At 40.9% G+C, this 72,089-nt stretch overlaps 2 gene segments (V, D, J or C); both read right to left on the bottom strand.

Annotated features, from left to right (window-relative positions):
• Positions 1–35,507: 35,507 nt before the first annotated feature.
• On the bottom strand, positions 35,508–56,949 carry LOC140456936 (Ig heavy chain C region, membrane-bound form-like). The segment is given in 9 exon segments: positions 35,508–35,861; positions 36,001–36,128; positions 38,952–39,281; positions 39,735–40,043; positions 41,983–42,288; positions 45,378–45,683; positions 55,911–56,001; positions 56,356–56,670; positions 56,799–56,949. Coding segments are annotated over 7 exon segments (1,407 nt in total).
• LOC140456871 (Ig heavy chain V region-like) lies at positions 56,303–61,478 on the bottom strand. The segment is given in 2 exon segments: positions 56,303–56,670; positions 61,463–61,478. Coding segments are annotated over 2 exon segments (384 nt in total).
• Between the last annotated feature and the right edge of the window lie 10,611 nt (positions 61,479–72,089).

Here is a 72,089-nt window from a genome sequence, read left to right as displayed (position 1 = left end):
GATTGGAATAACGGGATAAATATGACAATGGTGAGTCCAATCACAAGAATGCACACATTGAAAGACATTGCCAGATCAGCTGGAATGGTCCATTGCCTCAAATTTTGAATCTGCTTCACAGAATCAGCCCAGACACCATAAACTGGGGTAAGGTAGCGGCTTAGATGGAGAGTTATGCAGACCATGCTAGTGGACTACTCCATAAACTGGACTATCTGCATAACACCGGGAGCATTGCAAACCTTTGCCAGGATATTGCAACCCTCTACCACCACCCTTGGTCTCTGAACTTTGAGTCAATTTTTGTATCCAAATGGCTAGTTCTCCATGTATTTCATATGAACCAACCTTTGTTAAACAGATGACCATGTACAATGTTGTTCAACGCCTTACTGGTGTCCATAATCGACAACGTACACCTCTCTATCTCAATTAATCTTTTTAGGCGCTTCTTCAAAAATATCTCTCAGACCAGTGAGACACAATATTATTTGTCCAAAGCCATGTTGACTATCCCTAATCAGTTATTACCTTTCAAAATGCGTGAAAATCTAATGCCTTGCAATCCTCTCCAACAACTTACCCATCACTCACATCAGGGTCACTGGCTTTTCCTTATTACCCTTCTTCAATCCTTTACGTAATGGCACCACGTTAGCCAACCTCCAGTCTTCTGGCACTTTACCTGTCGCTATTGATGATAGCACGGGGCCCAGCTATCACTTCCCTAGCTTCCCACAAAGTATAGCGTACATCTAATAAAAGCCAACACATTTTCCTTCCGTTGCATGTTTTAAGATCTCCAGCAGCTCCTCTGAAATACAGACACTTTCCAAGATGTCACTACTTATTTCCCAAGTTCTCTAGCTTCTATATCCTCCTGCACAGTAAATACTGATCCAAACTATTCGTTCAGTACCTCCCCCATTTCCTGGGGTTCTGCACATGGGCAGCCTTGCTGATCTTTAAGGATGTCCTATTCTCTCCACAGTTCCTCTTCGTCCTTGATATATTTGGAGAATTCCTTTGGATTCTCCGTAACTCTATTTGCCAAAGCTATCACATGTAAACTTTTTATGCTCCCAACTTCCCTCTTAAGTATTTTCTTGTTGCCTTCAGACTCTTCTAGTGATTCACTTTAAATCAGGAATTAAGAGGTCAAAGATGACCATTCCGATTGTCGGAAAAATCCATCTTGTTCACTGAGACCCTTTAAGGAAACAAACTGCCATCCTTAACTGGTCTGGCCTACATGTGACTCCCCAACCATAACAAAGTGGTTGTCTGTTAACTGCCCTCTGGGCTATTAAGGATGAGTAATAGTTGCTTGTCTAGCCAGGGACGCCCTCATTCCGTGAATGAATTAAGAAAAAAAATCTCAATTCCTGCTGTCTATATCTGACATATCCTTCCTTCTTATCCGTTACCAGAACCGCAAGTTCTCCAATCCTCCAGCATTCCTTACACGTACCAGCCTTACTCTTCACCCTAACAGGGATGGAATGTCTCTGTCCTCCTGATGTGTCATTTTCGAAGGCTACTCTCTTCTCAGTTGTCCCCCTTCTCTGCGATTATCTGCCCCAATCGACTTTGGAAAATTCTTTAATATCATCAAAATTGGCTTTTCAACAATTTAGAACTTTAAGTTTTAGACCTGGTTCATCCTTTTCCATCTCTATTTTGAAACTAATAGAACTATGATGGCTTACCATAAAGTGCTCCCCCACTGATACCTCAACCACCCCCTCTCCACTGCCTTATTTTCAAGGGTAATGTGACGTTTAGATCCTTCCATGTGATGGAGAGCATTGGACAAGCAGCTGCAGCGTTATAACCGGTTATGGGGTCAGCAGAGTCTTCGATTCATTTTGTTGATTCTAACAATAATTTGTTTCAGTGACATTTTTATTGAGTGTGACAGAGGGATTGTCTGTACGAGGCTGAGCTAGTTTCCTGGTGCTATCTTATCGAATGCATCTCATTAACTACCCACCCCAACACATGGTGTCCCTTTTATTCAATGCCAATCCGCTTCTCCCACCCATCATGGCTGGAGGTACTCACCATCGTCCAGATGCTCCTGAATATTCCGTGAACCCTGACACTGGTGCCATCTTTAAAAGGCCAATGGGCACACAATTGAGCTTTCTCTGTTAGGAGCTGCCCTACACAGTTTACCCCGAGCATGGCAGGTAAGGAACAATTACACCACGGTTTGTCGACAGGGACACGGAGGTCCTGGTGGATGGGCTAGTTCAGACGGGGCCATTCTCTTCCCAGAAGGGGCCACACCACCAGACCCACCGAGCATGTTCTGAGCTCACCACCCAGCTCAGTGCAGTATCTGTGGTCTAAGGAAATGTCCAGCAATACAGGACACGCATCAATAACCTTCCCACTCTGTCAGGATAAGGGTCACCGTATTCTCTCTGCTCCCTCACACTTACTGTATATCTGTTATAGCACCGACCCCTGAACAAGGCTCATGCTCTACCACTCTCACTGCTGCAAACAGCACCTTCTTCTCTCTCTCTTTCCCCTCCACCATACCTCTGTCATTAATAACACTTTTTGGATACAACACTATGGACTGACTCCCTCTTGACACATCACCCTCTCCACCCCCCACCACCCACACCAGCACGAAAAGCAGGGACCCCCACTCCTACCTTCACTCCCTCCCTCCATTTCTCGTATTCTAAGAGAAGCAGCCTGGAATAGGACAGAGAGGGACAAGCCGCGTTGTGGAGTGCCCAATATCCATCTCTCCACTACCACCCGGAACTGTGTGTCTGTGTTTGACTCTGAGTATCTGTATGTAAGTGCAGGTCTGACCGTCTCTGTAGTGCTGAAAATGAACCAATCTCTCCCTCAGCTGGCCTCCCCACCCGACTGCAGTGACAGCGGCAGAGAGTGACAACCCTCGAGGATTCAGTCTGGGAGGGAGAGACAGTGAGAGAGCTCATAGCATGATCCAAACTGACAGCATCATGAATACATACACACATGCAAACACGAGCAGGCTCGCACACACAATGCTGGTAGATGGAAGGTTGCAAACATACTTGGGCCTGTCAGAAAGGAAATGCTCATCTCTGAGTGAACCACTTTGTCAGGAGATCAGATGAATTAATTTCTCACTCCGTGACTTGCAATGCTAAAAACTTACGTGAGAAAGTATTGGATAGTCCTGAAAAAGGTCCAGTAGTGTTGCTAATGACGCAGAAACAACATTGCTCAGTGTCGTATAAAACTGCTGTATGCTACCAAAGATATTATTGAAAAATCAAACGGCCGTGCAATTTGGGAGATACACAGTAAAGGATTTGTTATCTTCTGAGAGAGGAGAAAACTCTGCCATTGATACAGTGGTGTGGGGAGGCCAGCAGAGGGTAGTATTGTATGAATCTAATCACTAAACTCAGAGGCGAGCACTGCTGCCTCACTGCGCCAGGCACCCGGGCTTGATTCCACCCTCGGGCGATTGTCTGTGTGGAGTTTCACATTCTCTCCGTATCTGCGATGGTTTCCACCGGACTCTCCTCTTTCCACCCACAGACCAAAGTTGTGGATATTAGGTGAATAGGCCATGCTAAATTGTCCATAGTGCCCAGGGATGTATATGTTAGGGCCATTAGTGGTGAGTAAACATAGGACAGTAATTAACCGTGTCTGGGTGTGTTACTCTTCGAAGGGTCAGTGTGGATGTTTTGGGTCGAAGGGTCTGTTTCCACACTTTAGGAATTCTATGAACTCTGCGAACAACAGGGACAGACGGAGACAGTGGAGGAGGGAGACTTTGATTCCAATTTCATTATATTTACTTCAAAAACAACTTTCCACAGAGATGCAGACAGAGGTACACACAAACTGAGATACTGACACTAACATACATAACGTATGCACACAGAGGTACGCACACAGATATGGACGTTTACACACAAATACTCGAACATAACCCCACATACAGGCACACACTGTCTTTAATATAGAGATATATACGTTTTATTAATAAGTTATGAATGGTCAGTTGGAGAAGGCAGGGGAACGGGGTTGAGAAATATTTTTGCCACGATCAAATGTCATGGCAGACAAAAATGGGCTGAATAGCCTAATTCTGCTCCAGGTTCATTGCTCATATGATCATGTGGTGCCTGGAATCGTCTTTCCACAACGTCAGTGGAGGCTCATTTGGTAAGTATGTGATTTAGGAGGGTTAATGAGAAAGTGGACAGGCTTGAGGAGCTGAGTGATCAATATCTGTTTCTAATTGTTGTCTCCTTTTATATCAAAAGAGTGGTGATTACTTTGAAGGGGACATATTTTGAGAATAAGGAGATTCCCATTTCAGACTGAGACAGGGTTGTTCCTTTCTGTTTAGGGTTGTGTAATCTGTGGTGTTCTCATGCCGAAGTAGCAAGGTTCAGTTCCATAGATCTTTGATGTACAAGAGAATCCATGTTTATTGGGTACAGACAGGAAAGGGATGTTAAGTAACAATCACATCAACAATGCACATTCTGAATGGTGCAGCAGGTGCAAGGGGCTGAATGGCCAGCTGCTGCCCCTAACCGATATGTTGTTTTCTCAACCACTCAATAATGTTACAGAGGTAAGGAAAGATCCCATTTAGCCAGTCAGCATCGTTATAATGAGACGGACGGAGACCATTCTGCTCTCTAAGGATTTACACAGGAATAGATTGAAGTCATTCAGCCGGCTAAATACATTACACAGTGTCGGATGAGGCAAACCTACCTTTCTAGCTTGCTGACCAGCAACAGGGGAAACCTGGTAAACTATCAGGGAACAAACATTCAGGATAAATGTTTGTATTCAGGTTGCAAAGTTGTAACTTGGTGGAATGTCTCAGGAATCAATGTGACATTACCAACAATTTACAATCTATACCAATGACTTGGATGAGGTGCCTGATTGGATTGGAGTTCATTTAGCTGATTTGCCAAGACAGTCATTTAACAGGATATGGAGCCTCTGCAATGGGATACCGACAGGGGAAGTTAGTGAGCAAATTTGGCCGAAAACAGTATAACAAGGGCTAAGGGAAGTCAGTGCTCTTTAAAACAGATAAAATAACAGTAACCTACTTAAATGGAGAGAACATCTCATTGGTCCGGAGGGATGTGTGTGTCTCGGTACATGAGCCATATAAATCTAGTCAGCAGATTCAGCAAGTGATTAGGGGAGTGTATTGAATGATGCTGTTTCATGCAAAAGCTATCAGGTATAATCACCAGGATGTTTTATGTATCTGTACATGACAATGCTGAGACTACATCGAATGTATTGTATGTAGTAATGAACCCTGAAATTGAAAGAAAAAAATATGCAATTGTTTTGGAAGCTTTTCACAGATGCTTCACTTTACTCCTTGTTAGAATGAAGGCCTGATAGAACCATAGAGTCATACAGCACGGAAACAGACCCTTCAGTCCAGATCATTTGCACCAACCAGATATTCCAATCTGATGTAAAACCATTTACCAACATTAGACCCATAACTGTCTCAACCCTTCTTATTTATATACCCATCCACTGCCTCTTAAATGTTGTAATTGTACCAGCCTCCACCACTTTCACTGCCAGTTCGCTCCATTCACGCACTACCCTCTATATAATAAAGATACCACTCAGGTATCTTTTTAATTTTCCCCTCTCACTTTAAGTCTTTGCCCTCTGGTTTGGACTCCTCCAGCCTCGGAAAATAACCTTGGCCGATCCCGCATCAATGGCCCTCATGGACTCTACAAGGTCAGAGTACTTCAGACCTGAGAATGAGAGCTGATCATATTGAACCATATAAGACCCTGAGGAGAGTGTATTGGGGCGGGGCTGAGGGATGGGAGAATAAACCTATGGATTTAATTTTAGAAAACAACATACTCATTTTAACACAGGTACTATGAAGACATGAATTTATTGTACAAAAATTATGCAGACACATATAAATACACCTTCAAATTATAAATTACAAATTATTCCTAAATGAAGTAGGTAACAGGGATGGAGTCATTCAATCAGTAGAATATTCACCCAGACCTTACCGAGTCCAGGTTGGTGTTTGGGTCACATTATTGTATGTTTCAGATCAGAGAGGGAACAAATGCAAACTGTCGGAGAAACAACAGCCATTTCTCCGTCTCTACTTGTACTTCTCGACAGCAACATATGAGAGCTGAAAACCAATCAGCCATCTTTAGCACTCTTTGAGGGTTCCTGTTGAGGATTCCTTGGAATCGCTCCACTGCCTGCAGCAAAGGGAATTCAGCCAAATCCAACTGTTCCATGAGGAAACCCCAATACTAGCAGCTTCTGTGAGGCGGAATCACTTCATAGGCAGAATAACAACTGAAACTCTCTCAATTTTGCTTTTATTCTGAAATTAACTGTTATTTGGACAAAGCTCTTTCGAATTAATATTCTACAGAATTCCATTTTTTTTCTGTTTGCCTTCAGACGTGTGTGTGCTTGCATGCGTGTTCGTGTGTCTTCGTATACATGTTTCTGTGTCTCAGATTTATTGAAAAATAAATGTTGATGTACATATTGTCGATGTTCAAACTGTACTGCATTTATGTATCCATCGTAATTCGAGTAACTTTGCTTTAGTTTCAGATTAGTTATTTTTAAAAATTTAAGAAACTTGTCTGACTTGTTCCTAACACTGAACCTGACCCAGTCTGAGACGGATATCATTTACCATATCACACACTTAGTTACACTGATAATTTGTCGTGATGTCTGGAGGAGTGTGACGAGAAAAAGAAACAATGACTCTCTAACCTTGGTAGAAACAGGGATAAGGAGAAATTCTCAAAAAGTCATTTGAGTGGGAATTTCTCGTCCCCACAGGTTTGTGGAACCTGTGTGTTTGCATTTATTTAAAAGTGTGTTAGTTAAATATTTGACGGGCAAGTGAATCAAGGATAATGAACTGAAGATCGGAACGTGGGGCTGCGACCACAATCTGATCAGCCACAACCTTAGTGCCTGGTGGGGCAGGGGCCCACTCCTGTTCCTCAGTCCTACTTCGCCCCATTCCATTCAGCCCCTCAATCGGCCATTCAAGAGTGGTTGGAGACCACTTACTCCTACTACCTGGTGCACAGAAACCGAGGTGATCCTTTAGCTCCTGAATACAGTCAAAATGATTTAGTGTGGATTGAAAAACGTTCTTGGGAAAAAGAGTTGGTGTTACTGTGAAACAGTTCCCTCCTGTCTCTTTACAGAAGTTCCCCTGTCTCCATTTAATTGTCATGTTGTTGACCCAGATTCATAGTGAATAATGACCACATACTGTACCCAGAAATTGCTCACAAAATCCTCTGGTCTCCTTGACTACAACATTCCTTCACAGGACTTCCAGGAAAATAACAACGATGAACCTTCCAATAACAGAATGCAAGAACATGAGAAGCAGGAGTAGGTCATTCAGCTCCTACGGTCTGCCTTTCCCTTCAATTGGATCATGGCTGATCTGCTCTAAGCCCCAACTCCTGGAGTGTCAGCCGTTTCAACCATCCATCCATCTCTTCTTCCAACTACCTCAATGATCTATCTCCCCTTCCTCTGTGGAATAGTGACGTCCCGACGGTCACTCCCCTCTGTGAGAAGGAAACACACAGCAACTATCCACCATGACCTATTGACATCAACAAAATATATAAAAACCAGGTGACTGGCCCTGACAACAAGGCAGTGTTTAACTGAGGATGGTATCAAGTAACCTGAAGAAAATTGAACATAATGGAAATGAAGTGTAACCTCCCCACAGGTGGAGTGATTCAGCACAAAGAAGATGTTTGTGGTTCTTCGACATGTCCCACCTCAGTCTCGGGACATCTCTGCGGGAGATGCACAGCACAACCATCCTCATTTGCGCCTCGGTGTCTTCCCCCCATCAGAATCTCAGAAGTGGAGATTGTGACTGAAAAACATGTAAGGTTTAGAACAATGTGCCCCCCCCCTCACCTCCTGAAGCAGCCCTTGTCCATGTGCAGGAAGACCCGGACAACATTGAAATGTCGGTAACATTCATGTAACAGTCCTGCTGGATACTGTGCGTTACCAGAGTAAAGAGAGGTGCTCATTCAGCACCTCAAGCTCACTTCACTGGAATGTGAAGAGGTCATTCTGTCCATCAATGTTATTGGATAAGAATAGGGATAGCCCATTCATTCTCTCCTGACTATTACACAGGAAGATAAGGAGCCCAGTCAAATACATGAGCTGTTAAACAGGAAACACAGTTTGCCCAGTCAGGTTCTTGAGCATCTCCCATGCCATCTGGGGGTGGCCATTCAGCCGCTCAAGCCCCTTGTACAGAAATAAGATGATGTTATTTATGACCAAACAAGACAAACCAATGAAACAGAGACTGCACGGAGAGACTGCTCTATGTCGTTCCTCCTGGCTCCATTGCTAATGGTACACAGTAGATACATTAATATGGCTCGTTGACGGGGAGGAGGGTGGACATCTCCGAGAAGGCAGACTGGTATTCCCAGTGGAGTTCGGAAGCTGTTGGGAACAATAAATATTTTAGGCATTGCAGCTGCTGACAGATTTGTGAACAATGTGACTTTCAGTGCAGGGTCACACACCAACTGCACATTGAGGCAATGAGAGTTCATTCAGAGCCTGAAGCTCTCTCCCAACCAACATAGGAGCTTCACAGAGGTACATAAACTAAAAAAGAAGCATGTATCATGGGCAAAATGTAAGTTCCCATGCCATCAATGTTTTTCTCTGGATGTTTTGTGTGTTTGTCCATAATCTTCAAGGTTCAATGCAGTCAACTCTTATTCTCTCACGGTGCTGCAAATTAAATATCAATTTACTTCACACTCTCTTCATGTTACCATCATCCCAGAGATTATTCTGATAAAACAGCTTTGCACTGCCTCTGTGACAAGGAGATCACCGATTTATAAAGGTCAGAACATCTGTCCACAATAGCCTCAACAACTCTCCACAACTCCTACATATGATTCATTTTGTAATGAAGGCTGGCATTTCATTTCCTGGATGCCCTGCATGAATTCTGTTCTTGACGCGTGATCAAGGACATTCTGGTCCTTTTTGGCAAAAGCACTTCCTAACCTCGCACCTTCTAATAAATACAACATGAAAAGGAAAGTATATGTTAATAAAAAAGGAACAAAGAAAATGTACAGCCCAGGAACAGACCCTTCGGCCCTCCAAGCCTGAGCTGATCCAAATGAACAGTCTAAAACTGTTGGTCAATTCCTAAGCATCTGTATCCCTCTGCTCTCCATCTACTGCATCTGTCCATATGCATCTTAAATGAATCTACCATGCCTGCCTCTGCTACCTCAGCTGGCAACGCATTCCAAACGGCCACCACCCTCTGTGTGAAGTACTTGCCACATGTATCCCCCTTAATCTTTCCACGTCTCACCTTGAAAGCGTGACCTCTCGGTATTGAATCCTTCACACCGGGAAAAAGCTTGTCTCTGTCCACCCTGTCTAAACCCTTCACGATTTTGTAAACCTCAATCAGGTGCCCCCTCAATCTCCTTTTTATTAATGAAAATAACCCTAACCTACTCAACCTTTCTTCATAGCTAGCACCTTCCATCCTCGTAAACCTTCTTTGCACCCTCCAAAAGGCGTCTATATCCTTTTGATAATGTGGCGACCAGAACTGTATACAGTATTCTAAGTGCGGCTGAACCAATGTCTTGTACAATTTTAACATGACTTGCCAGCTCGTATACTCAATACGCCGTCCAATGGAGGCAAGCAAACCATATGCCTTCTTGACTACTCTATCCACCTGTGCAGCACCCTTCAGAGTACCATGGACCTGCACTCCCAGATCTCTCTGCCCAACAACTTTTCTCAAAGCTCTTCCGTTCATTGTATAATTCGCTCGAGAATTAGTCTTGCCTACATGCATTACCTCACATTTGTCTGAATTGAAAACCATCTGCCACTTTCCGCCCAAATCTCCAGTTCCTCTATATCCTCCTGCATTCTCTGACAGTCCCTTATATTTTCTGCTACTCCAACCATCTTCGTGTCACCTGCAAACGTGCTGATCATACCAACAGTGTCCTCTTCCAGATCATTTATTTATATTATAAACAACAGTTGCCCCAACACTGACCCCTGTGGATCACCACTGGTCACCTTTCACCATTTCGAGAAACTCCCTTCAAATACTCCTCTCTGTCTTCTGTTTCTTAACCAGTTCTTTATCCACCTAGCGAGAATACCCTGCACACCATTTGACTTCAATTTCTCCATTAGTCTACCATGGGGAATCTGATCAAACGCCTTACTAAAATCCATGTATATGACATGTACAGCCCTTCTTTCATCTAGCATATTGCTAACTTCCTCAAAGAACTCCATTACGTTGGTAAGGCACGATCTCCCCCGCACAAAACCATTTTGCCTATCACTGTAAACCCATTCTTTTCTAAATATAAGTAGATCCTATCCCTCAGTACCTTCTCCAGCAACTTTCCCACCACTGACGTCATGCACACTCATCTTTGGTTACCCAGAATATCCCTACTACCCTTCTTGTATAGGGGGACAACATAAGCTACCCTACAATCCTCCAGCACCTCACCTGTATTTAAGAATTCCACGAAGATATCTGTCAGGGCCCCAGCTATTTCCCCTCTCGCCTCCCTCAGCAATGTGGGATAGATCCCATCCGGTCCTGTGGATTTGTCCACCTTAATAACCACTAGCCTACCCAACACATCTTCGCTACTTATGTCAGCGTGATCAAGACTAATCAAACTTCTATCTCTAATCTCAACATTCATCATGTCCCTCTCCTCAGTGAACACTGATGCAAAGTAATCATTCAGAATCTCACCCATTCTCTCAGGTTTGACACACAGCCTTCCTTCATCATCCTTTAGTGGACCAATCCTTTCTCTAGTTACTCTCTTGCTTCTTGTGTACGAATAAAATGCTTAGTGATTCTCCTTAATTCTGCTCGCTAAAGATATTCCATAACCCATTTAAGCCCGCTTGATTTCTCGTTTAAGACTTGTCCTACTTTTCCGATATTCTTCCAGGGCCCGTTCTGTTCTTAGCTACCTAGACCTTATGTATGCTTCCCTTTTCCTCTTTGCTCATCATAGAATTTCTCCTGTCACCCTCGGTTCACGAATGTTGCCCTTCCTATCTTTGCCTTCAAAGGGACATGCCTATCCTGCACTATCTTTAACCTACCTTTCAAAGCCTCCCACGTCTCAAATGTGGACTTCCCTTCAAATAGCTGTGTCCATTCCACATTTCCGAGCTTCTGCCGAATTTTGATTTAATTGGACTTGGCTCAGTTTAGTACTCTTCCCTTAGGACCACTCTCTTCTTTATCCATAAGTATTCTAAAACTTACAGAATTGTGGTCACTGTTCCCAAATGAATCCCCCACCGCAACTTCTACCACCTGTCCTTGTTCCCCAGTACCAGGCACAATATGGCCTCTTCCCTCGTCGGACTATTGACATACTGCAGTAAAAAACTCTCCTGGACATTTCTTACAAATTCTACCCCATCCAGACCTCTGACACTAAGTATATCCCAGTCAATGTTGGGAAAATTAAAATCTCCCATTAGCACTACCCTATGGCCTCGACATATTTCCATAATCTGTTTGTTCTTCTACCACATGCTCACTGTTGGGAGGCCTGTAATACAGCCCCAACAGTGTAACTGCACTCTTCTAATTTCTCTGCTCCATCCATAATGCCTCACTACCCAAGACTTCCATAGTGTGCTCCTTCAGCTCAGCTGTGATATCGTCCTTGACCATCAATGCAACTCCCACCCACCCCCTTTTACTTCCCTCCCTGTCCTGTTTGAAGCGTCTATATCCAGGGATGTTTAATTGCCAATCTTCATGCCCTTCCTTCAACCAAGCCTCTGTGATTGCAACGACATGATACTCCCAGGCACCAATCCAAGCCCTAAGTTCATCTGCCTTTCACACTATACTCCTTGCATTAAAGTAGATGCATTTTAGGCTAACAGTTTTTTTGTGCTCTGTCTACTCTTCCCGTTATGAATGCAATCTTCATAATGCTTACAGTCTCCACATCACTGCCTACTTGTTTTCTCTTCTGGTTCCCAGTCTCCTGCCACATTAGTTTAAATATTCCCAAATGCAGTAGCAAAAAACCCACTAAGGATATTGGTTCCAGTCTGGTTCAGATGTACACCGTCCATTTTGTAATAGTCCCACCTGCCCCAGAACCGGTCCCAATGTCTAACAAATTGAGCCCCTCCTTTCTACACCATCTCTCAAGCCATGTGTTTAACCTGTCTTTTTAAAAAAATTTCTACGCTGGCTAGCACGTGGCAATGGTAGTAATCCCGAGATCACTATCTTTGAGGTCCTCCTATTTAATTTCCCTCCTAGCTCCCTGAATTCTTCTTTGAAGACCTCACCTCATTTTCTACTTATATCGTTGGTGTCCATAAGCACCAAGACATTTGGTTGTTCACCTTCCCCTTTTAGATCGCTCTACAGCTGATCGGTGGCATACCTGACCTGAGCACCTGTGAGGCACCATACCATCCAGAAGTCCCATTCCGGCCACAGAACCGCCTATCTACTCCCTTCACAAGAGAATTCCCTGTGACAATGGTCCTACGAGTCGTTTTACCACCCTTCTGAACAGCAGTGCCTGCCACGATGCCATGAACCATGCAACTGCTGCCCTCCCCTGGTAAGTAATCTCCCCCAACAGCATGCAAAACGGGATACCTGTATTGGAGGGAGATGATGGCAGGGGACACCTGCACTGTCTTCTTACTCTTTTTCTGTCCATTGGTCACCCATTCACTGTCTCCCTCAGCAATTCTAAACTGTGTTGTGACCAACTCACTAAACGTGCTATCCATGGCATCCTCAGCATTACAGATGCTCCACAGTGAGTCCGTCCCCAGCTCCAGAGACGTCATGCGATTAAACAAGAGCTGCAGCTGGACGCACTTCCTGCAAGTGTAAGAGTCAGGAGCATCAGCCACGTTCCTAAACTCCCACATCAAGCAAGAGGCACAGGTCACGGGTCTGAGTCAACCATTGTTGTTTTGCTAAAAGGTTGACATAGTACAGTGGAAGTTTATAGTATCCATTTGCCTTACAGACATCTTACATTTCATGATTTTCACATATCCATGTTGTGTGTGTGTGTGTGTGTGTGACAGAGAGAGAGAGTGACAGAGAGAGAGGGGGGCTGACAAGAATCTTATTGTTATTTTGGTATACTCTGATTATATTCAGGGGTTCAGCCTTTTTTACATGAATGTTCATTACTTCGGTGTTTGGAACTGAGAATTAACCGGAGTTCAGAATGGTTAGGATCATATAACTTGAGCAGCTATTTAAAACAAATCTGAATCTGCTCAAATCTTCCAAGTATTGACTCACAGTCCATGACTCACAAAGGAATTAATATAAAGCTGACATGACAAAAGAAAGGTTAAAAAATAACTTCAGAGGACATTGGAGTGCTATCGAGAAATATGGAGTGCTAAAGAGAAAGTGAGTAGTCAAAGGCCTGACAAATAGAGCTTTACGGTGATAAAAGTGAAATTGTCCATTTTGACTGCAAGAAAAGCATTTTTTAAAAATAGAGGGAGATTCCATAGCTGTGAGATGCAGTGGGATCAGAGTGTAACATTACCTGAATCACAAAGTGCTAGCAGTACGTAACTAGGAAAGTGAATAAATGTTTTCCTTTTATCGTGGGGCAATTTAAACACAAAAGTAGAGAGCACTGTTGAGCTTGTGTCTTGAATGCTCTAATTCTTATCGGTCACCCTGTTTATGGTAGGAAGTAAATACATTGGAGGCAATTCGGAGAATGCTTACCAGAATAATACTTCCAGAATGACTTGTCATACAAAGGGAATTCGGATAGGCTAGGCTTTTGTCAGTTTGTGGTTAGAAGAGGAAGAGACAAATTAATTGAAACAAGATGTTTCCTCTTACAGAAGAGACGAGAATGAAGGATTGCTGTCTAAATGTCAGTGGTTGCCCATTTGAAACACATCGAGATGATTTGTTTTCTCTCAAAATGTGGAAACTCTGACACTTTATTAAAGCAGAGCTATGGAATATTTTAAAGGCATAAATAAATAGTTTATTGTTGAGAGAGGGATGGTGAAAGGTTTTCAGGGTAGGCAGGAATGTGGATTTAACATTACAATTAATGAGAAATACTCATGTTGAATATCTAATTCATCCCTGTTTGTATGGGATGTGGCAGGTTGATTAAACTGACAAATTGGAGTTTCAATGTAAAGATCCAACAAAGTTTATAATGCTGAAATCCTCCATCTTCAGAGCTTTTTCAATGGTTGAATTTTTCAAGTGTTTGTTTAAAATCACCTAATTTGTGCTGTAACACTAATTGCCGATATGGAAACTGTGAAGAGATTCCAGTAATGAATGCAGTGATCACAAAGAAAGTTTTAGTCCAATGTGTGACTTAATTAAGATTCATCTAGAACACAACAATGTGAAAGAAAATTAGTGTCACTTCCCATAAGTTCTATGGAGGGGCTTCTGTCTGAGAACATGCCACAGCAATGCAACAAACGCCAGCTTATGTCAGTCACATTAACAAAGTTGCTTTAATATGTCTATAATGATTGCATTTTTTCTGAGAGATTAGAGATTTTGTTTGCTAAAAAAAAGTTACATCAATAAAAAACCTTCAAAAGTGGTCAGTGGAAAATTGCTTGCCCATTGAATATTGAGATCACAATTTGTTTTCAAATATTTAGATCGGTGAACTCTGAAGAAAGAATAAATATATTGAACGATTAGGGTTCCTATATCCTCTGCTCCCCTCATTCTGCCTGTGGTGTCTTTCAAAGCCCCTATGAAAGTTTTAAAGAAAAAACTTACTGTTTTCCATTGTCCCACTACCTCTGGAAGTTCATCTACTTAATAAATCCAGTTGATCAAAGAATATACTACAGAATCCCTGAGCATCCAGTAATTTTATACCAGCCATCAGCCAATTGCACCATCAAGACCTAGCTTAAGATGTCTTCTTTCATGACTAATTTCAGCTGCGTATACTGTGAAGAACCAGGAAATCTATATTCTCCAGGGTTTTGAGCTAATAAATCTTGAACCAGTTTTATAAAACCAGCTGTCAATCGCTTGAAATATTTACTCAATTCTTCAGGTTTATTATGATGATTTTATTGTGGATGTAGATGTACGCTTAAAATGCCTGCATAACACTTTTCTGACTATTTGCAGATCATCTGACAGTCCAAAGTACAAGGTCGATGAAAAACTGTACACTCCAAAATCTATCATGAAAAAAGTAAGTTTGAAAACAATATGTGATTAATGTTTTGCTTCATTCAGAGGACACAAAATAGAAAGTAAATCACTTTCTCTGGACTTTTCAGGAAACATCACACAGCAGCGCAGGGAACACCACTGCAGGCAAGAGCATTTGCATAACTGCCTCTCTGTTATCTGCATTATAATGAGGGATTCAGAATTTTGTTTTAAAAATATTGTATCAGGAGAGAACATCGAAGACACTTCATTGTAAGTTTGCTTACATTTTATTATTGAAATTTCTAAACTCTTAATATGAATACATTCAAGAACTTGCTATCCCATTTTTGTCTCTAATCATTATCACCAGCAACAAAGGTTTTGAAGAACAAATTCATCATTTATTGCTAAACATCACACAACACCAGGTTATAGTCCAACAGGTTTATTTGGAAGCACACTAGCTTTCGCAGTGTCGCTCCTTCATCAGGTGATAGTAGAGGGCTCAATCCTAACACACAGAATTTATAGCAAACGTTTACAGTGTGATGTAACTGAATCATGAACATTTCTTGCAGTCACCCATCTGGAGTGTGGCCAGTTTCACTCAAACGGCTGAATGCAAGCTGCAGTCCTGAATCCCGAATCTTCAGTCTTCCAAACAGCTGGCACACAATTGTGGGATGGAGGCAAATGCTCATTTAAATAACTTCATGTATCTTTTATCATCAATTGCAGGCATAGTAAGTGTAACAAGCCAAACTGCAATGGAAATGAAACCTATAGTTGTCAGGAACAACTGAAGAAATTGAAGTGTCAGTTTGATCCAAAGTGCAATTTAACTCCTGAATAATATTGTATTTTGAATAAAGGCTATTGCTGCAGAACCAGCAATTCTTGTGAAGTTATGTAGGTATTTCCTTCTGCATACATGCAAGAACAATTTCAAATACGCTGTTCCAGGCCACAGTTAGCACATTGTGGAAGCTGCTGGGCTCTGCCTCCCAAGTGTGTATTTTTCCGAGAAGTTAGATTGTGGTGTTTTTTTTAAATTAAACAAGACTTTTGCAGTAATAATGTTGTGAATTGTGGTGAAGTCCTGCTGCTTGGACTGAGAGCTGGAGCCAGCGCTGCTGTGGTGGATGGCACCACCAAGGGCAGCATGCTGCTGATGTGGCCTGACCAAGAAGATATTGCTGGGTCACTATCCCAAGAATGAAATGTCCCAATCCAAACAGCTGATGGTGAAATCGGAACGATAACAGAGTGGCAAATATTTCTGTGCCACCATTAATGTTTGCAATTGCTGAGCCAATACCCATTGATGAGAAAAAGTCAATTCTGCATTAGAACCAGTATCCAAAGCTCTTCACTGGAGAAATTGGACAGTTAGTTGCCCTTCTATAATTGCCCCTAAGCTCTTTATATGAGACTTTTCTGGACTGTGCAACTGTGAAGAAATAGGTTTGTAACATCATTCATTTCCATGTTCCAGCCTGCCTGTCAGTGGCTTGAAATCCTGACACTCCTATTCAAGTTTCTAAAAATGTTTTTATTCTGAATGTAAATGTTTGCGAAACTTGACTTAATGGCACTTGATGACCATTTGCAGCACTGAAAACATCAACTGCTGAAAGTGCAAGGAAGCTGGTGATTCTGGTTCTCCAGAAACTAAGAAGGTCATTGAAAAATAAGCTGAATACAATGTGTGACTGTCTACTAATAGCTAGCAGGTCTGGCTGCATCTGTGGAGTGAAAGCAGAGTTAATGTTTTTAGTTGAATGACTCATGTTCAGAACTTCAGACCTCTCTGAAGAAGAGTCACTTGACTCAAGGTGAACTCTGCTTTCTCTCCACAGATGCTGCAAAATATGTTGAGTTTCTCCAGCAACTTTTGTATTTTTTTCAGATTGTCAACTTCCACAGTTTGTTTTTTTACATTAAAGAAATTATTGACTGGCATATAATCTTTGCTCTATCGTTAATTTTGTAAAAAGACATTTTAGGTGGAAGCTTGCAGTGAATGCTGCAGACCTAATGCTGGGACTGAAACCTAGAGTTTTGGCGTATGCTAAGGATGCTATATTGCCAGCAGTGACCAATGAAGAGATTCTTCATTAATGAAGGGCTTTTGCCCGAAATGGTGATTTTCCTGCTCCTCAGATGCTGCCTGACCTGCTGTGCTTTTCCAGCTCCATTCTAATCTAAAATGAAGAGATTCTTGCCGGGGTTACTCATCAGTTGACAGTGCAGCTTAGTTTCAAGAGTTGCTACTCCAGTAAGAGGGACACATTTCTGAGCCCTACTGTTCATACTGATCATTGCTGAGACTGCAAAGGTGGGCACAGTCAGGGATATGAGGGAGGCAGGACTGAGAGATCATGCAGAGTCAAGATGTCAAAGAGAACTGGTCTATGTCAGCATGGCTTAGCAATGAGAAGGTGCCAGACTCCCTACTGTCATTTTCCAAATTCGACCACCTCCCAGTTAAAAGCTCGTGAATAATTGAGTGAATAATGCATTAATAAAAAGTCTTTCAATAATCATTTCCAGCCCTTCAATGTTCAGGCCTTCAGTTGTTCACTTCAAAGCACTGGACTGTAGAATGAGGCTAAACATATTGAAAACACATTGACTACCTAACTCACTGCTTCCAGATACTATTACATTGGCCACCTCCCCTCACCCCATCTCTTCAAAAAGAACATACTAAGGTGTCCTGCAAACCTCTGTGCAAGTTGAAAAAAAGTCAGCATATATTGCAGTCATATCTTTTGAAAGTGGCCTTTTTTTAACAGAATATAATAGAACATAGAACAACACAGCACAGAACAGGCCCTTTGGTCCACGATGTTGTGCCGAACATTTGCCCTAGCTTAGTACCTATCCATGTACCTATCCAATTACCGCTTAAAGGTCACCAATGATTCTGACTCTGCCGCTCCCACAGGCAGCGCACTCCATGCCCCACCACTGTCTGGGTAAAGAACCTACCCCTGACATCCCCCCTATACCTTCCACCATTCACCTTAAATTTATGTCCCCACGTAACACTCTTTTGCATCCGGGGAAAAAGTCTCTGACTGTCTACACTATCTATTCTAATGTAAACAGGAATTTCTGGAGAGCATTAATTTCTGTAAGATTTCTGGAGGAACTTCCTCTTGACAACATCTCTCTGTGCTATAGCAAAACCCACCATTCCAGACCACAGCCCCTCCCAATATTTACATTACTCCTGGTGATTAGAGTGATTCCTCTCTTTTTTAAAAATATGCTGTATCAGCTCAATAGAGCCTTTTGATCTTCAGGGTTTATTTTCAAATGTTTGCAAGTCATTGATAAGTGTCAATCCTTTGTTTAATTTGTGCTTCACGGTGACTTGTGGCTGGGGCCATTTTGACAGACCAGATTATCAGGAAGATGGGAATCAAAGTTTGCCAGAAATGAGGAAGCGAGTTTGATTTGATCTGATTTTGATGTGGTTTAATTATACTTCATTTGGAATACAAGAATGTGAAAAGGGAATGTTGAAGAACTATTAATTCCTTCAAAATGTTTTGTGCAATGCAACGAATGCCAGTTCAGACAACAGCAGCTACATTAAAGAGGCTGCTAGACTGCCTCCCAAGGAATTTAAGGTTAGTGACAGAGTTGTCTTAAACAGTAGTACCACCACCCTAAATGCTGAGACGGGAAATTGCTTGCTGATCAATATTGAGGTTCTGTTTCTGGACATCGGAGCTATAGTGAAAACACTGAAGAATTGTGTTCCTTTCCTTCACTCCACCTCATCGCTTCTTTTTGTTTCTCTTTCCTGCTCATCCTCACTCCCCCACCCCCGATTCCACACTAACTCCAAAATCATCGCAATGGTCTCCAGAGTTCGGTGACATTTGATGAAATGTGGCTGCATATTTGAAGAAATATGGCTATGGATTGGGACCAGCTCCTGGTCTCCTCACCTTGGTCTATCTCCCATACAATGTCGCCATTGAATGCTTCGCACTTTTTATAATTTAAGTTGGCCAGAGGCCATGTGTATCCACGGAGTCAGGCACTTTCCCTAGTAATAGTCATTTGTTTGAATCAAGCTTATAAAGTGCTTTCATGGTGAATTCAATACAGGCAGCATCACATCCACTCCATTTCACTGACATCATCAACTAATAGAAGATTAAATGCTGAGGGCATTACAGTGCTCTGGCTCAGAGATCTGTAATTACTCCCGGGTTTATTATGGTCAGGTCTTTCAGTAAACTCCAAACGGATGAAGGAGCAGGAAAGGAAAAGGGATAAAATTCTCTTTTCAACAAAACAGCCAATACTGACTAATATGACATGAACATTCAGTGAATTTGAATAATGAGAAATTACTATATTCGGATTCTGAATCAAACATTGAGCTACAAATTGTGCTTGTAAGGGTTAAATTAGCCATAGTGTATAAAGGGCTTGAGTTACTTTTTCAGAGATAAAGAAGTTAAACTTGAATCCTTGCATTTGGGATGTTGTCCCTCTGTTCAAGTGCAGACAAGTCTTTATTTGACCTCTTTACTCCCCACCCACCAACTCCTACCCTCACAACCAAAACTTCCGATGTTAATAAGAAGTGCCAAACATTAATTTTGTGATCATGCACGTATTTAAAATGATTTAACTGGTAATTTATAACCAGTTGCAGCTGTGAAAATGTTGACACCTCACATTGTGAATTAGGTGGAAACCTATGTTTGTCAGAAACTAAAGGGAACAAATTAGCAAGTAAATACTAAACATGTGGGAAAAGCAGGACTGTTTATAACTATTTGTCATAATTTCCTTATTTTGCATGCGACGGTCCTATTTCTAATGTTCAGAATCCTAATGATATCTTCAATCTGCACTGCCAACTTCATAATTTGTGTGCATACACACAATATGCATAAACTGCATTAAATATTATACCGGGATCATTTAAGAAAGCATTGATCATTGTATCAAAAGATTTTAGCTTGTTTATATAATGAACAAAGAACAATCCAGAATAATTCTGAGTTGGCGGAGGGCTGAGTGCAATGGGGCAAGAGGGCATTTGTGCAAGGACATTTGAGCACAAATCTGGGCAACGTTCAGCTTCAGCTGTACAGTACAGCTTAACATTTCCACAAGCAGGAAATGGTGGCAAAAACAGTACTCTAATTCCCTGCATGATGTTGCAAAGGATATGGATTATTGTTAACTCCAGTGAGGACCATGCTAAATATAGACTGTTCAGAGGGGAAATAAAGAGTAAGGGAGACTGGCAGCTAACTTCAAAAGGGAATCCAAAAGTCATCATTAGTCACAAACAGTGAAAGGGTAGCAACGGAATGAGTGGGGCCAATTATCATTCATCTCCTGTTTAAACGTCATAGGGGCAGGGGCCTGGCTGAGGTATTATGAAGAGGAAGTTGATGTCCAGTTCATGTTGAAACAAAATGTAGTTGAGACTTGGATGAGATGAAGTTTGACAGAATTTTAGAAAGGCTAAAATAAAACAAAATTGTAGATGCTGGAAATCTGAAACAAAAATGAAACTGCTGGAGAATCTCAGCAGGTCTGGCAGCATCTGTGGCGGGAAAGCAGAGTTTTAGTTTTCGAGTCCTGTGACCCATTGCGTATATCCAGCTCTTTCTTTTTCAATGAGAAAGGCTGATCATCATTGAGTGTTGTAACTGATAACAGCGAAATTGGAGATACCTGAGGATACAGAGGAAAGGAACATTGAAGCTGCAGTGGGAATATCCACAACAACCGAATCCTGTTCAAATAGAGGCATGGAATCAGAGACAGGAGAATCACAACATTTAAAATACTTTTGTTCAAAATTGTCTGGATAAATCCAGCAACCAGATTCATCTTAGTGGTCGGAAAGTTTCTAATGAAGTGTAATCACAGCTCCAGCAACAATACTTGGAGATCATATGGACTAAATTTATATGCTGACTAAAAATCTAATATGTAACCTGTTTACCTAAATCAACTGATGAAGGCTCATAATTCTGAATCTTCAGTTTTCTTGGATATTTAATCCAGTTTAGAAACATAGAAAATAGGGCAGGAGCAGGCCATGCAATCCTTCGAGCCTGCCCTGTCATTCATCATGATCATGGCTGATTGGAGTATGACCTTGTTTCATTAAATTATTTGATCAAGGCTTGAAATGCAGCATTGTGAGACTTCTGCTTTTTTAATGTCTGGCAATAAATTATAGACCCAGACACCATTTTAGTTTGCTTTTAATTTTGTGGTTATTGATCAATTGCAATTTAACAGACAGAGCATTCAAAAAAATTATAGACTCAATTCTACAGAAAAAAAAGTGACGAAAAAGTAAGTTTGATTTGTCACGTGGCTAAATTGTATTTTTAATGTGGAATCTAACACCATGAGAGAAATTGCTGTAGAGTCAGAATATCCTGCAAAATAATGTAGAGACTTTCTCATGAAGACATGCCCCGAAAACCAGTCTACATTGTTTGTCCTTGAATTTTTCCAAAAAACATTCAAGGATTATGATCAATATGTATGGTTGTCTCAGATACATTACTGGCAAATGTTGTAACGCCAATACCAAACTCAAGGTCTCTTTCTCAACTTTAAATGTTCCTAGGAGAAATTGAGGACGGCAGAGTCTGGAGATCAGAGATAAAAAATGTGTTGCTGCAAAAGCACAGCAGGTCAGGCAGCATCCAAGGAGCAGGGAATCGACGTTTCGGGCATAAGCAATAGTCAGTAATTTCTATCAGTGTCCACCGTTACAGCTACAAAAAATCCTCTAATATCTCTCCTCAATGGGTCATTCTTTCCCTTTGAATGTGGGCAGTGAGCACTCAGCTCTATCTTTTTTTGGCAGCAAATCGCTACCTTGTTTCCAGCCTGCTCTCAACAAGAGGTTAACTTGCACTGTCAAAGTGTGGCAATACTGAGAACAATCCTCCCCATACATGACCCATGCTATGATCACAAGAGAGGGGCTTATGTCCAAAACGTCGACTCTCCTGCTCCTTGGATGTTGCCTGACCTGTCAAATATTCCTGTTGATGAATGTTTAGCTTCCTGAGAAACAACTAATAAGTCTTTTTATCTTCTTGATGCTTTCTGTAGGAGTATAGCACCAACACGTCTATCACTTGCATCGATAACTACATTGAATAGCTTTGGGTTATTAGTTGTCGCTAATATTGGGGCAGTAGTTAACACAACTTTCAGGCTGACAAATGCCTTCTGACAGTTTTCCATCCATTGAAACTTCCTGCATTTCTACGCAATTCAATGAGTGAAGCAGCCACACTGCTAAGACTCCCTACAACTTTCTGATAAAACCCACTTGTAGTACTACCAAATGCAGAACAACCTCTGTTATATGAACGTCAATTATCCAAATTTCAGATTATCCGAACAAGATCTCAAGGTCCTTTGTTTGCAATCTGATCAGTTATCTGAGCAATGCATTATCTGAACAATTAGTTATCCGAACAATTAGTTATCCCCACCCGTCTAATGTCGATAATCAAGATTGTTTTGTAGTCGTACTGCTCTTTTGGTCGATGAGGACACCTGTCCATGTTCAATAACATGGTCCAGGAGAGTGATTTATGTTTTCTTGAGTTCGCTGTCAGCCAGGTTTATCACCAAGCCTGCCTCTCAAAGTTGAGTGAATAATTTTGAGAAATTCTGCAAATTTTCCATCCGTGTGTGACAAAAAACCAGGTCATCAATGTGTACCACGCAATTGGGGAACGAAGAAATTGCATCATTGGTTAGTCTTTAAAATGTAGCTGGCACATTCTTCATACCACATGACATGGCTGTAAACTGTACAGTGCATTTTGGTGTCACGAAAGCCGAAATTGTTTTCACATTTTTGAATAGAAGTAGCTGAAGGGGTCCTTTGAGTAAGTCGTAGAGAGAAATATAAATTGCTCCTCCCATCTTCTCAATATGGTCTTCCAAACTTGATTTAGGACATTTATCAGATTTAGTAACTGCATGGATTATGCATAGGTCCACACATAATCATTGGATATGATCTGGCTTTGGTCCCACTGATGTAGGTGAACTCTTTTCACTACGTCAGATTTTGATTATATTGTCTTTCTGCAAGTGTTCAGTCTCTTTCTGAACCTGTGCCAACCTTCAAAGGTTAAATCTGGAGGGTGTTATTTGATTGGAACAGCATTTCCTCAATCAATATTATGTGTAGTGAGATTAGTAATTCCCAGGTTATTCCCACATATCTCCCCATGTGATTATACTATTTATTTTGGGTCATTTCGATTTTCATCCGAAAGGAAACTCAGCCGTTTATCCCAGTTTCCCAGAACTTCTTCATTGTTCAATTTAATTTGAGGAGACCAATTCACAATCATCTGAAATTATTTCGTCACTCTGTGTTGTAGCCAGTACCACATTCTCTTTTGTTTTCTTATCAAAATAGCTTTTGAACAAACCACATCTCTTCAAGCCACAGAATGGTCACAGAAGTAAGTGGAGCAGTAAGCCATTCAGCCCCTTAAGCAGGCACTGCTGTTCAAAATGACGATGGCTGATTATTCAACTCAGTACCCTGTTCCATCATTCTTTCTGTAAGCTTTGATCCCTTTAGCCTGAAGAAAAACTATCACGTTTTGGACTCAATCAATTTCTATGACAGTGAATTCCAAAGAGTCACCACTGTCAGGGTGAAGAAAGTTTTCCTCATCTCAGTCCAAAATGCCCGAGCCAGTATCCTTAGACCGTGAGCCCTGGTTCTGGACTCCCCAGCCGTAGAGAACATCCTTCCTGATTATCGAATTCTGGACATAAACACTGACTTGTACTACATCTTGTGATCTTAGCCTGGATCAATATGGGGAGGGTTGTTATCAGTATTGCCACACTTTGACAGTGCAAGTTAACCTCTTGCTGATAGCAGGCTGGAAGCAAGGTAGCCATTTGTTGCTAAGGAAGAGATAGGACTGAGTGCTCACTGCCCATATTCAAAAGGGAAGAATGACCTATTCAGGAGAGATATTAGAGGACTTTTTCTGGTTGTAATGGTGGACAGTGATAGAAATTACTGACTCCCGTAGAACACACAGGGAATCAGCAAAGGTGACCCAAAGTGCTGATTCCTAATTACACATGTTGCACTTTCCAAATGACAACAGCCCATTGGTTGAAGAAGTTTTCCTTTATTTAAAATTAAAATGCCCATCGATGTATGATACACTTCTGGAGTAGGTGGGACAGGAAGATAAGCCTACTCAGTCTAACCTAGGAACTTAAGCTACTGATCGAGGGTAGGGAGACTACCATTCGACGATAAGAGGCCTGTTTGGCATCCCAGACAGAATCGATGCAATTGCCCTTAATTGCTTCATTAATCCCTGGGGATGTAAGTAATAAGCCACTTGTCAGAGTGTTGTGTTTTGCTCAGGTGTCACTGAGTAGTGTGCTGATCTTTAAGTCGGAACGTTCAGGGTTCAAGATCTACCCTCGGGGTTAAAATAGACTAATTGATACTGCCACATCAGTGCTGTCCTGAGATAATCCTACACATCAGATGTATATGAGGCATTAAACCAAAGCCACTCTGCCCGCTAAAGGGACCCTTATTATTTTGAACGAACGTGAGGAGATTATACTTGGTGTCCCGGCCAATATTTATTGCTCAATCCCGATGAGCAGATGATCCAGTCATCATCTCCTTCCTGGTTTTCTCATGGCACACAAATTAAATATCACTTTTCTGACATGTGACTACATGATCAAAAGTACTTCGGTTGTTGTATAGAATATCTCTGATTGAAAATTGATTTGTCAGAACCTGGATGTATTGTTACTCAACTTTGCTGTTCATTTTTTATTCTCTTCACTCTATGCTGTAAGAAAAAAACTCCTTTCCAACTTCCACCAAAGGAGAATGAGACAAAGCTCAGTGCTATAATATTTCACTTTGTACTAACATCTGGATGAAACTAATATACCTTTCAATGCAAATATAAAACGAATTGAACCCGTTTTAAACGTTTAAAACAAATTATATATTTCACCAAAGGAGTGTATTGAAATATTTCAATAGTTCTCATTGTGTCAAGTACCAGCAAACAGTGGAGTCTGTTCCAATCTAACTTATCTTGTCTAAAGAATAGGCTGAGGAAAAGAACAGCGCATTATGGGCTCCTTCAATTTGAGAATGAGGAAAGGAGTACAGTGTGGATCAGTGATTAACAGCGGGAACAGTATTCTCCAGGTTAGAATAGATGTGCAGTGGAATATACTAAAATGATAGAATGAGAGAAGCTGAAGTGGGATATTGTCGGCTGAATGTTTTATAAGCCTGTTCAAATCGGGTCAGTCAGGATCTTATTGAATGGTGGAGCAGGCTCGAAGGGCCAAGTGACCTATCCTCGTTCATTGTTCATACCTCGAAACAATAATGTTAGTTACTCGAGCGGAGGTATTAAACACACATTTTAAACTGTTACATGGACACATGCTGATATTTCCACCTATGACTCCCTGGGTTTGATAACATGTAGTTGACAGTGGCCCCAGGGGTTCTGCACTTGTTTCAGAGGTCTGGAAATAGATGTACAGGATACTCTGAGATTGCATTAAGATGTTATATAAAAGCACAACTTTTCTACTTGTCTTCCTGCGAGGGTAGAGAGGGTTTTGCTCTTCATCAAACCTGTGCTGCATTTGACTTCAATCTGCTTTTCTTTTTTGCATTATTGTGTGGAGTTTATTCTCTTAAGTCAATAGCCTGGGTTTTGCCCAAAGTTTAAGAGGTTTTTACTCACATTGGTGAGTTTCTGTATCCCATGAGGTCGATTCATTGCAATCAGTAATGGAAAATATAGCAGATCAAATATAATGTTGTTAACTGTTATTAGGTCATTTAACAGGGATAACTATGTGCTGTTCTATGCCCCTCAGGATTTAAAAGCCTTTTCAGTGGGGCCACTGCTGATTTACCCCAGGCGCTACACTGGTGAACTCACTGAGACTGAAACCTTTATAATCTGGGACAATGATGAAATACAAACTGACTGGAACTGCAACTTATCAGAAAAACTAGGGAACAGGGAGAGACTGGGGCCGAAGCTCAGAACACAGAGGCACTGTAAACCCAAGCACCCATTGACACAGCTTCTCGAGATGGGTTATGATGTGGTTCTGCACTATTCGGGTCTGATCTCTGATCAGAACCAATGCTTCTCTGTCAAACCTATGTGGTTTGTGGAAACAAATAATGTCTGCTAGGACGCAACTACAAAGCTCTCCTGCAATAATGTCACACAGAATCAAGTGAAATTTGGTGTATCCCCTTTTGGGGCTTCCTGCATCCTTTCAAGTGGCAGCTGAATTTGTTGGTCAGGTATCAGTTACCATCGAATTGGATGAAATCTTGTTAGTGGTTCATTTATTTACATTTCCCTATCTCTGAGGTTTGCCCCATTTCTTTATTAAAGAGCCAATGTGTGTGAGATCTCTTTAGTGCTGTCTATAGGAGAGCCGTGTTCCTGCCACTGTGCAACTTCATATTGATATCTGCCTTTAAAAACAATCTGAATCTATGGTCACATACTGGTGTCGGAACTGAGTAAGGCTCATAATAGAATGACCAACTCGACAACTGCTACAAACCAATGTGGGCTAGATTTTCCAACTGTCATTATCACAAGGGTGCTTTTGGTGCCACATTCACTATTCAGAATAACAATTGGTTTTTCTGCTTGTGCAGAATTTCTCTCTATTACTTTAAATAATAGTGTACTGTGTGTGGTTTGTTTCTATTTATTTCTGTTCCTCAATGACTTTGAAATTCTTACTGAAAAAGTATCAAAGGCAAAGTAAAGCCATTCTTCTCTCTCCAGAAGTACATTGTTGCTGGTTTTCCTCTGAGGCCAGTGCAGAACTCTACCAGTTCATTGTAGGCCTGATACATTATAGTTAAATTTCACCTCTGCCAGCTGGTACAACATGGAAATTTGAGTATTGATGAAAATAAAGATTTTTTAAATTTAAATCTTTAGTATTGTACTTATCAGGACACAATCAAGAATACCAATGGGAAGGGAGAAGACATTTAATCTGTCTGGGTAATGAGTGCTGATTGGTAAAGACATGGAGAATGGACCAGGTGATGATTGGCAGTTAACTGCCATTGCTTGTTGTGATTCGACTAAATTGGTGATGGCCATTCTCTGATTCATTTGTCAGGGCAATACCTTGACCACTCAGGCAACCTGCCAATTGAAAACTCAACAAAGTTTAGCTGTTAACTGTCCATCACCATCTGACAAGCCCATTTCCATTGGTGACATCTCCATCAATCGTTGTGTACTTTCCAAAGCTGCAGATCTCTTTTCCTGTTCAGTGTAAACTGTTGTTTCCCTTTACATCAAAATCCTTGCTACTATGATGATGCATGCAAGACAAAAAAAAAGTATGTCCTATTTTACAGCAATACCCAATTTCTGTATTTGCAAACAACTGTTTGAAAATGGGAACTTTTTGCAAATGGAGGATCCAACATCCGGCTGATATGATTAAAATGGAGGAGAAAGTGAGGACTGCAGATGCTGGAAATGTGTTGCTGGAAAAGCGCAGCAGGTTAGGCAGCATCCAAGGAACAGGAGAATCGACGTTTCAGGCATAAGCCAAAACGTCGATTCTCATGATTAAAATGGAATCTAGTTTTCGAAGTTGAATTAATTTAACCCCCTGACAAGCCCACTTTGTACATGCAGATCCACTTTGAATATTGTATCAGTCTGGCTGTTGAAAGGCAGCTTTGGAAAGTTGTTTATTTATGTTAACTTCAATTTAATGAATTGCTGAACCGGTGGAAAATACATTCTATTGCATTTACGAAACTAAGATATCTTGTGAAATCAGGAGATGTGCACAATGCAAATGAACATCCCATTTACTGCTGGCCTGGACAAGACTGGTAAATTTAAACTGGCGCTTATAGAGAAAAGACAGAGAACTTAACTGGCTCATTATCATCTAATGTATTGAGTTTAAACTTATGTCTGTCTGTAAATTCTTCAAGGCCTTGATCCATGCTGTCTCTTGTACTTTTTATATACACACTCTGTTCTTTTGGTTCTCTGATTGCTTTATATCTTTTTGTCCACGAGTATGGTCAAGTCCCCTTAATTAGCTGTACTTTACTGATAAACTTCCTCAGATGCCCTCTTTACTCATTCTCTCTTTGAAAGCTTACTTAAAAGGCAGTTTCATGTTTCTGCTCATTGGTCCAAACTCTACTGATACATGTCAACAACCTTCTCCTGTTTGGCTTTCGGTGCATCCTTTTCCAGTTTGGAAGGTCGAACTCAAATGCTGAATATAGGGTTAAAGACAGGATTCTTGGCAGTGTGGATGAACAGAGGGATCTGGGTGTGCAAGTACATAGATCCCTCAAAGTTGCCACCCAAATGGATAGGGTTGTTAAGAAAGCATATGATGTTTAGGCTTTCATTTACAGGGAAATCGAGTTTGAGAGCCACGAGGTTTTGCTACAGCTCTACATGTCCCTGGTGAGACCACGATTGGAATATTGTGTCCAGTTCTGGTCACCCTGCTATAAGAATTATTTACAGGCTTTGGAGAGGGTGCAAAGAAGGCTTACCAGAATGCTGTTTGGACTGGAGGGCTTGCCTTATGAAGAAAGGTTGAATAAGCTTAGACTTTTCTCTCGGGAGAGAAGGAGGAAGCGAGGAGACCTGATTGAGGTGTCCAAAATAATGAGAGGAATAGATAAAATCAAAGCTAGAGAATTTTCTGCAGGGCAGGATTGACAGGTACGAGGGGGTCATAGTTTTAAGATATTAGGAGAAAGGTATTGAGGAGACGTTAGAGTAGGTTCTTGACACAGAGAGGTGTGAATGCATGGAATACATTGCCAGCGGTGGTGGCGGAAGCAGAGTCATTAGGGACATTTAAGTGACTGCTGGACATGCACATGGTTAGCAGGGAGTTGAGGGATGTGTAGGTTGTTATTATATTTTACATTAGGATTATAACTCGGCACACTGTCGTGGGTCTGAGGGCCTGTTCTGCGCTGTACTTTTCTATGTTCTCCGTTAAAGCATATCATAAATGTGAGTAATAATGTCCACTTTTGGTAGATTTAATTGGAATGTATCTGCCAAACCTTTAGCAAAACTGAATCAGCAAACAGCTTCAAACTGTGCGCACATCCATCACATAACATTGCTGCTCCTCATTAACTCTTCAAATACACTGCTCCATTCCAAATAGCGGACCACCCGTTCCCATTCAGAGAAATTTGTATCTGATGGATGGAAGCGGTTGTTTCTGTACTTCTGCCATTTTTATTGAACTCATCTCAAGCTACACTTTAAAATTTGACAGTCAGGCCAAGACTGTTTGTGTTAAGCTTTATCAATTTGGACAAGTTTTCCAGCTCTTCATGTTCTTGAATATTGGAATGGGACTGGGGTCTATCAGGCCTCAAGGGACAGGCAGCAAGGTCATTAGGTGGATAATACGGTGGAAGATGACAAGGGAAGGAAGGAGTTTCAGTGCCTCTCATATTTCCATCTCCGTAGTATTTTATTGATCCCAAATTAGGGAAAAGATGACCACTCAGGTGGTCAATGTAGAGACTGTTCCCGCCAGTGCTGGCAGTTTATTAGCAGTAGGTGGGTCCTCTATTGGGTGGGAGACCTCCTCCTGCATCCTAGAGACACGCCTGCAGGATGTCCCTCCTAATGAAGTACCTCATGGCTCACAACAGGGTATCCCATCTGCATACTGGAACAGTCTCCTGTCCAGGTTAGCGATCATTACGGGAACTGGAAATCAGAGTATGTGAGTGAAAGAAGCCGTGAGGGCTAGAGTGTTCACAACATTCCCAGGACCAGGTTGGCAGGTCCTACTGAAGCCATTAATAAGTCATTAAGATCCCCCAATTGGTGCATGAACAATGGGTTACTCCTACTCCTAGTAAGAGTATTGTGATTAATGCTTTTTAGTGCTATTACGCAAATAGTGAAGTGTGGCCATGTGATAAAATCATTTACATTCACTGCTGAATACTCGAGACTTTTTTGTGAGAAACTTTATAATTTTTCTAGTTGTTCTGAACACACTTTTTATTTCATACAATGGTGATTTTCTACATAGGATTACAGAGGAAAAACAGACCATTTGGCACAATCAGTCCATGCCAGTGCTTATGTTCCATTCAAGGTGTTTCACATCTTTCCTCATCGAAATCACGCATTGTAATTCTCTATTCCCAACCTTTCCAAGTGCTCGCCTAGTTTCCTTGAAATACATCTAAACTATTGATTTCAACTATTCCGTCTGGTCACATATTCCCCGTTCTCATCATTATTTCAGTGAAGAGGTTTCTTCTGAATTCCCTTTTGGATTTCTTGAGGTACCGCCTTATATTGACAGCCTCTAGTTATGTTCTATCCCAAAGTGAAATGTTTTCTCTGTACCTTCTCCTTCAAAATCTCTCATAATTTTAGAACTGTCAGCCTTCTTTTCAAGAGAGAAGAATTCTTCCTTGACATGCACAGCCAGAAACTTGTGTAGCATTTTTATAAATCTTCTTTTCACTCTTTCTCATACATTCTATAAAATGTCAACTGGAACTGCAGGCAATACTCTTAATTATAGTCAACCAAATTATTAGATTACTTACAGTATGGAAACAAGCCCTTCAGCCCAACAAGTCCACACCGCCCCACCGAAGCACAACCCACCCATACGTCTAACCTTAACCGACACGACGGGCAATTTAGCATGGCCAATCCACCCTAACCTGCACATCTTTGGACTGTGGGAGAAAACCGGAGCATACCCACGCAGACACGGGGAGAATGTGCAAAATCCACACAGTCAGTCGCCTGAGGCAGGAATTGAACCCAGGTCTCTGGCGCTGTGAGGCAGCAGTGGAAACCACTGTGCCACCAAGCCACCCACATTTAAGAGGGACCCTACTTTCAAATCTATCCCTTTCGAGATAAAGCTTAGAGCTTTGTTTGCATTTTTATGGCCTTTAGAACCTGTGGTGAAATTGTTAGTGACTGATGTAATTGTCTGAAATCCCTTTGTTTGTCTCCCTCCCTTAGATGTGCATCTTTGAAAAATGACCTGCACATTATTCCTACCAAGATGTAACACCTTACATTTATCTGTGTGGATCTTCATTTGCTAATTATTTCCAATTTGGTATCATTGAATTGCTAACTTTTTTTGTCTTAATTAGATACAATATTTAATTTGCAGTTTTACTTTATATTGTTTTGAATTTTTAGAGACGTGCAGTAATCCACACGGTAACTATAACAACTAAATGTAGAATGACAGATAGATGAAAATTATTACAAACACAGGACTAATTAATAGACTCTATTAACTGCAAGGTCAAAACAGGGAATTATTTTTTACACGAATGATATGGTGAGATTATCCGTAGTGCAATAACTTTTTCTCCATTTTTTTGTTGCAGTTTATTTCCTCAGGTCTTTCTGTGCTACTGGTATGAAATTGAAAAGGCACCCATCCTCCATTTTAAGCTAAATGATAATTAAAACAAAACAGCATTTATATAAAATGTAACATGATTTATGAAGCCATCCCTCTAGGCTTATACATATTCACAGCCATGTAGAGTTATATAGGGAGAGGCAGAATAGGCTGGGGCTGATTTCTCTGGAGCATTGGAGACTGAGGCGTGACTTTATAAATGTTTATAAAATCATCAGAGGCATGGATATTGTGAATAGACAAGGTTTTTTTCCCTGAGGCGGGTGGAGTCTCACCTAAACCTATACTCGTGAGTATAGGTTTAGAGTGAGAGGGGGAAAAGTTGAAAGTACCTAAGGAGTAACATGTGCATGCAGAGGATGGTGTGTATAGATTGAACTGCCAGAGGAAGCGGTGGAGGCTGGTGCAATTTCAACATATAAAAGACACCTGAGTGTGTATACGAATAGGAAGGGTTTAGAGGGAAATGGGCCAAGTACTGGCAAATGGGACTAGATTCGTTTAGAATATCTGGTCAGCATGGGCAAGTGAGACTGAAAGACCTGTTTCCAAGTTGTAAATCTCTATGACTCTATGATCTACCCCTTTGCTCTTAATGTACTAGTCGAATCTCTTTGGATTATCTTTAACATTATCTCCCAAGGCTTTCTCATTTTCCTTTCTTGCCCTCCTCATTTCCCTCTTTAGAATGTCCCTGCACCTCTTGGACTCTTCGAGTTCACTTGATCTCATTTATCTATATCTAATATATGATTCATTCTTAATCTGACCCAGAGCCTCAATATCTTTATTCCTCCAGTGTTCCCTCCTCTTACCAGCCTTATCTTCACACTAACAGGAACATCACGCCTCTGAACTCACGTTATCTCACTTCTGAAAGCTTCATTCTTGCCGGCCGTCCCTTGAGCTGCAAGCAGTCTACTCCAATCAACCCTTCAAAGTTTTTGTCTCATACTATCAAAATTTGCCCTCGTCCAATTAAGAACTTTAACTTATATATAATGCCAATCCTTTCCATAGATATTTTACAACTCATCGAATTATGACCCCGGCCACAAAAAGCTCCCCTACTAAGCATTCAGTCACTTGCCCTGCCTTGTATCTCAAGAGTAGGTCAGGTTTGCTCCTTCTGAGGTAGTTACATCTGCATATTAATGAAGAACATTGACTTTAGCACTTACCAAATTCCATACCATCCAAGCTCTTAAGACCATGGCTGTCCCACTGTATGTTTAGAAGTTTAAAATTTGCGATTGTTACAAACCTATTATTTTTACATATAAATAAGATCTTTCAACATATTTGTTACTCAATTTCACTCTGACTACTGGGGGGACTATTACAATTGCATCAAAGTAATCACGCCCTTCTTATTTATGAGTTCCATCCACATAGCTTCACTGGACCATCCCTCAGAAATCCCTTGTGTTAGAACAGCACTTATATTTCACCACAAGAAAAATTGACTCCAATCTCCTTCTAGCTCTTCCTATTTCTGCCGTACCTTTGATGGTGGGAGGGGCTTTGAACATAAATTATTCAGTTTACTGGTGATGGTTCGTAGCTGAAAATAAAGATACCATGGGTGATTTGGGTGATGGGAAATAAAAGGTTACATTGTGTGGAAGGAAAATTCTGGATATAAACAAGATTTTTACAAACCGATCTCCATTCTGTCTGCCCAGGTCTTGCCTACACCGCTGTACCTCCAGAGGACTTTTATTTTGATGAGTTCAAGTTAATCTCAGCCGCTGTTTTGTACTTGTCAACTATTTGTTAACGGGGGTTTGCCGTTTCAGAATGTAGGTTACCTTATTGTGTACGTTCTCAGAGTTCAGTGTTTGGGGTCCTTGTTGGTTCACCCTGTGCTTTGGTATATAATGCAAAATTACAGAAAAATATTAATAGCAATTTAAGGTAAAATGTTAGGATATTGGAAGAACAGCTAAGAGCATCAAGTTTGACAGAGGGTTGTGGGACAGGACATGGAAAGCAGCAGGGTTTCCAAAACTTCTCATCTCTGCCTTCCCTGATCGAAATCAACCTGTGATTTATCATTTTTGAGGATTGTTATTCATTAATATCGGTGTGTCAGATAGATCTCAGTCTCAGGGAGGTGTGGCGTGCTTCTTTGTTTTGTGATGAACTCAGAGGAACATACAATAGTAAAGGAGTAAACCCAAAGGGGTGAAGGAGCAGAGGATCCCCCGTGTGTATGTGCACAAATCAGGGAATGTACCATGACACGTGGACAGAAGAGCAAATAAACCCAACTTCATCAATAACGCTGTAGAGAACAAGCACAAAGCAATTATATTAAACTCAAATAAAACAGTCTCTTGTCTCACCTGGAATGTTGCATCTTGTTTCCGATGCCACGTTTTTGAAAAGATGCGAAGTTATGAGATTGGGTGCGTGACTGATTCACAACACTATTCCCGGAATGATACACCTCACCAACCCTGAGACGTTGGGACTGTTCTCCTCTGCTGATAGTTTCCAGACTCTGTGAACAGTTGCTCTGATTGGTTCTCAATTCCGTCTTGCGTCACATAGATCCCAATGGCTGAATATTTCAAGTACTCATGAGCTCTGCCTGATCAACATCGACCTCTGATTTATTATTTATGAGGGTTGCTGTTCAGTAATATCCCTGTCTCAGATAGATCTCAGTCTCATTCCCTGGGATTTGACAGATGCGGTGTGTCAAATAGACCCCAGGAATTGTGATACATGAGATTTAGGTGTGAGAAAAACTCCAGTCCTGAGAATCTGCCCTTGGATTGTGCACGTGTTGTGTCTGAATACCTGACTGAACGTTGACATTTTTGGCTGATGAATGTTTCGTTGGGCGCTTTAGGTGGTGATTTCTGCATTACTAACCCAGGCTGTCCCCACATTGGGAGTACTTTTAGTTTAGACAGTGTAGAGTAAAGTTTCAAACTCCTTTGCCTGCCTTTTATAGGCTTCTGGTGGAGCAAAGCTCCTCATTTGTATCATTAGATGACCCAAAGTCGTGACCCTTTGTGCATAAGAGGAAATGTTCTCTTATCATTCTGCCTCTGGAGTGTTCCATCAGGCATATCGTGTGATAGATGTATTTACATTATTGGGCTGCATGGTAGCGCAGCATTAAACTAAATGACTGGATGAAACACAACCAAACAGAACAAGTGAAAGCATTTGGCTGGGAAAGGAGTAGGATGTGGGAAAATCTATTATTACTGACTGGTCTTGAAGAAAGAATTAAGTAAACTCAAGGTTAGTGCATATTCATTCGAGATTTATTAACCATTTCAGAAAGCATTTTTATCCAAAAAGTTGATGTAAAAGCTAACAGAAGTGAATATAATGGCTGGATGCCACATTCAGATGAGAACACATGCGCTGTGAGCTGGGAGTTTTCTGTACATCAGTAACAGTCACAAGAAAGGGAATACAAAGGCTCTTCAGAAAGGGTTACATCAGTAACAGTCACAAGAAAGGGAGTACTAAGGCTAATCAGAAAGGGTTACATCAGTAACAGTCACAAGAAAGGGAGTACTAAGGCTCATCAGAAAGGGTTACATCAGTAACAGTCACAAGAAAGGGAGTACAAAGGCCCATCAGAAAGGGTTACATCAGTAAAAGTCACAAGAAAGGGAGTACAAAGGCCCATCAGAAAGGGTTACATCAGTAACAGTCACAAGAAAGGGAGTACAAAGGCTCATCAGAAAGGGTAGGTAACCATTCTGAGTAAGGAACTAATAAAAGCAAAACAAATGGGGCTTCAAACAACTGGGAAGCTACAAATTCTTCCATCCACAACCATCTCAAAGATATCAAAGTAAAAAGGAAAATCCATCAATAATTGTCTCAGTAACACGCTGATAAACTGAAGTAATCTCACTGTTAGAGTCAGCAACAGGACAGATTGTAGATTGGGAATTCAGAGACCTTGATAAGCAGATCACGAAAATCAAGGGGGTCCACAATTCATTCACTTAACCTGGAAAAGAGGCAAAAAGCAATGACGCAGATATTTATGATCAGGGACTTTCAGACTTAATGTTTATTCAATGGCACACTTAGAGATTTTACAAAACATATTGGGCTGCTTGGCGTGAGAAAGATGTGATTATTCTCACCTTCACCAGAGTGACGGCAGCGCTGTAGAAAATACTCAGGAAGAACAAGGTGATGAACGTGGAAGCAGTTGTCCAGATGTTGCTGTTATCATCATCATAGTCTTCAATCCAAGTGCGATCTATTGAATCTATGAATATAAAGCCGAGAGAACGCATTTAGATTGTTTATTGATCCAGATCGATCTATCTGCATCCAAGTCATGTAATTAGAGGCCATTACATCTTCATAAAGCAGTCAGGTATTTCTCAAGTGTGACTCTTATCTGTATCTGTTAGTGCATCATTGACTCTCAGCAAGAAATTACAAATACTAACTGCACATGTACTTTCTTCATTGTCCATGTCAGAACGCTTTAAATTATTTTTCTTTTAATCTATTATTTAAGGATATTATTATTTGAGGAATGCTGATAACTAATGATTATTTTAATTGAATCATTATATTTAAAATATAGGCTGTGATAGCACTTTAGTTGAAAATTGTGGCCATCACTGAATAAAAGTTCAAATGTGGTTCTCATCTTTATGTATTGGTGACCAATTACTTGGCAAATCATGAATATAAGTGACATCACAGTCAGGACATTGCTTCATATTTTTGTTTGTCGGATCTGTACATTTAGGAATAAGTGTTTGTACATGTGTCCCTTAATTTATTTGATCTACTGCTTGGTGTGTTTGGTTTTCCTTTAATGTTTGTGTATGTGGTTATGAGAGTCTCTTTCTTCACTCTTGCCCATGTTGGAGTTTGTGCGTGAATAAACAAATTCCTGTTCCTTTACTGCTGGTGTGCCCATGTGTTTGTGTACCTAAATTTTGGTCTTTTCACATTGTGTAAGCATCATCACGCTAATATGCCACCTCGTTGCTGCCCCTATGCTTATCTTGTAATTTCTTTGTGAGTGTTCACTTTTCATTAGTGCTATCTAAAATGTGTGCTTATGCGTCTGTTTCAGATCCTACCTACATTAGGTTATTTTCATGTTTATGCTTAATAAATGTTAGCATGCAATGATATATTTTGATGGATGTTTATATTTATATGATGATGTTTGCTGTGTGACAATCTTTCCCAAACCATCTCCTGAGAAGCTTGTTTGTGTTATTGTTTGTGGATGCTTGCTGATGCTTGTGCCCATTATCCTTATTTAATAAACACCCCTCTATTTGTTGATCTATGCACTTGTGTGTCTGCATGTGAGACTCTGAATTTGTGTGTACGTGTGATATTGTATCCATGCTGATCAATGTGGTTTAAAAATAACTAATTAAGCTGCCTCTGTCATTGTATGTTTGTGATTCTGAAAATGGGAAAATTATGATATTAATATTTATCTCTGTGCACTTACGTGCCTGTGTGAGTTGACAAGTGGGAGGACATTTTTCAGAATTTGAATCTGTGTTCATGCGTGTATGTCTGTACGCATTGTGCTGTATGAATGTAAATGTATTTGTGTGTTACCGTGTGTCTTTGTTTCTCATGGTTATGTGTGAGTACCCCTGTTCATTTGTGCAAATGATTTTCATTCAGTGTATGTGAGTTTTTGTATGAGCTTAGAGAGTGTTCAAGTGCCACTTGCATCTGTGGCTCTGTGTGAGTATGCATGTGTGACATCTTATCTATATGCACATTTGAGTGTGCACATAAATATGTGTCTTTAGGTGAGAGCTCGTATATGTGTCATTACGAGTGTATTTGTGATCATCTCTCTGTATCTGTTCTTATACCAGACTGCAATTTTTATTGCTCTAATTTATTGTTCGAATTTTAATGGATTGCCCATAATTAGATCTGACCTTGGTGTTGTAGGAAACATTTCCCATCGTCATGGAGAGATAAATGTTTTATGAGCAACACTTCTGTTGCAGTGATAGAATTTCTGTCTCTGAGAGAAAAGTCTTGAGTTCAAATCCCCACTGCCCCAGAGATAACATTTCTGAATATGTTTATTAGAAAATGTCCACTTGTGTTCTGTATGTGAAACAAAATGATATCAGGTATTCGAATACCAGAATTGACCCCATGTGCTCCAGAAAACTGAGACAAACCTATGGAATACAAACCGGGACGATGCAAACACCAGTTTTGGATTATGGGAATCAATGTTCATCATTTGTTAACAGAGCCAAGCATGTCCAACATGCTTCAAAGGTATTATTTTGCATGGAAATGTTAAATCTTTGGACAGTAAGCAAGAAGCTGACTGTTCCTGTTAGTAACTGGGTTACATTACAGAGGACATCTTCCATGAAAACTCTTCACAGGGAGCAAGAGGACAGACCATTCATCGTTCCCCTCCCCTCTGCTTCACGACAACTTATCTGTTGATTCTCTTTGGTGTGAAAGTGAAGATACGTTCTGTCAACTCATGCACTGGTGCAAGATCCCTGGCAATTCCCCAGAAACAAAGGTTACATTCAAACTCTTCTGCACTATTTACGATTGGTATGTTCCAATCAAATTTAATTTTAAAGTGTCTTAAATTTACATTTCCAATTGGTGCAATGTGGCAGTTTAAAACTGACATGAATTTTGTAAGAGTGTCCAGTCGGGGGAATCAAGAACACCAAGTTCATAACTCGTGCTCTACCCTTGACATAAAATGGACATTGTCAGATTTTGTCACAGAGGGATTTAGGATGGATAAGGTATTTGGCGGAATCCTGCAATGAGTGAGCTTTACTCTGTCTCTGACCCAGGGTGTATCTGAGCAGAGAACATTAACTGCACAAGACACTCGTCCTAGACCTGTTGATAATCCACTTTAACTACACAGATGGAATGGAAGTCAGGGTGGGAAACAATTAATTCAGTATTTAACTCACAACTGGAGGGAAAAAAACACTTCTATTACTTCTGTTGAATTATTAAATTCAACTTTGAAATTTTTATTGACATGAATTAACAGTGTCCATCAGTGCAAGCGAAATGTTTACAAAACTTGGTTTACCGCTGGATTTATCGACTGTTCTGTTGATTATCTTCAGTGGAATCGCTTCATGTCCCACCACACAGGAGTAAGAAGCACCGCTGGCCCACTCCTCCGCTGTAATGGATAACAGGCTGTACATGAAGAAGGAGATGTTGTCACTCTCCGCCATCACCTCAGTGTTCTTGTAGTTACTGGGATTCACCGGCTTGTCATTGTTTGTCCACTTGACGAAGATCTCTCGGGGGGAGAAACCTCTCACTAAACAGGTGAGGGAGAGAAACCTCTGAGCGGAGATTTCTTCTGTTGGTGGCAGGAGGACCGACACTGATGGCTCCAGCGGATTAATCACTGCAGAATATGTGAGACAAATATAAATCAACCAAAAAATCCTGAACCAATATCACAATTTCACTAAATATTAAACTATGCCATGTTTAATTTGGGATTTATTCACTTCCGTTTACTAAAGGAGCAGAATGGTACACATTCTGTTCAGTAAAAAAAGTCGAGTTTAATGTGAAAGTTGCCTCCATGTTTCCAGCCCACAACAAGGACATTCTGTCCAACTGTCATTGCTGATGGTGACGTCACAACCAAGGCTTCTTCCCACTTTATCTGACTGAATCAGAATACAATATCCTTTGGTCCATCTTTATCTTAATCAGCTACCCAGCTATCCTGCCTTCAGATGCACCATTAATACTCCCAATGGTGTTTGTTCATACCAATCAAACCCTGACATTGATGTAACTGCATCTGGATTACACATGGGATCCTTTGTGTTTTAATCTCACCGCTCACCTTTCTCCTTGTGGATGGAGTCTCTCCGCGGAGTCGGTAGATTCTGATGGTACACCACACATTCAAAAGTAACGCCACTCAGCCAGGCTTCAGTAGAAATGTCTAATTTGCTGATCACGCTGTCGGGATTCTGTCCAGGCTGGTCAGCAATCTCTGTTTTCAGAGGCTTCTTTTCTTGTTTCCAGGTCACGTTGACTCCAGAAGGAAAATTGGACACAACGCAGGTTAACGTCACCGTCGCCTCCAGTAAGACTTGTTCCACTGGCGGTGGGAGGATTTTAACGGTGTTAGGGTGGCACTCGGTATCTTCTATGAAAGAAAAATCAAAGTCAATGAAAAATGCCCCTTTATGATAAAAACAGCCAATCTTCAGATTACTTCTTCACAGGGTGAAGACACCACCTTCAAAATGGCAACTCCAACTATTGCTGAAACGATGCTTCATGTTGTTGATGTATTTTGATTTGTGAAAGCATTTGTGATTAGGTATAACATACCCTGTGTAATTACTCCTAAAGAACACTGGCTTTGTAACAAGTGAAACCTGAAAAAAAATAAAATAATCGAAGATACCATCATGTAACCCATGGAATTACCTTTCTTTCAGAGTCTGTCTCTCACTTAACACCATCTATTGATACTTGTGACAAGAGTAATCTCAATATAATGAGTTCATTTCCATGTTCATAACCCTTTGTTGCAAATGCTGCTGGTCATTCTGACTGCCAAATCACATCCTACATTTTAGACAAATTATAATAAATAATAATTATTCTCTTTGCAGAGTTCTAAAGTGTTACAGGAGCGGTGAACAGCCATGGAAATTCTGTTCATTATATTTAACGTGATCAAAAATACTTTGCGTTATTGGTGTGATGTCATTCTCTAATTTATGTCATTGTTCCTCGTGAGCTGTGTTTGGAGTAGATCAGAAAACAAGACATTGAGTACAGCATTGGATATCGAGAAGGACACCCATCTCCTTAAGTCTTTCCCTCCATTCAGTTTGTTCGTAACTGGTCTGTACTTTCACTTTATTTACTAAGGTGCGTTTTTTAATTTCTTCATAGAGCAGGGGAGCAAAAAACAAACAAAAGCGTCTTAAATCAATCTACAAACGCGATGGAAATGTGCACTAATTTTATAGACATCCACTACTCACTGTGTAAACATCGCTACCCCAAACCAGGCTAAATCAGCCTGTCTCGAGTTCCTAGTTCATTCATCCCTATTGGACCGTTCTTACCAGAATTTATTCTCCTGCCTCATCCACTAATTACAGAGACCATCTTAAAGAAGCTCATTGAGATCACGTTTATCCCAGTTGATGTGATACCCACTTGGTCTGGAGTCTGATCCCATAAATGAAGTTAAAGAGCTCAGTACCAGATAAAAATCGATGTCGTAAAATGTCCAAGGCCAACAGGTCATTCCTGAGCAGGGGATGATGCACTGAACGCATTTTAATTTATTTTCAAGTAAGGGTCACTGCATATTTTAACCACGTCATTTTGAGACCACAACATCATAAGATAGAGGATCAGAATAAGGCTGTACGGCCAATCCAGAGTTTAGATCAGAATGATGCTGGAAAAGCACAGCAGGTCAGGCAGCATCCGACGAGCAGGAACATCGACGTTTCGGGCTACAGCCATTCTACTGTCATCTCTAAACAAGAGCCGATCTATCTCTGGCTTGAATACACACAATGGCCTGGCCTCCACAGCCCTCTGCAGCAACAAGTTCCACAGCCTCATCACCCTCTGGCTGAAGACATTTCTCCCCACATCTCAGTTCTAAACGGTGCCCCTTTGACCCTGAGACTGTGCCCTTGGGGTCCTAGTCTGGCCGACCAGTCAAAACATCTATTCCACGTTCACTCGACCTCAGTCTCTCAGTATTTTCTATGTTTCAATCAGATATCTCTCCAATATCCCCCCTCCACCCCCAAACCTATCCTTGAAGGGGCCCTCTGAACGCCTCTCCCAGCATGGTCAGGCAATAAACTATTTAACAAAGCTCACTGTCTATATATCTATCTTCAACAGAGAGGAAACATGCTTTTCTGACTTGCCAAAATGTTGAGTCATGAGCGATGCTAATGTCACACTCAAAGTGAAATGCGATATGTTGCATGTTGGGAAACGAGAAGCTGTACCGTACTGTTTACTACGCCTGATAAATGAGCGTGTTTGATTCACATCAGAGTTTAGAAGTATTTGTAGCTCTCTCAGTGTGTGTCTCTTACCCTGGAGTGCGGTGATGTTTTTACTTTGAATGTTCTCTCCATGATTGACCTGGCAGGTATAGACTGCGCTGTTGAACCATTCACCATAAGGGACCATCAGCCGACTCATCACCGAGAAGTTCCCGTTTGCCTCACACACAGGAGACGTGAAGAAGCCAGAATCCAAGGGTCGGCCATTTTTCAACCAACTCACGGAGGTTGACTTCGGATGGAAATCGATGATTGAACAGACGACGGTTGCAAACTTGCTGCTTGCGATTTCTTCACTGGAGCTCACGGTTAGGAGAAGAGTTGGTGGGAGAATACCTAGATCATTAGGAAACACATCGCATAAATTATCTGATGAATTTCAGAACAAATACAATCAGTTCTCATATATCAAGGTTTCTTGTGGTTAATGGATACAAGAATCATAATTGTGCAGAGTGCTGCAGAAGCTGGGATCCACACAGAAAGATCAGCAGGACAATGTGAAAAGCTAAAATTATAGGACACAGCAAGGGAGTCAAGGAGGCATAGAAACTATAGGCCGGTAACATCAAAAGGGAGATAGCAATGTTGGATGGTATTCGTTTTAATGACAGAGTCTGATGAACAAGGCAGACAAATTACTGGCATAAATGAGGAAATGATGCGGTTGCTATCACAGAGACATATTGAGAGCCAGGCAGGAGTGGCTATTCAACATTCCAGGATTTAGTGCCTTCAGGCGAGACAGGGAAAGATGGAAAAGGATGAGGGCTGGGGTGTACAGTGCAGAATGTTGCTTCTGTCGCAATTCTGACAAGAGTATTTTAGGCTTTAAAGAGAAATGAAACCATGGATACCTCCTCGAACAAAGGCAAATGGACAGTACTTCAAAACCAAAATACAGCAAACATAACTACTGGGAGAGCACGATAGACCTTACTATAGGTCCAAAAGACCAAGTGAACATACATGGGCAAATTTCAGAGAAATGTAAATTAAATAGGGGAATGAGAAAAGAGGTTTTTAACTTCCTCAGCATAGGCTTGGATATTCATTTTGTCAAAAGTTTAGAGGGAGCAGAATTCTGAAAATGCCCCCAGAATAATATTTTAATAAAGTATGTGTTTAATACTGAGAATTTTAATCCAGAACTTGCAAGAGAGGGGTGAACCTGGACTTAACTTTAGGGAATGAAGTCGACCCAGTGGGTAAAACCTCAATGGTGGAGCACTTTGCAGACAGTGATCGTAAATCAGTTGGATTTCAGATTGTACTGCAAAGGAATAGAAATTGGCCCAAAGTTTTGAAAAAGGGAAGGACAATTTTAGTAAGATCAGGTAATGACTTGACCAGAGTGGACTGGAAGCTGACACTTATTGGTAAATCTGAGTCAGGGCAGTGTGACACATTTAAGAGAGAGATAAGAAAATCACAGGGAGGACATTTCCCAGGAAGCCACTGAGTGGGACCAAGAATGCAGTGGGCTCTGGACACCAAAGGGCATGGAGGGTGAGATAAAGAGAAACAAGGGAGGCTTCCGGTCTAAACTGAAATCTCAAAACAATAGGAATTAGTATGGAGTACAGAATGTGCAAGGGGGAGTTTGAAAGACAGAGGAATTAGAAGAGCAAAAGAGACCATGAGAAAATAATAGCAGTCAAAATAAAGGAAAATATTTTTAAAAGTTACACGCTCATTCAAAATAAAATAATTATTCGGGAAACAGTAATGCTCATTAAGTGTATTATTGGAGTGGAACCGAAGGATTAGATTGTGGTCAAAACGAACGTGTTCTGTCAGTGTTCACTAGTAAGAGGGACAATGTGGGGACAGAAAACATGGAGGGGTGTTGTGATGTAGTTTTCAGAAATTAGGACACATGACGTGATGTTCTGTGTTGTCTTGCTGAATGAAAAGTGGTTATATTTCCAGGGCAGATGAAAAGTATACCGAGCTGTTGAGTGATGCAAAGAATGAAATAGTTGGGTCGCTGACAATAATTTAGAATTCCTGTCTGGCCACAGCACTTGTGCCAAGTGAGTGTAGATCAGCCAAAGTTGCACTGTCATGCAGGACGAAGGAAGGTATAAATAATGAAAACACAGATCTGTCAAGCTCATCTCAGTGGTAGGGAAACTATTGAGAAGTGAAGTTAGTCTTCATTTGGAAGATAAATCAACAATTTTCATCACGGTTTTATTGAGAGGAAGTCATGTGTAAGAATTTGATCGTAGTTTTCAGAGAGATAACTCGATGTCCAGATGATAGAAATAATCAGAGCCAATGGGATCGGAGTTAATTTGACAGATTGGATCGAGAACTGGCTGAGTGGTGGGAGCAGGGGATAATAGTCATCGGGTGTCTGCGTGACTGGAAATCTATGTCTCCTGGTGCTCTGTAGGGATTGGTTTGATTTCCTTGTTATCTCTCTTACATACTAATGATTAAGACTCAAATTTAGGAGTATTAACCAGTGAATTCACAGATGAAATGAAAACTGTCATGCTGGTAAGTCATGAGCATAATGGCTTTCGATTGCAGGAGGATATAAAAGGGTTGGTTGTATGTGAAGTGAAGTTGCAAATGGAAATTATTCTGCATAAATGTAAGGTGATGTAATTCGGCAGAAGAATCTGTGAGGTATGACGTTTTGAATGTTGAAACCCTGGAAAGACCTGAGGATCTTTGGTGCATGTACCCACCGATCCCCTATAGTACTGTGTCGTCTGGATAAAGAGGCTAAGAAGGTGAGAGGATATTTGCTTTTCTGAGCCGAGACATTGACAATGAAGAGTAGGGAGATGATACTGGAACTTAATAGAACACTGGTTAGGCCATACTGAAGCGTTGTATGCATGTTATCGAAGGAATGTGATTACACTGAAGGCAGTATTGATGAGATTTGCCAGGATCTTGCCTGGGTTGGAGGGTTTTAGTTATGAAACTAGTTTAGATAGACAGGGGTTTTCCTTGGAGCAGAGGAGAATTAGGGAGAAGATTATCATAATGTCTAGATTTATTTTAGGCATAGACAGGGTAAACTGGATGAAACCTTTCCCCTTGATGGAGAGAGAAGGTAAGGCCAGGAGCTTCCAAGTGGATCTCAGGGGAAAACAAAATCAAACAGAGGGTGGTGTTTGCCTGGAGCTCAGCACCTCTAAGTCATGTAGAGACTGAGCCCCTCATAGTAGGTATGAAGTATTGCGATGCATCCTTGCAAGGGCAAATCACACAAGGCAATGGATCAGGTGCTGGCACATGAGACTGGAATAGTTAGGTGGCTGTTATTGATAGCCATGAACTGAATGGATCAAAGGGCCTTGTTCCTGTGCTGTATAAGGTGATTCTGTGAAAACGGTTATAAATAATGCCTTCTTCATATTAATCCCAGATGCTCTGTTTATCTCAGTTCCCACAACACATACCTGGACATGGCATTTCTTTGCTCTTGTGTGACCCGCTGTGTTGAACCTCACAGTAGATTTTGCTGGGGCAATCTGCCGCTGAATCGGGCAGGGTTAACTGGCTGCTCAGGGTGTAGGTTCCCTTCTTGTTTCTCACTGATGGGTAAGTCTTAAATCCAGTCGTGATTAACTCCCCATCTTTCTTCCAGGTTACCTTGGTGACGTCAGGGGAATAGTACATCGCCAAACAACCAAAGGTCGCAGAACCGGTGTCGTGCTCCTGACAGGAGGAGACCAGGCCATAAAGCGTGGGGGGAGACTGTGTCTCTACAATAGAATGACCAATTGAGCAAGTTAGTTTCTGTTCATTTGACCTTATCAGTTACTCAAATGTATCCTCAGCTGTAAACGTTTGCCAGTATGCTCCCACTGAGTCTACAGCATAACTGGAGTTTATTTTTGTTTCCTACCAGTTGCTGATCATGATCATTGGTTCCTTCTTTAGAAACATGGCCTGGACCTTGACCATTGCCGTATAATTTAGGAAGAAGAACATCCTGATCCCACCCCAGTAACTTTGAAGATCTCACCAACTGACACTTTCACTTGATTGCTGTGAAGAGCAAAGAAGTTTCACAAAATACAAACCAAGGAAATGCAGATTCATCAAAATTCTACACTGTGTGCAAACAGGCCATTTGGCCCAACAGGTCCACACCCACCCTCTGAAAAGTAACCCATCCAGACCTATTCCCCTCCCCTATTATGCTACAGTTAACCCTGACTAATGCACCCAACCTCCCAATCACTGAACACAACATTTTCAATTCCCCCAGCTTGCACATCTTTGGACTGTGGGAGGAAATGCACACAGACATGGGGAGAAAGTGCCAACTCCACACAGACAGTCACCCGAGGCTGGAATGGAACCGGAGTCCCTAGCACTGTGAGGCAGCAGCGCTAACCACGGAACCAGCGTGCTGTCCCACTAGGTACTGTGCTGCTGGAAATACCCAACCGCTGGCAGTACCCCCGGAGAGAAATCAGAGTGAATCATAGAACATAGAACAGTGCAATACAGGCCCTTCGGCCCTCGATATTGTACCACCCTGTCATACTAATCTGAAGCCCATCCCACCTACACCATTCCATGTACGTCTGTATGCCTAGGTAAAAACAATGACTACAGATGATGGAAATCCGATTCTGGATTAGTGGTGCTGGAAGAGCACAGCAGTTCAGGCAGCATCCAAGACTGTCCAATGATGACTTAATCTTGGCGAATCTACTACCGTTGCAGGCAAAAGCATTCCATTCCCTTACTACTCAATGACAAAAGAAACTACCTCTGACATCTGTCTTTTCCGTATCTCCACTCACTTTAAAGTTGTGTCCCCTCGTGTTTGCTGTCCCCATACTTGGAAATCAGGTCTAGTGAGCCTTCCTCACTTATCAATGCAAGGCAGAATGTTCTCTCTGGGAGGAAGGTCACTGCAGCAGCAGCACAGGCAGGAGCTGAGCACTGGGACTGGGAGGAGGGCTGTCACGGCTGAACTCATGCCAATTGTCTGGAAGTTGAAACATCTAATTTACAATTATCTGAATTCTGGAGGCCTCTGAAAAATGGAGGACCATTAAGGTTCAGAGGCTTTGGAGTGTTACAGCTGAGTATTTACGTAAATATGATTTGAGAAATGAACTGGTAATGTTTAACTTTAATAACTATCAAATTGACACGCAGTTCACCACCAAACCTCATCTTTCAGACGAACCACTGCACTTACTCTGTCTAGACCTAAATTTCCACTCACATTGACAAACCCAACCCATTCATGCCCGGAACACACAACCCCTATCACACAAAACACATCCAAGGCAATCCATATTGGTAGTATAGCTGAGAAGAGAGATCTCGGTGCCCATGTACATAGATCCCTAAAAGTTGCCAGCCAGTTTGTTAAGAATTATTTAGAAGGCATACTTTCTGTTGGCTTTCATCAATAGAGGGACTGAGTTTCAGAACCACGAGGTTAGGCTGCAGCTGTACAAAACTCTGGTGTGGCCGCACTTGGGAGTATTGTGCACTGTTCTGGTCACCACATTATAGAGAGAATGTGGAAGCTTTGGAAGAGATCAGAGGAGGTTTACCAGGATGTTGTTTGGTATGACAGGAAGGTTTAATGAGGAAAGGATGAGGGTCTTGAGACTGTTTTTGTTTGAGAGAAGAAGGTTGAGAGGTGACTTAATTGAGACATAAAAGATAAACAGAGGGTGGACAGTGAAAGTCTTTTTCCTTGAATAGTGATGGCTCGCAGGAGAGGACATAGATGATAGATGTCAGAGGTTGTTTCTTGACTCAGAGAGGAGTTGGGGCATGGAGCGCACTGCCTGCAACAATAGTACACTCGCCAACTTTAAGGGCATTTAAAGGTCATTGGATAAATATATGGTTGAAAATGGAATAGTGTAGGACAGATAGGCTTCAGATTGGTTCCACAGGTCAGCGCAACATTGAGGGCTGAAGGGCCTGTACTGCACTGTAATGTTCTATATTCTATATTCCAGATGGACATATGATCTCAATTCCTTTCACTCATTTACACTCCTGCCGCCCTGCACCTGGCCCATGGTGAATCTGGCCCTGACTGGACCTGGCACCATCATTTTCACAACCTCTGACAAAAGCCCACTACCCAAGACATGACCTCAGCCCTTGATCACTGACCTTACATCTTACCCAAGTCAACCTGTGCACATTGCATCCTCGCTACTTTCGCATCTGTGCTTTACAACCTACTATTTTGCCAGACTCGGAGCTTTGCATTTTGACAACACGTCCACCTGTCACTTCATTACAGTGACCTTCCACCCTGAAACATCCTGGCACTATGCCCACCGCTACACTAACAAGCCTGGCATCCTGCCCACCTCTCCATAAACCTGTCTGGCAAAGACAGACCTCCTGCATTTCAGTTCAAACTACCCCTCACCTACCAAGCACAATTCGAACAAATTATCCTGTGACCATTACCACTTACCTTGATGCCACCTTGCCAGACAGAGTGCATGCAAGCTTACCCAGCAGCCAGCCAACACCTCACAGCCTACCAGCCCAAATTCTCCCACATGCCCAATCTAGCCCCTCACTTGCTCACCACCTTCCAACTTTGAGCCTACTCCAACATAAAGTCAGAGAGTCATAAAGTCGTACAGCACAGAAACAGTTCCTTTGGTCCAGCTCATCCATGCTGACCAGAGTTCCCAAATTAAACTAATTCCACTTGCCTGCCTTTGGCCCATATCCATCCAGACCTATCCTGTTCCTGTAGCTGTTCAAATGTCTTCTAAATGTTGGACCTATCTCTGCATTTACCACTTCCTCTGGCAGTTCATTCCAATGTTTTGGACAGTTACAACATGAAGCCTACCTCCTGCACTCAGTGCTCTGACCAATGAAGGTACATGTGCAAAACACCTTCAACACACTAGGTACTTGAGACAACGCTTTCAAGAATCTATGAGTCTGAACCCTCAGGTTCCTCAGTGTTCAACATCACTATCCAGTGCCCTACCATTAACTCTGTAAGACTCTATGAGTCTGGAACCTCAAGGCCCTGTGTTTAAACATCACTATCCAATGCCCTACCATTAACTCTGTAAGTTGTGACCTGATTTATCTTCTCAAAATGCAACACGTCGTATTCATTTAAATTAAACTCCTTCTGCCACTCCTCAGTCCATTGGCCCAGCTGATCAAGATCTCATTGTACGTTTAGATAACTTTCACTGCCAATTATACCACCAATGTTGGCATTACATGCAAACTTACAAACCATGTCCCATTCAAATTTTTCATGGCTTTCAACCAATATTGTAGCCTGTTTTCCTTTCTCCCACATATGTGTAGCATTTTTTTAAGGATTGAAGGAATCTATCTCCTTATTGAAATCATTTAATGTTTTGTCCTCAATCAATTTCTGTGGTGGAGAATTCCAAAGGTTCACCATTCTTTTGCTGAATAGTAAACAATCAGGTTCAATGTTATCGAGTGTTGGGAAGATTGGTGAGCAGCAAGATTAATGATGATCCCATGAATAGCCTTCTAGAGGGGCCAAGGTGCCTTCTTCAGCTTCCATTTTGCATGTTGTCATGGCCCTTCGGCAGCATGTTCCAAAATTGTGACCCTTGAGGATAAGGGCGCACATGTATGTAAATGCTTCTCCTGAAAGCTTTCCTCCAAATCTGACTTCAACTTGACTCTCAACTATTTCCCTGCCCGTTTCCTCTTCCTCAATCATAGACATGGGACTCACTTCCTACCAGCGCTGTGAATGTGCTAATACCACACCAACTTCAGCAATTCAAATAGACTGATGACAACTGGTTTCTCAAGGCAATATAAAAAGTCTGACACTTCCTCACCGGTCTAGAGATTCAAACAACCACTGGAAAAATTGTAAATTATTTGAGGCACTTGTGTGTCTACACAAGATGACATGGTTTCCGTTTGTGTGATTTGACTGTGTTTTCACTAAAGGAACAGAGCTATTTCTTAATCATATAATAGGAATCAAGCATCCCTCATTTTTAGCAAGGCAATCACACATTATATTTCTTTATTCCAGGGAAGTATAGTGTTAAATTAATGAAATATGATGATTGGGATGTTTCAATTGGAAATAGTCAGAGATTTAAAGTTTACTTTCATGAGCAATTAATTCCAGCCCCATTGTTTCACAGTACTCACAGGAATGTCTTTCAGAAATGGTGTCTCCCTTTGTTTACTGAATCAGTAAATCTGGGATAGTTTTTGCTTGTTAATCAAAGGTGTTAAAGAGTTTTAGCCAAAGGGAGACCTGCGGATTTAGCTCACAGATGCTCCATGATCTAAGTAAGTGATGGAACAGCTCGAGGGGCTGAGTGCCCTCCTCTTGCTCCTACGTTCCTATCATTGTGTCATTCATTAAGCTAGCACTGGCGGTGAACACTTTTTATTAAAATATTTCAACAAATTAATTGTTTCACACATGCTTTTAAAAAAATTCTGTTGATTATTTGGAACGAGATCATTGACATTCTCTATTTGAGTGATCAAAATAACTTCCACCCAATTACAGCAGCCACTGCACTCTGGAGTGGGTTGTTACTTCATAATAGTTTCTTGTGAAACTCCAGCTCGAGATCAGGGCGCTCAAATTCAATGATTCTCTGATATTTAATATCTCTGAACATTTGCAATTTGTTCAAATGCATCTTTTCTCTGAAGAACGTGTTTAATCGAACAGAACTTTTTTCAATGAAACAACAAACTTTAAATGCTAGAAAACCAAAAGAAAAGACAGAAATTTCTGAAGAAACTCAGCAGGTCTAGCAGCTCCTGTGGAGAGAAGGCAAGGTTAACCTTTCGCATCCAGAGACCCCCCTCTTCACCAAATTGTTTTCATGTTTTTGACACAAGAGCTCACACCTGTTGAGATAAACAGTGATGACGTTGGCTTGACTCCTGCTGGAGAAAGGATTCTTAGCAGAGGTACTGGATGGTCGGAGATAGCAATTGAAGACCAACTGAAAAGCTATCTCCATCTGCTGCAAGTGTTGGATTCAGCAGAACTCCCACCGGACTGGACAATCAAATTCAGCTACAGCACTGGTTTAAATATAAAGTAAAACAGCCTAAGCATAATCTAATCAAATATGCTTCGAAAATGATTCAATCTGGATTAGTTATAAATTATATTGTGAGAACAGCAAGTCAAAAGCTGGGATTTCTTTGAGCACTTACTCCATTAACACCATCTAGCGATGCCCAAACGCTTGTGAACAAATATTGATCTGGAAAAAGCTGCTAACTGCCAAAATTCTGTTTAATATCTAAGAGACACAAGTCAGGACAGCGATTGAATAGATTTCACTGGCCTCTGTGAGTGGAATTCCAACAAACATCCAAACATCTCAATCTTCTTTCTTGCGCTGAAGTAACCTGATAAGAGATGGTGTTACATACCTCTCTTACAGGTTGTAAGTGAACACAGGCCACCTGGCACAGAATCAGGGACACTACCACAACATCACAACAGACCTGAACACAATGAGCTCGACACTATCACAGAGAACACAGCCCACCTGTTTTGACAGTACATAAACCATGTTCGTTATTAACACCTTCCAACATTCAGGAATTTTTCCAGAATGTTTGTACAATGAAAGTAACATTTCAACATTTATCCAAGAATACTTTGATAGCAGCTCCGAATTGTTCAAATTCTATGGGAACTACAGAGGAATAAAACTAGGAATTGTATTGCCATCAATTCCCTTCCTCTTTCCCCTGTGAATGTTGCTGCACCAGATGGTCTACTTAGTCTGAAAAAGATTAAAATGTTTTAAAGTGTAATATGACCGTTGCCAGTGACATTAAAAGCTGATAATAGGTTTTCAAATAATAAGATGCAAAAAAATTCTGATTCTACATTGTGCCATGAAACATGTCCTGCATAACTGAGGCACAAAGAAAATATACAGCATATTTCCATCTGCCTCACTCAATCAAATATCTCTTGTTGCCAACAACCAATTTCAAAACTCTTGCTATCTGCCTTTTGTTCCTGAAACGTTCGTTCTGATTGGAACAACATGGTCAGGGCTCTCAATTCTGAGGCACCTAATCGAATATTGTATTTCTGGCCGATAAAAATGGTTTTGAAGCGCGAGATGAAATTGAACTGTCTGAGATTCAGGGATCCGAACTGGACAATTTACAAATGGTCAGGACCGTTGACAAGTTAGTCAGAGATAGCACTGAAACAAACTGTACAACAGACTTAATCCTAGAGGATACATTTCTCAGCACCTCACGTCAAATATATTTACTGTACTTGAACATTCATCAGAGGAACTAACCAGTGGATTAATGTGAACGAGAATGTGTTCACCTTGAACATAAATAACCACTGAGTTAATAAACTTAATAAGTCATTGTATTTAATAAAATGATTGAGGTGGGAAATATCGCCAATTAAAGCACAGATCTGGAGGCAATGGATTATTCTCTAAATTATTTTTACATATTCTTAAAACGTTCCTTGAACTGGGGAGATTTTGCATGCACTGCATAAAGTCAATACTGCATTCCAGTGTGGAAAGCATTTCTGTTGAAGGAATCAGGGCAAGGTCATTTTCTTGTTTACTGCTTTTAATGAACGAAAATGTTTAAAAAGGTATGAATTGAAAACATGCTTCTGTCTGGAGTTGCCCGCTTTAACAGATGTCTAAGTAAATGTGGCCACTGCTGCCTCATAGATCCAGGTACCCAGGCTCGGTTCCAGCCTTGGGTGACTGCCTATGTGGAGTTTACACAATCTCCCCTGTGTCTGTGTGGATTTCCTCCCACAATCCAAAGATGTGCATGTCAAGTGAACTGGTCATGCTATATTGTCCATAGTGTTAGGTGCGTTAGTCAGGGGTAAATATAGGGTAGGGGAATGGGTCTGGGTGGGTTACTCTTCAGACGGTCGGTGTGGATTGTTGGGCCAAATGGCCCGATACATACTGCAGGAAATCTAATCTAAACGATTGTCACACTTAACAAATGTGAGCAGATTCCTTCGGATCGCTACATTGCAATAAATCGGTCAAGTATATTAATTTTAATAAATATTACTCTATTTTCAGTGTCTGAATAAACAATGTGCTCCGTTATCCTCTAGTTCATGTCTTCTGCAAATTTGTGAACTCTGCATACGTTTGAACACATCGATGTAAAATGAATTCTCTGCGTTTGCAGCAAGTACTCCCATGGTTTTGAGAGTAGAGTTCCAACAGTATGGAAACAGGCCATTTGGCCCAACAATTCTACACTGACCCTCTGAACAGTAAGTAGCCCAACCAGACCCATTCCCCATAATTTATATTTACCCCTGACTAATGCACTCTAACCTAGACATTCCTGAACACTATGGCTGTGCTAAATTGCACAAATCACCTGACCTGCGCATCTTTTGGACTGTGGTAGGAAACCAGAGCGCCCGAAGGAAACCCACGTAGACACAGGGAGAATGTGCAAACTCTACAGAGGCAGCCACCAGAGGGTGGAATCGAATTTGGAATCCTGGCGCTGTGAGGTAGCAGTGCCAACCACTGAGCCACCATGCTGCCCTGCGAATTGATGAGTGAATTATTTTAATTAATTCAAAATTTGTCCTTGGTCACATAATTCACGACAGCAGATGTTTCCGAAAGAATGACTCTTCAGTTGATTTTTTTGTACAATGTAACTATTTAATTAAAATGCACAGATTGGGAACACATAAAGCACTGTGCAGATTAAATAATTCAGTTAATGGTTTATTTTTATCCTGCAAATCCAGTTTAATCAGGGACATAACAATGAATTAACTCAAGTTACGTATGAAACTGATCAAAGCAGTGAAACTGATCTGTTCTTCATAGAATTGTGCAGAATTTCCAAATGGTCTTTGTCAATTATCTTTTCTAGTCAGAAAAATATGTATGTAGTGTACAGCGGAATTGAAAGGTGTTTCTTGATCAATTATAACACAGTCATGGCATTTTTGCTCAAGAGCAAGAACTATGAGAACATTAGACTTTTGAAATGCTATTTATATTTCTCTATGACTTGTAAACTCTTTAAAGACAGACCTTGTGATTGAACTAGACAGTGGAGTTCTGAATTTGGATTGGAAGGCATGGATTAGATTAATCCTTAATTATTACATTTAAGTAAAAATGGCGCCCGAAGGTATCTGTTTTCCCTTCATTTCTAAAACCTTTGCGATTTGCCTTTCACTTAATAATAGGCTTTATGAAATTTCAACTCGCATGCTGATTGCATTGAATGAGGGACCTGGAGCGGTTCACTGTCACCAACCGTGTTAACATTGCAAAACAATGTCGAAACCAGAAACGGTTTCCCAAATATAACACATTTAATGTCACCCAAGCACAGTCCTTCCTCAACAGATGAACGATCACCAGATCACAACATGGTGTGTTTGCAGCAGAACTGGCTCTGCAAACATTTTCAACAGAACCAAGAACATGATGTAACCTCACAAAAAAAACACATTGAAATCGAACAAAGCTGCTCAGAATCCAGCAAACTAATGATTAAATTGGATGGAAATAACAAGTCATAACAACAACCTTGTTTGTGAGGGGACTTAACACTTAAAGCTGTAATGTTTCTGGCAACAGTTCAATTTATTTCCAACCTGCACACCCTTCTTGATCATGACAATCCTGTGCAGCACACAGTTGAGCGGTTGAAGGCATATATTGATTAATCACTTCATGGTCAAAACAAAATTACTGAATGGACAAATATTACCACATTATAATTTTAAGTTAGTTTCAATTACATAATCTGATCAATTCTGCAGTTTCAGATTTTAGTCCCAAAATTTATTTTGAATGAGGCTACTCAAAACAAAATTCAGCTAGTTTACAATTAGAACTGAGTTTTTTTTTTAAAAAGTCAATACATTAAAAACTCGTTGTTTTCATTTCTCACACTTCTTTCTTCCTTAAGTTAGTTTTCAGTTACAAATGGATGTAATGTTTTCAATCAAGCAGAGAAAATGTGTCATATAAGTTTAACAAATGCAGAAATGATTAATGAAAAACAAAATTACTTCACAAATATTGGTAATCAACAGTAATTCAGAGAGTCATTCTCCTCACCAGAAAGAAAACACCAATTACAGAAAGCATGAAAACGCTGATCAATTTCACAAACTGAATAAGAATTCAATTAATTCAATTCAACAGAATCAAGGAAAATAAAATCAGAATCCAATCAACTCAAAACATCAGATTTAAATGAAAGATAACCAGAATCCAACCAATTCAATTCAACAGAATCAAATAAAACAATTTCAAAAGCCAATCAACACAATTCAACAAAACCGAGTAAAATCAAAATTCAGAATCCAATTAACACAGTTCAAACTGAATCAACTAAAGCAAAGCCAAACTCCAATCAACTCAATTCAACAGAATCGAGTAAAACAAACTCAATCTCATGCAATATAGCACTGCAAGAAAATTGTGTGAGTTTCTGACCTGCTTGTCACCAACAAACATAACAAAATAAATGAGAAAATATAATCATGATAAGAACATATATTCAAGAAATGAATAATGATATTTTTGCATATTTTAATCATGTTTGGTAATATCTTGAACATCTTTGAATTCTTAGCGTTTGTTGTTGATAATAAAACACACAGTCAGGGTGTCACTAACATTAAACATTATTTATAGCTGACAGATTAAGAGACATTAGGTGTTTCAAGTAACCCAGCCACACAGAATGCCCATCTGATCAAACAAAAAAGAGATACACTGAGCAACTGACTCTATCATCACCATTTTAACTATTTGCTGAGCCTTAACTGAAGTCTATAATCAGTCTGAACAAAAATCAATCCGAACTAAACCAAACTCAGCACAGAATCTGAGTTTCATTTAATTCAGAAATTAGTCACATGAATAGAAAGTTTTTAAAAAGTCACTAAGAAAGTTCAAAGTTCTTACCTGAAGTCACTGTCACCATGGTCCCTTGGCCCCAGTAATCAAGATAGTTACAGTGTTACATTCTCTGGACTGGGTCACACAATAACTAGCTCTGCATAAAACAAATCAAAAGTCTACCATCATTTTAAATTTTCAGAACCACAGGCAAAATAAAGTCACGATAAATCATCATCACATAATTGCGCTAGTGAATTCTGATCATTCTTGATAAACTTTAATACTGTTTTATCCTTCACAGAGGAACACATGAGCTGATTCTCAAAATTCCCAACGGTGTATTGATAATTACCCAACACTTTTACAAATTAAATAATGATACTGGCATTAAACCGCACAGAACTAATACTGCACTGCAAGTTAAGGCAGTTTGTAGAAGTAATCACTGACTAGTTTCAAACAGTGGAGGCTGAATAGGTTTTTGTATTGATCATAATTGCAGTGTCACCCCAGTTGTAGTATCTTGCACAGTAATAGATGGCGGTGTCTTTGATCTTCAGGTTCCCCATGTCCAACGCGAAAATGTTGTTTGAATTGTCTTTGGACGCAGTAAATCGATTCTTAATCGCTGGTGCATAGTTACTGTCGGATGAATTATAGTAGTACAGCAGCCACTCCAGACCCTGTCCGGGAACCTGTCGGAACCAGCTCATGTAGTAGCTGCTAAGATCGAAGCCGCTGGTTTTACAGGTCAGTTTCAGGCTGCCTCCGGGACGGCCAGTCTCTGCCTCTGGCTGAGTCAAAACAACCTCCGACTGGACACCTTTAAAAAAGAAAACAAATAAACCATGAGCATTAATACAGATGAAATCATGGCTGAGTCTTTTGCATTCCTGCGGTAGACTAACATTGAGACAGTGACAAAGACAGACTTGAACAAAAAACACTCACATGATAAGAAAGTAAGGAATAAACTGAGAAAAATTGTCGACACAATCATTCTGATAACTTGTGGGAAGCGGTTCTGTCAAGATCTTTCTAAACAGAGCCGACCCAGGAGTGTTGAATTACGGTCTAGTGCCCAGGATTTATATGGCCATCGGAAAGGGCAGGCTTACAGCTTCCGCCTGTTGGTTTCATGCTGGAGGCTGAGACTGGATCCTGGTCTCAGCTTGTACAGCCCGAACACATGGGATCATGTATTTACGAGGTTACGCTGAAACATGGACATATACACACCTTGGGATATTTATTTTGCTGAATAGCTTCTTTGGGAGTGTTTTTATTTAAATGGTGGAAGTAAAATTGAGTAGCTTCAGGTCTGTTTCACATGATAGTTGCAAGTATTTTGTTTAAAAAAAACAAATTCATTCGGATGTTAGCTCCCTTTATTTCTACATTCATTCACAAGCAGATAAAACTAAAATCAAAGTTCAAACATATTACCAGCTAGTAAAACAATTGAGCTTGTCTTCCCAGGACACTGACAGTCTCTGTCCCAATACAAAATAACATGTAATTCATACTAAACATTTCAAAATTCAATTTAGACAACTGAACATAGAGCTTGTCCAAAGTGATTATATTTAGAATATTCAATTAGAAGTTAACTCCCTTTAATCCTACATTCCACCACAAGCAGATAAAGCTAAAAAGAACTTCAATAATATTATTAACCAACAAAATTAGTGACTTTATTTTTGCTGTCACTCAAAGTCTCTCTCACTTTACAAAATAACATACCATTTCTAATCTGCGTTTCTAAATTCAGTTTAGGCAACCTAATATGGAGCATGTCTAAAGTGATTATGTTCAGAATGTGAGTGTGTGTCACTAAACAGTTTGGACTCGGAGATTAGAAGCAGCTCCTTACATTGCAGAATGTCTCTCCCTGCACCTTTTTTTTCAAATTGCTCCGACCCTAAAATGCATAGTAAAGGAAAGCTGTGTGCCTGAGAAATAAAAAGTGAGTTGGCAGGGATACAGAACACCTAGGTAAACTTTTGAAAGAGCATCTAATGAACTAGAACAGCACAGTCCATACATCCATATCTAACAGTCTGGGTACATCAGGAATGTTTGGTTAAATTAGAGAGTATTACAATAATCATTACCACGGATGTAGGTTATAAACAGTACATGTCTCTGCTCACTGATAGCTCTGACAGGGGCAGATAACTCATAAAAATCAGTAAAAATTTGCTGTTACACGACACCAGTGTTAATCATGTACAAAGGGCCCACTCAGTTTGAATGAGATGTATGAATCCGAGAATGGTGTAACAAGTGATGTGAGTTTGAACCAATTCAAGTTTGTTAATTTACTTTGAGATGATAACAAATGTTACTGCAATGTGGGATTTTGGATCCATTAACTTCATATTCAGGAGCTTTAAAGATACTCAATAAACAGGCTGAACTAACCAGAACGTCATTGCATTCAATGTCCTGTTTTCTGACAGTCACACAGTGAATGCTGTATTTAGTGACTTTCCTTTTTAAAGAAGAAATGCCAAGTGAAATGTATCCATTGTGAGTAAATGGGAAAATATCGTTTGTCTGTTAGGATTTTACTTTAGTTGATTCATTTTCCCTTTAATAGGCCAGATACAATAGTTGGCAGCAATTAAACTGACTGCAGAAAAGGTCCTTGAGTCCCCAGTTTCATTTACTGGAAGCAGGTGGAGTTTCTGCAGTGGATCAAAGATATTTTGTCTCACTGTTGACCAGTTGGTGGAAAGCAAACTGCAAACCATAACCACCGCCTCCTCAGAAACAAATCGACTCAGCAACAATGCTGGAGGAAAGTTTATTTTTCAGTTATGTAACTTGGAGAACTAGTCACTCCTCTCATTGAAGGAAATGTTCGCAGCGTCTCAGACACAACCTTAACATCAACAGTTCATTCGAGGATCACTACAGCACTGTTTGATATTGAGAAAAATTGATAAATAGTCAGAGGGTCATGTGGTGATACAGCATGGTTACAGACCCTTCGGTCCAACCAGTCCATGCCAGTCATAATCCCAAACTAAACTAATCCCACCTGTGTGTACTTGGCCCATATACTTCCAAACATTTGATATTCATTTACTTATCCAAATGTCTTCTAAAGGTTGTAAGATCATCCCACACAAAAACCATTCTCTGTGTAAAAAGTTGTCTCTGATATGTTTTTTTTATTTTTCTCCTCTCATTGTAAAAACATGTTCCCTATTGTTGAAATCCCCCACCATAGGGAAAATTCGCCAATGTCTTAGTCAAAAATTGAAAACAATCCCAACTCCAAACATTTACAAAATATCACTATGGATCTTCCTCGAGTCCAAAAAAGATTGTCCCCTTTGATCAATGATTTGTAAAATTTACTCGTGTATCTGCTGTGATAGATGTTTTCAAATAACTTCTTAAATGCAAATGGTTCACATCAATCGGATTAAAGTAACATTTCGTGCACTACCCCACACACAAAAAAAGAACTACTTTGTTAACATGATTTGCTCTGACGAAGTCTACGATGGATTCTTTTATCAAACAAAATCATTTCCACTGTTGTGAGCGCTCGTCTGTCTTCTGTGCAATGGTCTGAATTTTAAGTTGTGTCTGACTGCAGATGGAACTGACTGATCTGGGTATAAGTATAGTTTGTGCCTTTCACATTGTTGATGTATATTGCTGACTTTAGTTGAATAAAGAGGTGTTGTCCCAGGCATCGTCTGGCACCATTAATTAGACCATTAATTTCCACATCACTAGCCAGATTATCAGGTGGAGTTTATTGATATGTGATATTTTTGAAACGAAAGCTTCGTACATTTCCAGTAAGAATCATGTCAATTAGAGCCATTCACCTTTCCACTCATGGCTTGATAAACTTATATGAGGTCGCCCCCCCGCACTCTCACCCTCCAGTGATAAAGGTTCCAGTCTATCTGGATTTCCAACGGTGGTTCTGTTCCCTCACATTCTGCTATTTAAGATCCTCCGGCCACCCCAGGTCCACAGACAGTGTCCCTTGATACTAATTCAAAGAAATGAAAGGAACTTGTCCCACCATATTTTTCAATTTTCTTTGGCTTCAAACACCATCAAAAATAAATGTTTGTATCATTGCTGATTTATGGGAGAATGCCGTGTACACAATATCTGCTGAAATAGCTGCCATACCATCCTGAATCTGGTTCGCAGGTTCATCTGTTGCTCACAAATGCAACCAGACATCAGGGAACAATGAACATCGCCCACACCCAACCGTCCACCATTCCCCTCTGGACTTTGCACTTTGTGAAATCCGTGTTGTCGATAATCAGTTAAAAGAAAGTTTTTTTTTAAACTTTCTTAATTCATGTTGCTGATCTTGGCTGAGTAAAGGTATGTTGCTGTCAGCATTTCTGGGGATCATGTCTGCATTTTTTTCATGTCAGTTTACAATGATATTAAGTCAAGAATTGTCAAAATGTTCTGAGAAACAACGTTTAGAAATGGGCCTATTAGCTCCTCAGGGCTGTACCAACTGTTTGAATATTGATACAGTTCTGCCCCTACTTTTTCCCCATAAGCCAGGATTTACAGCATTGGAGATCATATCTATGTTTATAATGGATTAGACCCTACACAATGTTCCCGAATGTTTACAGTGCTATCACCTGCAGGGTTATGGACAACATGCTATAAATTGGGTGTTGGCTGGAAGCCTCTGTCTTCACGTGATACAGGTGTGATGGGCGAAGTGATCTCTCTGTCGTGAAAAATTTTCTACTACTCTAAATTCATCTTTCCTACTTTGTCTCGTTCAGAGGCTCTTCATACCAGAAATATTCCAAGCATTCGTTTCAATGAGATCAATACACTCCACCTGATAGTCTGGCTCGTGATGTAGAAATTAATGGTCAAATTAATGGTGCCAGACGATGCCTGGGACAACATCACTTTATTCAACTAAAGTCAGCAATATACATTAAAAATGTGAAAGGCACAAACTGTACTTATACCCAGATCAGCCAGTGTCATCTGCAGTCAGACAAAAAATTCAGACCATTGTACAGAAGATAGACAAGCCCTCACAACATTGGGAATGATTTTGTTTGATAAAACAGTCCATCATAGACTTGCTTAGAGCAACTCGTGAAATATTACTTGATTTCTTTTTGTCTGGGGTAACACATGAAATGTTACTGTATTCCGACTGATGTGAACCATTTGCACTTCAAGTTATTTGAAAACGTCCTTCATAACAGATATGTGAGTAAATTTTAGAAATCATTGATCAAAGGGACAATTTTTTTTGGATTCAAGGAAGATCCATAGTGATATTTTGTAAATGTTTGGAGCTGTGATTGCTTATATTTTTAACTAAGACATTGGCATACAGTGCACAACTTCACAATTTGCTGTAACATGAAATTCGCAAACACTGTGAACCTGGAAGGTGATGGTTCAGAATTTAACAAGGACCTAACAAGGTTCGTGAATGGACCAACGAATGATTCATGAAATTTAACAAAGGCATTTCTGAAATGATTAATTTAGCTAGGATAGATGTAGAGACACAAATTCACATCTCTGTTTGCATTTCAATATACTATAGATCGCTTTTCTATTATATCCTAAAATACTTGCGTCTTCGTTCATATTTAATAAACTCTATCTTGTTCCGGTGTTAAGATAGTTTCTTTATTTACTTCACTCAAGACTGTATGCTGTATTCTTGCCTCAGTATTGACCAAACTCGGTTTGGTGCCAGCTTATATCACTTGAGCTGCTTTTTCAGGAAGTGAATCTCTCCACCTGTTACGTCAAAATAATCTGTTCATGCTTAGTTCGAAAGGAATCCTGTTAATATCATCCCAAATTCAGGCTCGGTTATTTTGTATTTATTCATTGGAAATGAACAGAATATGACTGATCTGTTCTTGGTGGAGTGGGAGAGGGAGTTAAAGTGTTCAGCCACTGGGCCGTGGGGTTGCTTGGCATGGGTGTCCCAGAGATGTTCTCTGAAATGATCAGCAAGTTAGTGTCCTGTCTCCCTGATGTAGAGGAGACCACATCAGGTGGAACAGACACAGCAGATGACATTTGTGGAAGTATAGATAAATTTCTCTGGATCATTTGGGGCCTTTTCGGAGGTGAGGGGGAGGTGTGGGCGCAGAGTTTGCACTTCCTGTGGTGGCAAGGGAAGGTGATAGGTGTGGGGAGTGGGCTGGTGGAGGGGCATGGACCTGACGAGGGAGTCGCGGAGGGAATGTGCCACCGGAATGCAGATAGGGGTAGGGAGCGAAATGTACCCGAGTTATGGGGTCTGTTTACAGGCGGTGGAAGCAGCGGAGGATGATATGATGTATGCAAGGTCGGTGCATTGGAAGTTGAGGACCAGGAGGGCTCCCTGTTGAGATTGCAGGAATGGGGTTCAAGGGCATCATCCACCACGTGGGAGGGGAAATTGCAATTTTTGAAAAAGGAGGTTATCTGGGATATTTTATGGTGGAACTGCTCCTCCTGGGAGCAGGTGCGGTGGAGGCAGAGAAATTGACAATAAAGGGATGGCATTTTTACAGGAGGTCGGGTGGGAGGAGTGTCGTCCAGGTAGCTGTGGGAGTCAGAAGGCTTGTAGTAAATGTTTAGTTGGTCACTGGAGATAGAGGTGGAGAGGTCTAGGAAAGGGAGGGAGGTGTCCGAGATGGTCCCTCTGAAGTTTAGGTCAGGGTGGAAGGTCTTATTAAAGTTGATGAACTGTTCAACCTCCTAGTGGTAGCATGAGGTGGCATTGATACAGTCATCAATGTAGCGGTGGTAAAGGTGGGCAATGGTACTAGTGTAGCTGTGGAAGATTGACTGTTCCACATATCTGACGAAGAGGCAGGCATACTTGGGGTCCATATAGGGGTCCATGGCTACCCCTTTGGTTTGGAGGAAGTGGGAGGATTGAAAGGAAATGTAGTTGAGGTTGAGCATGTACTGCTTGGGTTGGGGTGACAGGAAGAAGGCCTACATCATGGCGTTTGGATGTGTACACGGCCTGGACATTCTGTTCATTCTGGGGCTTATCAATTGTTTGCAGTTATTATGGAACTGCAAGTGCAATGGCTGGGAACTCGGAGAAACCAATGATTAGGTCTTCTGCATGAAGCAAATTTTGACCAGAACATTTAAACACCACAAAGCTCGCTGTAGGAAATGCCAGAACTGCAACTTTTAATAATATTTGAAACTTTGTTAAAAATAGGGATTTTTAGTCATAGTTTCTGAAATAATCAAGAAAATAATTAACCGTTAGAACAAGCTCTTTCAAAGAGAGAGGATTTGCAAAGTTTGAAACCATACAGTGCTGTGGTTTATTTGAATTCAATGTCGGTCAGAGTTAGATACAGCCAAGGTGATCTCTCCATATATTGATTCTGTTAATCTGACACACCGACTTACCTGTCTGTACAAAACTGTATTATTTGTTTAGTTGATTAAAATTTAGGAAACAGATCAAACAGAATGTATTCAGCTGGGAAGGTGATGGATACAGAAGACAGAATCAAAAACTGGGAACATTAAATCTGAAGAGAGAGTAACAAGGAGTACAAGATCAAAGACATGACAAGGTGCATGTCGATATGTTCCAGACGCTAGTGTTTCGAATGAGCTTGTTCGATGGTCGAGAGACTCGTCCAATGACGGCCTGGACTCAGACCACACGGTGGCACAGTGGTTAGCACTGTTGCCTCACAGCGCCTGAGATCCGCGTTCAATTCCCGCCACAGGCGACTGACTGTGCACATTCTCCCCGTGTCTGCGTGGGTTTCCTCCGGGTGCTCCGGTTTCCTCCACAGTCCAAAGATGTGCAGGTTAGGTGAATTGGCCATGCTAAATTGCCCCTAGTGTTAGGTAAGGGGTAAATGTAGGGATATGGGTGGGTTGCGCTTCGGCGGGGCGGTGTGGAATTGTTGGGCCGAAGGGCCTGTTTCCACACTGTAAGTAATCTAATCTAATCTAAACCATGAAACAGAGATCGAAATGTCGATTTGCAAATGTCACTTCGATGTGATCACTTCACACTCTGTGTCCTGATATTGCCTACATTGGCAGATGTTTCCGCCAGATTGCATCCCCTGGGTTTATTTTCTGATCAGAAGTGAGATGTGTGGCTTGCTGCTGGCACATAGAAACAGGAAGTTGTGCGCCAGCTGAGAATGATACATCAGGCGCTACTTTCCGTATTATCAGCACAAACAGTCTTCCTACCTCTGAGGGTGAACACCCACTGACAGGGTCAAGAACAAACGGACAGATTGCTGTAGGTCTCAGCATTGTAATCAATTCCATTCCCATTTCCCAGAATGAAACAGAAGAGACACAAGATTATTTCAGCTAGAGTAAATTATCTATCTGTCAGAGAGATAAGAAGAGTTACCATCGGGTGAAAGGAGCTAAATGACAATATGTAGTTTCGCTCATAAACCTGTGTTTAAATGTAGAAAGCTTGGGTGAAGTTAATAAATAAATCTAAGAGACAGCATTCATTAAAAGTTGGAAAAGTAAAGTTTAAACAATAAAATTCAGCATGGTAACTCTTCTTATCTCTCTGACAGATAATTTACTCTAGCTGAAATAATCTTGTGTCTCTTCTGTTTCATTCTGGGAAATGGGAATGGAATTAAATACAATGTTGAGACCTACAGCAATCTGTCCGTTTGTTCTTGACACTGTGGAAGTGATATCATATCGGAAGTGGTTGATTCTGTTTTTCGGAGAGGCAATGAGATGTGACATCGGGTGTAAAAAGTGGATGTAATGCTTCTTGACTTCAATCAGGTTTTTGACCAGATCTTGCATCTTCAATAAGGTAAGGGTTCATGGGATCTGGTGCAGTTTGGCAAATGCATCGAAGGTTTATTTGTTGGCAGAAGGTAATGGTCGAAGGTAGTCATTGTGAAGACATCTTGTGTCCAGTAGCTTACTATATGACTTGGTGCTGGATCCTTTGCTGTTTGCAGCATATATGAATAGTTTAGTCAAGAATGGAGCAAATGTGATTAGTAAGTTAAAAGATGAGGTGAAAAACGTTTGGTTTTGCAATTAGTGAGGAGGAAAGCGAGTGTGACATCAATGACCTCGCCTGTCGGAGAGAAGAATTGAAAACAGAACATTATATCCTAAAGTCTGTGAAGTAAAGCATTTTCGAGACTAACAAGTTAAGCGAATATATGATGTATTGTTGGAATCTACAAAATACAAACGATAAGCGATCTTCAGGAATCCTGAAGAAGGGCTCATGCCCGAAACGTCGATTCTCCTGCTCCTTGGATGCTGCCTGACCTGCTGCACTTTTCCAGCAACACATTTTCAGCTCTGATCTCCAGCATCTGCAGTCCTCACTTTCTCCTCGATATTGTGGCTAGACCATTAATTCAGGAAGCTGGGGTCTGAGCCCACAGTGCTGCCACATTGAGTCATGAATTAAGGTTGATAATTAAACAACTCATTGAAGGAATAAGCTCCACAGATATTCCCTTGCTCTGCTTTGGAAAGAACAACACATCAGCGCAAAAGTTAAGGCTGAAGCATTCACAGCAACCTTCAGCCAGATGTGCCAACTGTCTGATCCATCTCAGCATCTTCCATAGATCACCAATATTACAGATACCTGTCAGCAGAGAATTCCCTTCGCTCCACGTGAAATCAAGACACTGTTGGGCGAGTGGCACTGGTTACTGTAAATGCTATGGAGCCTGACAAAATTCTGGCAATAATACTGATGACTTGTGCTAGCCAAGCACTCCCGGTACAGCTACAACACTGGCATGGACAATGTGGAAAATAGGCCAGGCATGTCCTGGGCACAGAAAACAGGTCAAACCACCCTGGTGAATTATTGCCACATCAGTCCATGCTCAATCATGAGTTAGGTGTAGGAAAGTGCTTTCCACAGTGCTATCAAGCAGCACTATCTCAGCAATAACCTGCGTAAATGTGGGTCATGCAAGGCCTATTCAGCTCATGACTGAATTACAGACTTGATTTAAACATGGTCAAAGAACTGAATTCTAGAAATGAGGGGAGAGTGACAGCCCTTCACATTAAGGTCACATTCGACAGAGTGTGATATTATGGAGTCCTAGCAAAACCAAATTCAATGGGTATCAGTTGACAACCTCCCTGCTGCCTGCAGTCAGACCTCCCACATTGGAAGATGGCTCTGCTGGTTAGAGGTCAGTCGTCTCAGCCAAAGCAAATCTCTGTTGGAGTTCCTAAAGAAAGTGTTCTTGGCCCAATCATGTTCCGCTGCTTCAGCAATGACCTTCCCTCCATCAGAAGGTCAGAAGTGAAATCTGCATTTATCTAGCACTTTTTCTGTGACTCCTCAGTCCACATTCAAACGCAACAAAATCTGGACAATATCCAGACTTCAGCTGACAACTGACAAATAGCATTCACACCACAAAACTGCGAGACGAAGGCCATTGACAATAGGAGTGAATCTAACCAAAACCCCTTGACATTCAATATTGTTACCATCAGTGAATCCCTCACTATCGACATCCTGGGTTTTATTGTTCATTAGAAATTGAGCTGGACACTCCATATAAATACAATGGTTGTTACAACAGGACAGAGGTGAGGAATACTGCAGCGAGTAACTCACCCTTCTGACTTGCAAAATCAATTGACTATTTAAGAGACAGAAGTCAGGAGAGTAATAGCACAGCTCGCCCCTTGGCTGGATAGGAGCACCTTCAACTGCACTCAAGAAGTTAGGCATTGTCCAGGACAAAGCATCCCACTTGATCAGCAGCACATCCACAAGCGTCCATTGCCTCCATATCTGACGCTTAGTACCAGCCGTATGCTGAAAAATGAGTTGCTGGAAAAGTGCAGCAGGTTAGGCAGCATCCAAGGAGCAGGAAAATCAACGTTTCAGGCATAAGCCCTTCTTCAGGCATACCTGCCATATGCACGATCTAAAATACTGCACTGCAGAAACTTAGCCACTTCCTTAGAAAGTACCTTCCCACTACCACTTGCATCTCGATGGACAAGAACAGCAGATACATGGGAACAGCATCACTGTAAGGTCCTCTCTAATCCACTCCTGACATGGAAATATATCATCGATCCTTTACTGTAATTGGGTCAAAATCTGGAACTCCCTTCCTCAGGCAATTTTGGAACATGTTATTTCAGAAAGGCAGCTTACTGCCATCTTCTGAAGGACACCTACAGACAACTGAAAGCAACCACCGTGTTCCATGAGTCAATAAAAAAAATCATTCAAGCTAACATGACAGTTTGAGAAAGTGGTTGAGGAGGCATTATGGGTATGTAATAAGCAATCAAAAGGTTTGGAGCAAAGTTCCAGAATCAATCTCTACCATGGTAGCTTCAATTAATGAAAGAGTATGAAATGAAAATGCTGGGGTAATGAATGATAATCACAGACCTACTAAAGTTTTGAAACACGTTACATGGTTCAGTATTGTCCTTCAGAGGAGGATGTGTGACTTTCCTACCTGTTCAACAAGAAGGCGATGGTTCCTTTCCTGCGACGAACCTGACTAAGAAAGTGAGGACTGCAGGTGCTGGAGATCAGAGTTGAGAGTGTAGTGCTGGAAAAGCACGGCAGGTCAGGCAGCATCCAAGGAGCAGGAGAATCAACGTTCCAGGCATAACAACTTCATCAGGTATCTTAATGAAGACCTCATGCCCGAAACGCCGATTCTCCTGTTCCGGATGCTGCCTGACCTGCTGTACTTTTCCAGCACTACAGTCTCGACTGAGAAGCCATTTGGTTGTAATAAAGCTTAAGAAAGATCAACCATAATTAGCCAAGCAAGTTGGCAGTCCTTCAAAAAGGTAGCTGATGACCACCTTCTTGGGATATGTGACTAACTTTTTCATAAGTCAGTGCAGAATTCAAAAATGCAAATTATGGTGAGTCAGGCTGTTCAGAGTCCGGTACACATTTAAGATTGATGATTGGATGCAAAGTCTCCTGTGGTGTTGCTGTGAACAGCAAGAGAGTTCTTGCCAGTATTGCACTCCAATAATTGTTCATGAAGTAAAGTGTCAGATTTATTGCATTTCTGTGCTTTCTGTGCATTTCCCACATTAGGATCACAGTGGTGATATCATGAGACCAGGATTCTCGAACTCCAGTTTGATGTTGAATGGCCAGGGTTTGGAATACCATCGTTTGCCCAGGGTGAAATTTAAATTTAAAGAAATCCTGGAATCGGAAAGAAAGCCAAATGGAGACCATGTAGCCCGAGTCAATGGAAAAATACAAAAACAGCTGCTGCACGAATGCCAAGGCATCTGTCACCTTTCCATGGTCTGGCCGACATGAGATTCCAGACCCACTGGGAAGTAACTGACTGTGTTCTGAAGTGGCTTTAGCAAGTTATTCAATGGACAATTGGGGATAGGGACTCATCGCTGACCCTAACCAGAAAGTAGTACGTGTAACAAAACCTCACAACAACTATATCAATTAAATGCAATTGTTGCGGCAGTTCCTGATGTCATTTCAAGTATTTCATGTGAATGTTCTAACACACAGTTTGAGTGATGCTGCACCGTCTAAACGGACTACAATATAAATCATTGGTCATTCAGAGTAGATCAGTTTAACATTTAAGTTTAATTGCAGAATTTTCAGCACTGAATTTTTAACCTAAATAAAAGTTTTCAATCAATAAAATCTGTTGCAATTCGTCTTCATAAATTTGTATTCACTTCTACAAATGGTCAATATTCTTAAAACATACTTGTTTCGATTTGAATCTTACCAACAAATCACTTTGTTCATCTGGTTTTGCTGTCATCATCACTTCTTTGAAGCCAATTAAGCATTTATGTAAATAAACACAGAAATAGAATTCTCAGAATAGATTACAGAACCACAAAACCCTAATTTATATTTCCCCACAAGCACAGCACACGAATTGTGGAAAAAATGCAAATAACTCAATGGATTCCAATACTAATTGATGTTAGGACTTTTTAACACATAAGTTGTATGACTGTTGAATGACAGAGGTATCAGTTGTCATGTTTCGTCAAAAGTCTATAATTCAGAGATACATTGGCACAGCTAATATTTCTGTCTCTATTTTTCTCTCTTCCCCTCCTGCCTTCTCCCCTTTTTTCTTTATATCTGATGCCGTGTTTTGCCTCTCCACAATCGGAAGATGTTTTCCTTAATAACCTGAAGCCAACACCTCACCAACATATCCTCTCAGCCAAATTCATCCATTTCATTAGAGGGATTTGAGTCAAGATTTTCTCAAAAATCTGTCTGAGTATTGAGTGATCTGGAAATACTTGATAGGAATGAGGCTGCAAGACTGTGATAGCGTTTTCATTGTATCTCAGCAGTATTATTCTTGGCTGAGGAATGTTTAATGGTTCAGGGCAATGCTTATTTAGACTATAATTAACCTTTACTGCACATCTCATGGAATGTTTAATATTGTAGAGGTCGATTTATTCTGTATCAACTCTGTGTTGTACCTTCTCTGGGAGGGTTTTTTTTTAGGGAACCCTGGATGCAGCTCTACTCTATGTCTAAACTAAAATATATTTGACATGATTGCATTGGACAGCACAATATAGAGGGAGATTTACCCAGCACATTACATGAGCTGTACAATCACAGAAAACATTTGATGTAGCCGTGTAAAGGGGCTTGGACTCCTACCCACTGTCTTTCTGGTTTTGAAATGCTTGATACCAGAATAAAAAGGGAACAACACTATGCACCGAAACGTTGTTATACATGCAGATTATCATCTACAGGCACATACGCAAATCATCTATGAACAACCCTTGCAGTGTTTAATGGATGAGTGCTGAGAGAGCTTTAATATGCAATACGTGTCTATTCCATGCAACATATGCCGACAGTGTGCTTGATATGGTAGTTTAAATGTAGTTTTGATTTGTCTTTAACCTTTTCTTTGACAGTCGTCGTTGTGTTTGACAAATATCCAACAGAACTGGAGGACTCTATGACTATAAATGCAGTCACTGCATTCGAGGAAGAATGCAATGCCATCAAACAGGGAGAAAGATGATCCCTGTCTTTTTTCATGATGAGGAGAGATTGAAGCAGCTGGGCTTCAAACATGAAATTTAAATGAGGCCTATATAATTCTGAAAAGAGTAACTTAGAGCAAAGGTCAATGATAGGGAACCAGAAGCAGCTTGTTCAGCCAATGGAGTTTGGTCTTCCAAACAATGACATCAGGGCTGAACTGATAATCCTCACCTCCAATTTCCAGCGTTTTAACTGTAAGCATTGATTCAATTACCAAATCAAATTCTGTCCATTTCAGCCTTCGAAATACTGAATGACCCAACCTCGACAGTCTTCGGTGGAAATGAATTCCACAGATTCACTACATTCTGGAAGACAAATTCTCTTCTGCCTGAAATTTGTGACCTCTAATTCAGAGATTCTACTCCCTGGTCCGAAACTCTCCCACAAGGAGAAACAACATTTCTGCATTTACACCATCAAGTTTCCTGAAAATAATAGATGTTTCAGAAAGTCAGTACTGAATCTTCTATGTTCCCAAATGACTCAATCTCTACTCTCAAGACAGTCCCTGCATCCTCAGGATCAGTCGACTAAACCTCGTGTGGATTGTCTCACATTCCAGTGTACATTTCCTTTGTGATATGAATCCAAAGAACAATTCACAGTATTCCAGCTGTGGTAAGAATAGAGGTTTTTTTCAGTTTTAACAAAGATTATAATCATACAGACATCCAGCAAAGAAACAGACCCTTCGGACCAACTGCACTGACCAGATATCCCAATCTGACTGAGTACCATTTGCCAAACATTTGGCCCATCTTCCTCTAAATGTTACCTGTTCATACACCCATCCAGCTGCCTTTTAAATGCAGTAATTGAACCCGCCTCCACCACTACCACTGGCAGCTTTAACCATACAGACAACCATGAAAAGGTTACCCCTCAGGTTCTTTTCAAACGTTTCTCCTCTCACCTTAATCCGCTGTCCTCTAGTTTTGGACTCTCCCACTCGAGGAAAAAGGCCTTGGCTATTCACCATATCAATGCCCCCCATGATTTTATAGGTCTTGTTCAGGCCACTCCTCAGCCTCCTTTCCTCTCACTGCAGGGAAAAGAAAAGTCCCAACCTATTCAGCCTCACCTTATACCTTAAACACTCCAGTTCCAGCATCATTCTTGGAAATCTTTTCTACACCCTCTCAAGTTTCACAAAATCCTTCATAGGAATGGTCAGCCAGATTTGTCTGTAATAATTCTAAATGTGGCCTCACAAACGTTCTGTAGAGCTGAGACATGATATCTCGACTCCTCCACTTAATGTTATGACCGATGAAGGAAAGCATGCCAAACACCATCTTCCCCACTCTGTCTCCCTGCAACTCCACTTTCAAGGAATGATGCATCTGCACGCTTTGGTTTCTTTGCTCAGCAACACTCCCCAAGGCCCAGCCATTAATTGTGTAAGTCCTGCCCTGGTTTGCCTTACAAAAACGCAACACCTACATTTATTTAATGAAGCATGGGTTCATGAAAGGCAAGTCATCTTGAACTGATTTATTGGAATTCTTTAAGGTTATAACGAGCGTGGTAGACAATGGGGAACTGGTGAACGTGGTGTATCTGGATTTCCAAAAGGCATTCAGCAAGGTGCTGCACAAAAGGCTGCTGCATAAGATAAAGATGCATAGTGTTACGGGCAATGCATTAGCATGGACAGAAGAATGGTTAACTAACAGAATGCAAATATTGGGGATCAATAGGTGTTTTTCTGGTTGACAATCAGTGGCTAGTGATGTGTCTCAGGGATCAGTGTTGAGACAGCAATTATTTACAATTGTTGGGACTGCAATTGTTTACAATTCAGATAGATTGCTTCAAGTTAGAGAACCAAGTGTAGAGTGTTGTAATTCACAGAAGCCACTTAAATGAGTGATAGGGCAAAGTGTGCAGAAGGATTTCGACAGGCTAAGTGAGTGGGCAAGGGTCTGGCAGATGGAGTACAATGTTAGTAAATGTGAGGTCATCCATTTTGGTAGGAACAATAACAAAGTGGACTACTTTAAAATGGTGAAAAATTACAGAATGCTGCTGTGCAGGGGGACCTGGGTGTTCTTGTGCATGAAACACAAAAGCATGGTTTGCGAGTACAGCAGCTAATTAGGAAGAAAAAAGGAATAATGTCCTTCATTGCCAGTGGATAGAGTTTAAAATTAGGA

The sequence above is a fragment of the Chiloscyllium punctatum genome, chromosome 31 (assembly GCF_047496795.1).
Source record: "Chiloscyllium punctatum isolate Juve2018m chromosome 31, sChiPun1.3, whole genome shotgun sequence".
NCBI lineage: Eukaryota > Metazoa > Chordata > Chondrichthyes > Orectolobiformes > Hemiscylliidae > Chiloscyllium > Chiloscyllium punctatum.
Note: the sequence above shows the minus strand (reverse complement) of the source record. Positions and strands in the feature narration are given on the sequence as shown.